Raw genomic sequence first — 72089 nt, forward strand, 5'->3', positions numbered from 1 at the left:
GGCTTCAAGTAATCATCCATTCAGTGATGAAAGTCATAATTAGCAGTAAATGGCTTTCTTAACTTAGACTGTCAAGGTAAACCTATGAGATTTAACTGACTCCTTCAAATGGTTTAATAGAATTCAACCTTGTCTTCTAAATGCACTGAGTTTTATACTCTTAAGACTAAAATATCTGTTTGGAAAGATGAATAATTGACAGCCATATTAATGTTGTTGCTATATGTATTTTGTTGTCTTTATGCTTTAGAAGTTATTTATATTTATGTTACTGTCTGTAATTTGGAGGTGTGTGTGTGTGTGTGTGTGTGTGTGTGTGTGTGTGTGTGTGTGTGTTTGACAATTCCTAGTGAAGCAATATATTCATAAATGATAATCACAATACTAGCTGTGTAGAAGACTTGATATCTTACTGAACAAAAAATTCCCTATTCTGCTAGTCTGCTAGGCTGGCTGTTGGTAAATGCTAGGGATTTACCTACCTCATATTTCAGGTTACAAATATGTGTAGCCATGTTTTTGTTTTATTTTGTTTTGTTTACAAGGGTGCTTTGGATTCAAATTCAGATCCTCATGTGTGCAGACCAAGACGTTTTACTCATTGAAGCGTTGCAGATGATTTAACAATATGTGTTCGTGGGCTAACAATTGTCTGACGGTTACATAACCTATATGTTGTAAACATGAATTTCATGTAAGCATTTTTGATATTTGCTTTGTTTTAAGAGCTCATTTGTGTGTCTTGATAATTTATAGAAATTCCTTTGTTTGAAACACAAACATTTTTCCTAATAAAAATTGATTTGCCATTTTATACATGATAAAACTTACCCTAAATATGTAAGGATTTCCAGGAATATACTTTAGGATTCATTACTTATCCTGAACTTGGGAATTTCAGTTAACCCTTGTGTAACAAGGTAGTTAAACAGTAAGTGTGGCACAGCATTTTGCTGACTGGTGACTCAGTGATGCCTGCCTTGCATGGCTTCCTCAAGAAAATGGCAAATGTCTCAACAATGGCATCTGACATTACCCTAATCACCCTCATGGCACATGATTTGTGTGTATTCTGATTAGAATTGTTTTAACTTTTCTAAGAGATAATTTCTCATTTCAGGTTCATTCTGTTTCCCGGCCCCAGGTTACAAGGATTCTTTCCCCCCCTAACAGTACTGAAGCTTTACTGCTGCTGTTAGTAGTGTTTATCCTGTTAGGGTAAGAAAAGTTCCTCTGATTTCTTCATTTGAAACCTAAAATTTCCACCCACTTTCACAGGGATGATAGCTTGATGATATGATATGAAGATCTCTGTTGTATATTTTCTGGCCTTCCTACAGTTGCATATATTTGGGGTTAATGAGACATTTCATTTTTTTCCACCTGATATTGAACTTTCTGTGGTTTGTAGAGTACTCTTCAATAATCAATTACTGAAGAGCTATGTTGTTTTATTTTGTTGTCACTGTTTTTTTTTTTGTATTCTGATTATTGATCTAACACATTTTTTTTTCATCAAATAACCTCCCAGTAGTAGAGCTTGTACAAATCATTGTGTTATATCTGGGCTGTGTTTTGCATAGACATAGGTTAGTCCCAGAGTTTCATCAGAAACATTCATCTTACGATGATGAAAGTATTGGATTTGGAAATCAGATAATGTGGATCCAATTATGTCTCTTTCAGTGACCTTGAAACACCTTCAATCATCCTCTCATCCTATTTCAGTGGGTAAGAACCGTGTCTGAAAGTCCCTGTCCGGCCTATTTCACAAAGGCAGGTACACAGGAAAGCACATCATAGAACACACGGCATAGCCAAGGGCAGACCATTCTTATTAAAACTACATTCTGCTAAGTGCAGAAACATGAAAAGTTTCTTGGAAAGTGGGGAAAAAACTGTTGAGGTCACATCTTGCAAACTTAAGCATTTCTGTAGGTTTACAGTTATTGTAGAGAAACTATTGTGCCCTTTATTTAGTCTGATGTTACAGTGCATGGGAAAGATACTGCTTTTGTAGCTTTTTATTGTAGAAATGGATAATCCCTATGTCATTCCCTAAGGGAGTAGGAGGCTATCAAAAGCTCTTCCCACACAACTCTCTCCAGCTGAGTTGATACACATACCTTTTCAGTTCAATGTCAAGCTCCCATTGAACTCTGTGTCAGTTGAACAGCAACTCAAATTTCTTTTGCCTTTTATCCCCAGTCTGCAGACTGTCGCTGCCATCTTCCCACTTGCTGGGATTTTACTTCCTAGGTGCAGGGCTAGAATTTGACACAAAGTTAGAAAACATTATATGTTCATTTCTACCAGCAGGTTTGCCTTTCTTTAATATTTCAGTTCATTGTTACATTAAACTAGGGGTGGTAGGAAACAAAGAATAAATGGTTTTCAGAATTTCTGTTTTCTTTCTTGTTTTGATTAGAGGTATATTTTCCTTTTCTTCCAATTTTTAAATTTTTTATTTTATTTTACATTCCAACCACAGTTCTCCCTCCCACCCCTCCTCCTACCCACTTTGCCTCCTCCCACTCTTCCTCACCTACCTCCTAGCCCATCTCCAGTCCACTCCTACACACAGCTAAGGGCTCCCAAGAGGAATCAACCTGGTCTGGCTCATTAGGTTGGGGCAGAGGAGGAAGATAACAGAGAGAGTGAGTTGCCAGAGAGTAGCCATGTAGCTTTCGAGGAAGAGAGAGACCTGGGCATCACTGGTAAGCCTAGAACATGTGGAGATTCACAGACTAATAGAAATGGGTTAATAATTAAGAGAGAGCTAGCCAGTAAGAAGCCTGAGCTATAGGCCAAACAGTTTATAATTAATATAAGTTTCTGTGTATTTATTTTGGGCTAAAGGGCTGCTGGGGCCCTGGTGGGACAGAAAAACCCATCTACATGTGGCCCCAAGGAATAGCAAGTTTCAAATTTCAGTATTTGAATGTTTTCACATTATTACTGATAATTAAAATGGATTAAATGAGTAAATAGAATAAACAATGCTTCGTATTGTTGGTACTCCGGTGGACACAGGATTCTTTCTCTTTCTAGGACAATTACTTGGAATTTATTTACCCATTAGCTAAGTACTAATCTTGAACTTAAATACTCATTGCGTTTATTCCAAATCAAGCTTTTAAGCTCTCAATTAGGGCTACTAGTGCCTGATAAAAATTTGTGAAACCTTATTTGAAAAATCACCTGAAATCATTTTATATGAGCATAATTGACTTAAGATTCATCATAAATAAGATCTGAACAATATAGAGAAAACTTCCAAACAAAATGCTAGACTTTAGGCTGTCCATAAATTAATAAAAAAAACTTGTAACTTTAGTTTAGCATAAATTCTGTAGGTGAGAACAATATATGGATATAATTTTCTACATTTTATAACAGTTTTAGAGGAAGATCTTTACTAAAGACCAATACATACAGAAGTAATAAGAAAAGTTCTTCCAAGATTTGCTGTGAAGCTTGAGTGGCTATTATTACATCTTGCAGGTATTGTAATGGAAGAAGAACTTCACAGCTAAGTGGAGCGGTGGTCATTTATGCATAAGCATGCAATAGATTATCTGAAAGGAGTAGGAAGGATATGAAAATGATATAAGCTAAAGTACTGTTGTAAAGTAATCTACATATCTTTGCATGTATTAGATAAAATCATTAAAAGTGTATTTTAAGGACATTTAATACAAGAAATACAAAATGACTGGGATATTTGAGAAATCAAATACTGTCAGAAATTACCTGGACTTTTGTTAATTAAAAAGTAATGTCCAGGATTTATGAGAAGATATTCTAAATTGGAAGTCTTATCTATGAGACTGTGTTACATGTTTGTATTCAGAGAGTTGATGTTGGGTACTGAGGTAGAAAAAAAGAAAATAAAATCACTTAACTCCTAAGCAAATAAGACACTACTATACTAACCACTCATTATCAGCATACCAAGAATAACAGAAACTGCATCAAATCCAACTGTGTCATCAGAATCCATTTAACCTTTTTAAAACTTAGGAAAATCTAATAAAAATAAATAATGATGAATAGTCATACAAAGTAAATGAGTCCTACAAAGAAGAAATAATCCAAGATACGCATTTACTGAAGGAGGAAAGTTTTTATTTTTTATTTTTGTTTTTGTAGTAGTTATTTCAGAAGTGCAAATGTTATCCACCTGATTTCTCAGAGTCAGCTTGCAAAACTCTCAATGTCTGTCTTGCTGAAATAGAACTCAACAACATAAGTCACTCAAAGTTGGGGTCTGGACAGGTTTTTTAGAATTGTTCTCTACCAAACCTACTTCTGAAAGCAGTTGTCAAATCAAACAGAGCTGCTTTGGCTCCAAGCTATTGAAAGCAAAGAGACAAACATAAGAAAAGAATGGTTGACCCAGCTCCATACTGCACTGGAGGATGCTGCATGTCAGTCATATCACTGCAGAATTCTTCTGGGAGCGGATGAAATATAAAAGATGAGAATCACAAAATAAGCACTGAAACCCTGGGAAAGATGTAAGACCATGGAAGGAAAGAAAGCCCAGTGGAAAACAAAAGGCAGGCACAGTACAATAGTAAAGACCAGATTTATTTTTATATAGTAGGCATTTCAAACACTCAAGCCCCTTCCTTTCAAGTTGATCACCTCAAGGCCACATAGGTTCACAGAAGCAACCCAAAAGCACAGAAGAGCAACAACAGCATTTGACGAGGAAGCAGGATCAATGAAGACAAGCTGGTTTAACTTTGAAGAATTATTAACCACCTGAAAAGTCAAAATGTTTAAGAAACAGGGCAGTATATGTCAAAGAGGAGAGTGTGAAAGATTTATTTTTAAATCCAGTTGACATGCCAGTTTACACAGTCAAGAGCTAAGTGAATAGCTTAAACCATCTTGGGAACTTTTCTATAAAGTATGGGGAAACAAGAATAGAAAGGGCTTGCCAGATCCATTGCTATTCACATACTTTTAAATTTCTCATTACCCAAAGGTATCCTTTTCTTTTTATAATCTGATGATTTTGTTCAACTTTGCTTAGAAAAAATAGTATCACTCTAAAAGTCATGCTGAATCTAGCTGACACCATAAAAAGAATTTTTTTTTTCTGCAGAGTAGTGCCTGTGTTTGCCTACGGTGCTCGTCTCATGCAACTGAGCATCAGCCACTTCTTAGAAACAAAGTCTATTCCCATTGTCAATAAATGATTTTTTTTGTTTTTAATGTGATTTAACCAAAATAAACTACAGATAAGACTGAAAATTTTTATTTATCTCAAAGTATTTTAATAGAATTACATTCATTGTCTTTGAAAAACAGATAAAACAATATAGAAATATAATATTGTAATACCTCTGTTCATAAAATATTCTCTGTCTCTGTCTCTCTCTTTTTCTCCAATTTCCTCCCTTTTATTTTCTTTTTGTTCGTTTACATCCTCTGGACAGATAAATAATAAGTGTTATCCATAACTCTATCTTTTTATGGGAGAATACTTGAATAGTCTCCTAATATCTCCATGTGTTCCCCACAAATTGTTCTATAAAGTTCTTATAGCCTTACATACTGTACACCTCAGAGTGTACTAATTCTCCCAGAGTACAATATATTTAACATGCAGTCACTGCCATTATGTTTTGGAGACTTACATCTATCTTAATATCTGCCTTCTAATGAGTAACATAATTTTCCACATAGGTCATTCGTTGACTACCCATCTCCCATTCGGTTGGAGAATTTCCTCTCCACTGCACTTATGCCATCACTGTCTAAAAGATGAGGCTTTATTCTTTTCCCCAAATTACTACATGTGTCTGATATTAAATATCACCAATATATCAATAAAATGGTATATCATAAGTCTTATTTTAACTGAAAGTCCACATTTTTTACCTCCTTTATTTCAGGGTACTCCAACGGTTTTTGTGCTAAATGAACTTGCTCACATCCACATAGGGTTGCTTTCTTATGGGTTCACTTTCCTCTGTTTTTTCAACTTGTATAGGCTATTAGTCAGCAAATGATTTGTATTCTTAATTAAAATACAGTAAGGATTAAGTAAATGTGGAATTTTTCCTTAAACTAAAATGTATTTTTCTCTTCTTTTGTTGTCTTTTTAAACATTAGTCACTTTAAATTTTGTGATTAATATAATGTTCCCCATGCAATTCTTCCCTGCTTCATGCTCTTTCATACTTTTCCTTACTGTCTCCATGCTCTATCTATTTCTGTATCTTTTGAACATTCTTATAACCTATTAAGGTACTTGCAACTCTTCACGATGCCCACAATAGAATGAAGATTCACAATGTTCACAAAGTGTTGACTGGCTTTGTCAACTGGATACAGGCTAGAGTCTTAGGGAAGAGGGAGCCTCAAATGAGAAGGTGTTCCTGATTGGCCTGTGAGCAAGCCAATACTGTGTTTTCTTAATAGGCGACTGATGTGGGCAAGGCCCAGGGCTTTGTGGATTCTGCCACCCCGGGAAGGTGTTCCTGTGTTCTATAAAGAAGGAGATTGAGCAAAGCATGGAGAAAAAAGCAAACAAGCAGAGTTTCCCCATGAACTCTGCATCTGCTCCTGCCTCCTGCCCTATTAGAGGTCTGGCCCTGATTTAGTGATGACTGTGGTATGGAACTGTAAGCTGAAATGAACCCTTTAATCAGAACGTTGCTTTTGATCATATGCCATATATCATTTTGCTCATATTGCTATGTTTCAACATAGCAATAGTAACCCTACATTAAGACACATATAGATTTAATATGGATGCATACATGAAATTCACAGTGTGATTCAGGTTCCTTGCTTCTTAATGAAGTACTCAGCCAAATAATATGTAAATATTTTGAATATTTTTGGTGGGAGATTTTTAGTACATTTTAGGTTTATCAATAAATTTAAAGAATCTTATACTTGACATAAGTTTTTAGTGTCATAAATCTTTTGTTTTCATACAGTGTGTTTTCTAGATTTTGCATATCAATATTTGCCTACTACTTTTCACAAGAGCTATTCATTTCAGTTTCTTCAGATTCCTTTGGTGTGTCCATTATTTTGTTGTTTGTTTTAGGATACCATCTTAAATACCACTAGAATCTCTTAATTTAGTCATGTTTCTTTAGGCTATTTCTGAATGAGTCAAATCCTCAAATGTCCTTTGTTGTCATAATCTTAACAGTTCTCTGAAAGGAAATTGGAATTTGATGCTTTTTTCATGATAAGAGTAGGGTTGTGGGTGATTGGAAGGAAGATCAGAGTAGTAAAGTACAATTTTCTCAAAGAACATCAAAGGTCAGTACCACTAACATACCTTGTGTTAATGTTGGCTTTGTTCAAGTGGCTGAGATGGGGCTTTTCTAGAGTGAACTAATTCCTTTTTCTCTTATTTTAAATGTTATAATTAAACAGAAATTAACTTTTCATAAACTATAAAATAATATAAAAATGAATAATTATTTGAAATGTGGACCCCTGAGCATTTATGTATATATATATATATATTTCTAGAGCATAAATAAATATATATATATATATATATATATTTGTGTGTGTGTATTGAAAATATATGTTGAAGAATTAATAGTCAATTTGACAAGCTGTTTTATCTTTGACTGTACAGGTTTTATTTTCAATTCCCTCCCCAGCCTCTTCTATATATTATATTACTGTCTTTATGCTTTATTTTACATATTTTATGTTTTATGGAATTGCATGATGTTTTACGCTTGTCTTGTATAGTTTTGAATCATTTTTCAATCAGATATTTTTTCTCAAAGTTTTACTTCTTTTATTGACAAATTATAATTTGAGGAGACAGAGAAATGGAAAAATATAGCACCATATAAAATCACTGAGCTATGATACATTGAAGAAATTATGTCTGTTGTACCAAAATGGCATGTTGTTGTGAAATTAATATCATTTGATAATTAGTGCTTGGCAAGAACAATTACTCAGTTTTAATATTCTTTTTCTGTGCAATACCTAGGTTGGTTCCTAGGACCTATGTTAAAGTGGTTCAGAACTGCCTGTAAGTACAGTTCTAGAGCATCCAAAACAACATTCTAGCCTCTGTGATTACACCCCCCACACACACACACACACACAAACACACGAGTAATAGTGTTTTTAAAAAATCAAGTTTTTGGCATTAAATGAGGTGATTTCTAATAAATGTTTTCTCCTATAACTTGTTATTTGACAAAGTGAGAAAGTAAATGCCTCTATATTGTTTTTCATGTCCATAATTCCAGAAATTCAATTGTATATTACCTTCCACTTCTCTATAAAGATAAGTATGACTCATGCTTGATATGCTGGATGATGCTAATCTTGAACCAAATGGATGATTCTAGCCAACTTCTGTGGCTTATCTGAGAAACCCCTCAAACGAGGAGAGCCCTGTCTTCCATTGTCTGCCTTCCATTCTCTTGAGTTTCCTATGCTGGTATCTTCTACAGTATTAAGTTTATGCTGTTACTATTGTCTGTGTTCCTACAGACATCCCTATTTCCAGATAATTATGTTTCTGGTATAATCCTCCATATCCTCCTTTCCCCCAGAGCCAGGACTTAACTTATGGGAAATTTTCAGGAAATATTTTAAATTAATGTTCTATTTCTGCCAGAAACATGAAGATATGTTTGTTGAGCCATTATTAATTGAACTTTGCATACTCTTGGACTTAAGACTTCATTATGGGCATGTTTTCTTAACACTGGTGCCCTCAACATTTTCTCATTTTTATACCCATTTATTTTCACTCTCCAACACTTTTGCAAAATCACAATTTAAATATTTCAATTCCTGTCATTAAGGCTGTTTTTTAATAATCAGGGATCATTTAGGGGTCAAAAAGGCATTGGGAGGTGTTATTTTAATTAATGTGGGAGTTTCCTATTAAGTTATCTTATCAGAAAAATTATGAGCATATTTTCCCTTTGTATGTGAGGGGAGAAAAAAAGATGGCACATAAAAGGACACTAAAAGAGGTAGAGATATTCAAACCAAACAAAAACTTTAGCATGGGACTGAAATATCTATTGTCAATAATAAGAATTCATATATTCTGCCAACTTTTAGTGAAGATTCTGACACCTTACACATTATCATGTAGTCCCTAGATTAATTTATGTATTTCTGTATATTACACTAATTAAAGTTCATAATTATAAATCCACCATGAAAACTAAAATGATAAAGGTACATGCAATAGATTAAAACTAATAGAACAGTAATGTACTTAATAAGTTAGGAGCAACTATTAATAAGTTAGGAGTACTTAATAAGTTAGGAGTAAAAACTCAATACTCTTGGCATTTAAAAGAAAATTGGGACATAAGTCCATATGTTTCTGTTTCCTGGAAAATCACTTTTATAGAACACTTCTGTCCACCAGGACTTTGGATAGATGAACAATTTCTTCACTTTTTTATCTATGAGCTTCCTAATGCTGCTTGCAATTGTAGCAAAGAGGAAAATTAATATTAAAATGAATATCTTTCCATGATGGCAACATTTTTATGGACAAATCATTATCAAACATCCTAACCACCCATGTAAAATCAGACCTAATTATCTCTTTGATATTTTTCATATTAAGTGCAACCTCAGCTTTTCATAGTATTTCTAGATGGTAGATTTTATTTTAAATTCATGAAAAAAGTTGCTAAGGGAGAGAATCGTTGTATTTTATATGTCTTTAGTGTGTGTATGTGTGTGAGTGTGTGTGTGTGTGTGTATTTGTGCATTTACAAATATATTAATACAACCTGTTTGGTCTGTTTAATGTTATTTGCATGTATATGTCTTTAGGTATGATTACTTGGTATTGGATAACCAATTTGTACACCCTTCCATGGAAAGATATTTTTCTCCTTCTGGCAGCATTATTTAGTTGTCTGTACTTGTCTAGGGTTGAAGCCTTGTCTGCTTTCATGTTAGCATGTCTATTGGTCTCCTCCTTGTTTAACTCATGGTTAGGCAGTCATGTGTCTGAGAGTTTACTGGTTAAAATGCTTCAGGAAATCAATTATGTATTCCACAGAAAGAACACTAAAACTCATTCATTGTTCTTGCCAAGCATTAATCATCAAATGATATTAATTTCACAACAATATGCCATTTTAGTACAGCAGACATAATTTCTTGAATTTATTATAGCTCAGCAATTACATATTGTGATATATTTTGCTTTGAAATGTTTCCTGATCCACTTCCCAGTTGAGGGAAGGAGTGACATATATAAAGGACACTTTCAGCCCACAGTTGCTTGTGTTTCTAGGTGTGTTAGGTGAGAGCAGAAGCTGGTTTTGAAGAGGTTCAAAGGGAACTGCTTCAGAGACAATCACATTCAAGCAGAGTTCAGCAGGACAAGAGGTCAGGTTTGTGAATAAAGAATTAGGGCACAATGACAGTTACTAGGAAAAAATAGTTTTGTCAGGCTTTAGTGGTATTTTGTAAATAAATGAAAGATCTGAAACTTAATCTCTCTCTCTCTCTCTATATATATATATATATAGAGAGAGAGAGAGAGAGAGAGTTTGCAAGAAATTTTAGAGGATTATTAAATATATTGTCTATGTGAATTATGTAATGACAATATTTCTAAATAGTGACTTTAAGGTATGACATTGCTAACTTCACAATAACAGATCAAATCACACATATTTGGATTTTTTTTTTTTTTTTTTTTTAGTTTTTCAAGGCAGGGTTTCTATGTTTATCCTGGCGCTCACTCTTGAGATCAGGCTGGCCTCAAACTTACAGAGATCAGACTGCCTCTGACTCCCGAGTGCTGGGATTAAAGGCATGTGCCACCAACGCCCAGCCATATATTTGTTTTTAATAATTAAAAGGCTGAGTCATAATGTGCTCTCTTACAAGTAAGCCATACGTATTTAGGATCAACCAGTGACTTACATTTCTTGCTAAACATTAATTTGAAGATCTTGGCAACTGGCTGCAGCTTCATGTCTCTCCAAATGGAAGGAGTTGGGCTAAAAGAGTGTACGCTTAGGAGAAACTGCTGATATTGGATATAATGTCATTTCTTTTACTCCCGTAGACTGTTCTGTCCAAATCCAATGGAAAGAAAACACGAAATTTATTTTATACATCAAGGATGCCTAGAAAATCCACATATGTAGGGGTTATAAAATCAAATACAGAAAGTCTGCTCAATGCATACATCAAAAAGAATGAAGATAACAGAAACAACCTGTGTAACATTTTTATGACATAACAATATTATGGTCTAATATTGATCTTCATTTCAAAATCGAATTGGGTAGATAGCTACACTTTTATCGGCTAAGCAAGGCACATTTAATCATAGGCATCATGCCTTGTGGACAAGTACTTGCTGCATAAGTATGTGATCCAGGATATTCTGATATGACCCAGATCAAGAACAAAGAGGACAGTTTTGTTTTGTTTGGGGAAATAATAAGAATGCTATTATATTTTTCAAATTATAATATGCAATGGCATAGCTTTCTACTTCCCTTTCTCCCTTCTAACTCTTCCTGGGTACTTCATTGTTCTGTCCTGAATTAATGACATCTTCTTTAATTGTTGTTGCATGTATACCATATATTAATAAATGCTGCTCAGTCCATACATTGTGTTAACTGCATGCATAATGATATTGGACTTGATCCCTTACTATTGGGTAACAGATGAGGTTGTTCTTCCCTAGCGAAGACCACTTCTAACTGCTCCCAGAGTTCCTCAATTTCCCATAGCTGTTTGCCTAGGGCCGAGACCCCACAAGCTTTCCATCCTTCTACGTTAGCATGTGCATTGCTATTATTACTGTTCAGGTCTTGTTTAGGCAGTTGTGTTACAAGGACATAATTGGTATATTCTATTTGACTTTTCTAAGAGATATATTCTTACAGAAAGATTTCTATTGCTCTAGATGATGAAGACACTAAAAATGTATATTGTTCAATATTAGGATTGTATATGTCAAATAATCTAAACTAACACGTTTGAAACTGTTTAAAAATTTTGTGATAAACTTCTTGGCCTTGCTATTGAAAACTGAATTAAAGTGCTCTCTAATAAGTGTTCTGTTTTGCTATACAATTAAAAACAAATGAAAAAACTTGTTAGAATACTTTATACTTAGAGGAAAGGCTAGTATGTGCTTTAGTAGTACTAAAAATAATGCATGTTACTGAAATGAAATTTGTGTTGTTATTATTATAATGGGATATTGTGGGTTGCTTGCATTATCATTTATTAGCAGTTTGAATATAGCCTTTATATGTTCAATGATTTGTATCTTGCTGCTATATATATTTAATGATTTGTATTTGAGCTATGCATCAGCAATGCTATCCTTTTGTTTTCCACCTATGACATTTCAAAAAACAAAAGCAAATGACTATCATGTTAGAACTTTTGGTTCCATAACCCTCAGGTGAATCAATATTTACTTATTACATAAGATTATAATGTGTTAATTCAGTGGTTCCCAAACCCATGAATGGAAATTATTTTAGGTACCAAAGGGTATATCTAGAAGGGAAAGTGGTGTCAAAACAAATGGCACTATAAAGCGACCCAACTATAAGAACATGGTAATTACGGGGAGCTGCAAGATGCCAGAAATGATCTTCCTTAGAAACACCGAAAGAAATAAAACCGTGTGACTGCTGAAAATATATATATTCCTAGCAATTTGTCCCTACATTGCTTTTTTTTCAGTCATTTAACTTATAGCATTTGATTAACCTACATGTCAAACTCTAATTATACCTGCTTTATTTTGCAATTACAAAACAATAATTGAAAATTCAATTCCTTAGGTGGAATTCATTTACTGTACTAATGAAAATTGCATAGCTTAAAAATATTGCAAGAGGTAGGACAGAAGAAGTTCTTATGATTTTTTAAAAATATTTCTTTATTTTTAATCAACATGTATTTGTGGTGTATGGTGATATATTGTTTATGATCTAATAAAGCTACTGAAGATCAGAATGCAAAGCCAGCCACAGCCATAGAATCTGGGCAATGGTGACACACACCTTTAATCCCAGGACTTGGGAGACAGAAACAGATCTCTGTGAGTTCAAGGCCACCCAGGGCTACATGAGAGTCAATCAGTCTAAAAGAGAAACAGAGCTCATGCATTTAATCCCAGGACTAGAGAGATATATAAGAAGGAGCCCAGGGTCTCATGCAGCATTCAATTTTAGACATTCAGTATTCTGTCTCCAGTCACTGGCATTTAGTCTCCAGCCACTGGCAATTAGTCTCCACCCACGTTGAGGATAGGATCTCTGCAGCCTTGGTAGAGGTAAGAGCTCTCTGGTTGCTTGGCTGCTTTGCTTCTCTGATCTTCAGCTTGAACCCCATTATCTGTCTCTGGGTTTTTACTATTCATGTGACATATTTTACCCGAATGTGCTATGTGTACCACATTTATGTCTAGTGCACACAGATCCACAGAGGACATTGAATCCCCTGGAACTAGAGTTACAAATGATTATGACCCAACATTTGTGCTCTGCATGAGATATACATAAGCATACCCATTGAGCAAACTCTCTAGCCTCTTGGGATTCTTCTATTATTTTAGAACTTTTCATGATTATAGACAAGCATTAGAAATTTATTTTGCTTAGATTGTTAATTAGGGCCATCCTTGTATTTCTCTGGACATTTCTCTAGTGCCTGATTTCCCTTCAAACTAATCTATGGGGCCTCTGGTAGTGGATCAGTATTTATTCCTAGTGCACGAATAGACTTTTGGAGCCCACTCCACATAAAGAGGTACTGTCTCAGCCTAGACACACGGGGGAGGACCTAGGCCCTGCTCCAAATGATATGACAGTCTTTAAAGATCCCCCATGGAAGACCTCACCCTTCCTGGGGAGCAGAGATGGGATAGAGGGTCAGTGGGCAGCAGGGGAGGATGGAGAGGGAACTGGGACTGACATGTAAATCAAGCTTGTCTTAATTTAAATAAAAAAGAAAAAAATTATTTTGGCTACGATTTTTAAAAGTAATTCAGGATCTTTACCTGATTATTTTTCTTATATGTTAATGTTTAATTGTTTTAGATGGTTATAAGTTTTTAAGTTATTATTATATTTCAACAGTAACTTTAAGACTTTTATACTATACATCTAAAACATTAATTTAATGATATGTTTAATCATTTTGCCTGTTTGTGTGTGTAAGTGTATGGGTGTAGGTAGTATATGGATGTCAATGAGCAATTATAGGAACTTAGTTCTCTCCTTATACCCTGGGCTACCAAAGATTAAACTCAGGTCATTGGATCAGGGGTCACCACATTGACCCACTGAATCATCTTGCCTATAGGTATATTATCATTGGATAATGAATCAAAATTGCTGATTTTGTTTGATATATCACAATAAAATGATCTACTAAGTATTTTGTTTCTGATCTATGTTCTTGAAAGGAAATAATCCCAAAGGCATGCTCATGAGCATGTGTAAAAGAAAATTTTTTTGTACGTGGACGTGGTTGTATGTATTGGTGTATTTATTGAGGAATACCATTCTGGTCACCTATCGTGACTGCTGCTGTCTTAAAATCTGAGACACTGTGATCCCAAAGGATACTGTCTTAAGTTTTGGCTCATTAATATCCTCATTGAAGGGACAGAGAAATCACAGTTCACTGCACTAAGTATTAATGATTGTACACATGGTAGAATATCCCCTGAGGCTTTCAATGCTGTTGATATAAAACAGAAACAATTGATGGAGAAAGGATTTTTTTGGTGGGGGGTGTGTCCACAATAATTTACCCACACTGCTGAATAAAACACCTTACAGTTGCTTCTATAAGTAAATTCTTCTATTGTCCTAACTTCACTTTGTTACTTTTTGGTGGACTGATTATTTCATTTATTGTTATTATCTCTTTAGTGTGAGGAAGAATTTTCCACATTTTATCAGGAAAGTTAACTTGAAAACAATTCTCTGCATTTGTTTCCATGTTTCTCTGTGTCCATCTGCACATGTATGTACCTGTGTGAATTAGACAAAGACAGATCCACAGGAAAGTACAGATACTGGCAGAGTGAGAGAAGAACAGAGAAGAGAGTCATCAAAGATATATTTCCAACCTCAGGAAACTTGGCTGTATAATGATAGAAGTTCTTGCTTCTGTTTACCTATAATGCTCCTTAAAGATTTTTTTTGAGTTTTCAAAAACTTAATGACATAATGCAAGTTTAGGAAGTTAGCTATTACACTCTTGAGCTCCTATTTTAAGTAATACCCCCATCATCAACAAGCAGTAATGTTCTAGTCTTTGTTCTCGGTTGTGTCAAAGAGAGAACTTAATATATTCCTAGACATTAGATTCTTAGAACTGATTCTCACTTTGAAATCACATTGCAAATGATGATATTGTATGGTGACTTGAAAGAAAATGACCCTATGGAATCATCTGGAGTGACATAATTAGGAGGTATGGCTTTGTTGGAGAAGGTTGTGTCAGTAGAGGGTGAAATTTGAGGTCTCAGACACTGAAGCCATTTCACTCCTTGCTGCTTCCAGATCCAGGTTTCGAACTCTGAGCTCCTTGTCCAGCACCATGTCTGACTGCATGCTGCCATGACAACAATGGATGAAACCTCTGAAACTACAAGCCAGCCCCAATTAAATGTTTTCAGTGTTTCCTTTCTAATAGTTTCTGTGGTCGTGTTGCCTCTTTACAGCAATAGAAACCCATACTACAACGTGAGTGTGTGTGTGTGTGTGTGTGTGTGTGTGTGTGTGTGTGTGTGTGTGTGTGTATGTGTGTGTGTGTGCATTCTAAATTAATTTCATATATGAACTTAGTGTCTTTAAATCTACATTTTTGGTGATGTTATATCACAGTAGGCTGTAGTAAAGTTTCCTATTACCTCATAAGAACACTCAATTTATATTACATTGATGCCTGACAGTTTGTCATTTTTTTTATAGTTTACAGTCCATGTTCTATCATACCTTTTGTCTATGTATGTTTGAGAGCACATTTGGAATACTTTTATTTGTTATGTTCTCCTCTCTATGAGAATTATACTACTTTAATTACTATACCATAGTGATAAATCTTTCATTATGGTGAATAAAGACAGTATTTCCACGTTGTTTTTTATAGGGACTATTGGCTGCTCTTCAGAAACATAACTTTGTGTTTTGGCTGTGATTGCAATAAATATATAAATCAGTTTGAGAAGTATTTTATCTTCATGATATTATAGTTTCATATCCATAAACATTGCATTTGTCAATTTAATTAGGTCTTTTAAAATGTTTCTCAATAAAGTCTAATGATTTTTCCCAAAGAGCTTTCGTATGTACATTATGAAATTTCCTTCTAGATAATCCACATTTTTCATTATATTGTAAATGCTATCTTTCAAATTTTCATTTGTTAAGTGCTTCTTGCTAGTAGGTAGAAAATAAATAGGTTTCTGTATTGATTTTGTATCCAACACTGTTGATAAATTCTCCTATTATTATAATAATTTATCTGAAGATCCTTGAAATTTCTCTGTACACTATCATACCACCTGCAAATAATGACAGTTTCATTTATTCCCTGAAATTTCTCAGGAGTTTAATTTGTTTTCCTGGCTTTGCTGCCTACCACATCCAGAAAAGTGCTCAACAGAAACTGAGATGTTTGCACTCGGGTCATGTTCCCACTCCTGTCATTTCTTTGAGTGGTAGAGCAGAGTATCATGTTTGCTATGGCTATTTTCCTTCAGATAATCTTCTGAACACTTTATGCCATTTTGTATTAAATATATTTAGTTCATTTAACTTCTATATACTAGCAATATAATTACTTGATTATATAATTTCTAATCTATTCAATAAAAATTATTAATTTTCCAATTTAAATGGCAGTAGATACAAAGCTAGAATATCCCTTCATTTCAGACATAACGGTTCATGGATTTTGATTAAATAAAGTAGGAATTCCATAACCAGGTGCTTTTTTTTTTCAGTGTCTACGAAACACAGTGGACCAAGAGCTGCTATCAATAAAATGTCAGTCTGGTTGTTTTTTGCTGCACCAAACATTTGTTCCATTTGTATCTCAAGGTTGGAATGTCATCAAGACAATTGTTACAGAGTAAGGCTTATTTATATCAATCAGTATGCCTTCTGCCTGCATCTGCATGTAATGCACCTGAAGATAAAGCTCACATGGTTCTGCTTCACAATGACAGATAGTCTACCCATAAAGACCATGCTGTCAATGTCTCTGATGTAGCATCCATTGTTACCATAAAAATGTCTTGCCAAACTCTCCAAATTGGCCTGTTGATTGAATGTAATCTAAATAAAGTGTCATGCTGTATTTTAGAATATTATTATAAGATTTTTATAAAATAAGTATAGGAATATAGATGGAATTTGATATACAAGAATACCTTTGATTAGAATATTTGGAAAAGAATTCATAGACACACATCATGTAGTTCCTTGAATATGTTCTTTACATATTGGAAGAGACTGGATACTTACTCTATGTTCTACATAGAAAATGAAAAATCCAAGAGAATAATAAGTGTCTACCAGCAAACCTCAAGCTACCCTTCTCTTTCCCTTCTGCTTTCTCACTCTCTCCCTTACTGTAATGAAATATTTTGGTCCATAACTTGTGAGCTGATTTTATGCATCACATATTAAGCTGTGCTTGTTTTGGATTTGTTTAAAAATCCATTTAATTATCCCCTTTTATTTATTTCTTATTAAACTTTATGATTGTAAATATAAATATGCCTATAATATTCAACTGTAAGTGCTTCTTGAAATGTGTATAAAGTTAGGTAATTGCAGTGTGTATCCATCTTTTTACCCACCTATTACTCCTAGACTCCATAATAATTTCAGTTGTTTTATTTATCATTTCTTTATTCACGTAATGTTATCTTTTAACTAAAGTTATGACCGTTTTAATTATCATATAATACATTAATTATCATATAAACTTTATCTTATTTTACAGTTCTATTTAAGTATAATTAGCAAATATCAACCACTTATAGAAAACAAAAGGTTTTGATTTTTCATATGTTGTTGGTATCCTTACCCCAATATTATCATACAAAAAATGTTTCCATACAGACATAGGTTTTTCCTCAAAACTCTTTACACCTCTGTCTCTAAAAGATATGAGATACTATAGATTATTTCAGTAGACTCTCATGGAAATAAATAGCATGCATGTTTCTTTTGCTTTATACCTTTATTCATTTATTAAACATAATTATTTTGAGGTTCAGCCCTGTTGTAGAATGTAAGAATAGCACATTAATTTTTGTTTGTTTGAGTACCTGGCTGTGTTTTCTCCTTTAATCAAAAGAATTTTTTTTACATCAGTTAAAGATGACATTGAAGATAAAGGCCAGAAAATTGTCATCAACTTCTGAATATCTCACATTCATAATTGCACCTTCCTTTGTATTTGAAATGTCATAACTCACATCTGCTACAGGTAATGTACCTTCATTGCCTTGGCATTGTTTGGCAATAAATGTTCCTTAGCAAGTATCTGTGGAGTAGGATGTCCAAAGCCAAGGAATGACACACTCCATTCTAAAGTACCTATCAGGCCACCACACTCTCCCACATTGAAACAGGGAATGAGCCTGATATATCCATGGTACACATGGAAAGCAAATGTACAGGGGTCAACTATACAGCTGTAACATCTAAACAACCATGAACAGTGAAATGAGGAGACCATGGGAACAGGGAATTCATGGGTTACTGCTTGGCTACTGCCAGTCTCAGTTTATATGCATTAGGGCAATCTTTCCAGGATGAATGAAAAATGCCAGGACATATTACAATGTAGCTAGTTATGTTTCCTTTGAGGTCAAAGTAGAGTTTATTGACAGTGTTAGGGAGTATGCAGTGTCTGCAACTTGTTTGGGGGAGGTTTCTGACTTGGCAACGTGGTGTCCTATAGTAAGAAGAACCTTTTGGCTTCTGCTTGAAAATGTCTTGCTCACAGAAAGAGGGTGTGTGTGGTGTCAGGGTCCATCTGAACCAATAAGCTTCCCCTTAAAGGATCCAGGAGTCCTATAGTTTTGTTCTTCACAGATAGGCCTTGCTGGAGAAACAAGCTCACATTGGCGTAGGCCTTTCCTAGTGTGGGGGTCTAATTACAACCTCTTAGCTGCTTGGTGCTATTGGCCTGTGCCCAATGATTACTATAAAAAGGCAGGGTATAAGCATTCTAAGTGGCTCTGCCTTATGGTCTTTGGAAATCTATAGGGCTGCATAGATACTCACTGATACCAGCCCTCATTCTTGGAATCTCAGATTGCCATTTTACTTGCAGATTGGGTCTTCAAGAGTCACTGAACTGACAGCCTCTCCCTAGTATTATGATACCACTTTTCCTCCTATTAGTGTATGTACTATTTAAAAGAAACACATCTTGCCCCAAAGGACTCCATGATCTTTGATACATTCGAGATGGTCAAGAAAAGAGCCATCTCAGCTTCTGGCCATCAGGGCTCTCTGAAGCAATTATTACACAGCTTTGGCAATAGGGGACTGTTGGGTTCTCAATGTCAGTGGTTACCAATGTCGAGAGCCATCCTTTGGCTTCCTGGAACTAGCCTTGTATGAAGAGAAACCTTTCAGTCAGTCACTGGATTCTCAAGTTTCTCTTATGAACAGCATTGTGCCATGGAATCTCCTTGATTCCCCACAAATCTGACATAGGTTCATAAAGACTGAGTCAGTACAAAGTATGGGGCAAGGGTTGATAAGGCTTGTGTGTATATGGCAGAATTGGATGAAAGACAAATAAGTCAAGTCAAGGTGATGACCATCCTGCATCCTACCCCAGGGTGGGCTTGGTGGAAGCACACATTAACCACTGTAAGTGTTACACCTTTGAGGAATCTTCCCCAGTACTATCATGATTCTGTTCATGCAAGGAAGTGTTTCCCAAAGTGTTACAGCTCTGGAAAAAAAAAAAAAGGTATTCTGGCAGTAGGGAGATAGGAAATACCACTGTCACACTATACAACAAACCTCACACAGGAGATTTATTGTGAGGGAAGACCCGGTGAGTGTGGCTACAGACCTGAGCAAAACACAGAGATTATATAGCATTTCTTGGTGTTGGAGCTTTCTAAGGTGGACACTGGTAGGATTTCAAGTCTTGGAGAGAGCCCAAGGATTGGTAGGATTTCAAGCCCTAAGATTTGGCATTTTATTTTTCTGTAAGGTATGGCATGGGACCAGCTGTTAGGGCAATTAGAATGTTCTATGGGTAAAACCTGGCAGTTGGACATCCTCAGGGGAGAGGCCTGGCCACTTGTATGCCTTGAGGGGATTATAATGGCCTAGAGTACAGATGGGCTTACATAAAGACAGACAAACAGGCATATCCAAAGAGAAGATTAGCCATGCCATAGAATCCAGCTTCTGCTTGTCATTACCATGGGCAACCTCCAACCTTGCTTGCCAGGAGCCCACGACCTAATTAGAACATGTCCACTGGGGAATTCAGTGAACAAAATGGTTAAGCACAATATCTGCAGCCCTAAATCTCTACTTCTGGGGTAGGATGGGACAGATCTTATAAGTCTACAAATCTTCTACCAGCATTCTTTCCCTTGATATCTGATGTTTGAGTGGCGATATTCATTGAGTCATTCTCATGGGGCACCAGTGAAGAAATTGCATGTGATCAAAATAATTGTACACAAATACCCTTGAAGACGAATCTGACTAAGACTCGGTATGTTGCTAATTATTTCCTGGTCCATTTGATGTGGGCAGGCTCCTAGGAGAGACACCACCTATTTCTCAGATGCTACTGCCCTCTCTGTGGAAGGGGAAAGTAGTATACACTGAAGACTTGGTAGACTGTTGAAGGAGCATCAAGAGAGCTCAATGGGATCCCCAGGTTAGTGGTGAGGGAAGGACTGGGGTGTCCATTTAAGAAGGTCATAGCCCTGTCCTACTGGGTGGCCTTACCAGCTATAAACTTTGTCTCATTCTGACATCACTGGTCCAGGCACTGTACAGAACACAATACTGCTCTGGCCATGGAGCTGCCCAGCAGTGTCATGTATGAAGGAAGGGTGTTTATCTTGTTCTCTAAGTCTCTGCCTCTGAATCAGTCCCTCGGACCTACCCTCCATCTCCCTCCCATCTTCTCCATTGTCTCCCTTCCCCTGTCTCTCTATCTCCTTTGTTCTCTTTTCTATTCTTATTTGAAGTCTTCAATTTCAAAATAAAAAAATGATGTCAGCATATTATCTCAAAGTTTTCTAGAAGTAAGAGCTTATATGTTTTCGTAGACTGCCTATTCTTGGATTTTGATCCTGAAAGGATGGAATAAAATGCTCAAATCTGAAAGACAGTGCTAGCGATGATTTCATGGGATTATAACATTTCTGATGTCTTTTGACACATCTTTTGATGGAAGGTTTCTAATTTGAGTGAAGAAGACATATTTGATCTTTGTCTTTGTAAGAGGAATTCCTAAAGATCTTTGGATCTGAACCTGTTAACTACTCAACTCTAAGGAGCTTAATGATGGTGGTCAGACAGTAGAAGTAAAGACTAGGCTTGTTTGGTGGTGTGGAGCTAAGGTGATTCATTACTAACATATATTTAGTAGACATATATTTGAATGCTTGTTAATAAGGGAGCAACACTATACGAGAAGGATTTGAAGGATTAGGAAATATAGTCATGCTGGGATAGTTGTGCCCTTTTTTGAGGAAGTGAGTCACTAGTGGAGGATTTGAGGTTTCAGAAGTTCATGCCAGACCTCCCTGCCTTTCTCTTCTTGCAGATCAGGATATGGCTCTCAGCTATTTCTTCTGCACCATGTTATGTCTGACACTCCATCCCCATTATTGTGATAATTGACTAACCCTTACAAACTGTAAAGAAGCCCCCAATCAAAGGATTTCTTTCCTAAGAGTGGTGTGGTCTTGGTGTTTCTTCACAATAATGGGACAGCGAGTAATAAAGTAGCAGCCTCAGCCCCCGAGGATTTAAGGGGAGAAATAAATTAGGATTCACTGGCAGTGGCTGGTAATTTCATTAACAATATTTTGTAATAAAAGACACACACACAGAGTGAGGGGCAAAAGACACACAAATATAAAATAACACAAAAGGATTATTTTCAAAGATTTTACGTATAGTTTGGCTACTGGAGTCTCATGGGAAATAGAAATCTCACAGCTTTCCTAAAGGATGAACATTCTTTTTCTCTAGACATTACCACATCTATCTCTTCATCTCTATTTTTTGTAATAACATTTTGATAAACCAATGAAGATACAAGCAAACTATCCATTTTTGTTGCTTCTGTTATAGACATGGCTCTGTTAGAGAATATATTACTTTTCTGATTTTGATGTCTAATAATTATAATTTAAGACATATAATATTAAGTATACTTTATTAGAAAACCTAAAAGCAAATTTATTCATTTATTCTAAATAAATGTACTACTATAAGATATGATTTAATTATCAAGGATATACAGAAATTATTTGATTATAAAACTTATGGGATTGAGAGAGCATTTCAATGTTCAACATATATGTTACATGTTTTTAAGCCTAAATTATTTTTCATTCATATGAAAACCAAGCAACTCTTTTCATGTCAGTTATGTAACTATCTGATTAAATGTAAAAACTGGGGAGCAAGGCTAAATCAAACTAATGATTTAAGTTTTGACTAACACTAAGTCATACAGTTCAGTTTTATAGCAGTAAAATTTAATAGAACATTTCTTACTTATTTCTGAAAAATGAAAAACTTACCATAAGGCACAGGTTATATTTCCCTTAATATTTTACTTTAAGTATTAAAGTCACATAACAACCTAGCTATCCATTCCATTTCAATAGTATCATAATTGTTTCTAGATGTAGAAAAATATTTCTGGATATAACAGCAAAATTAAACTTGTGTTGCACATGTAAAAAAAAACAATTAGGAAAAGAACATTTAGAGAAAATTCATCTAATGAAAATAGTTTTGATGTTAAAGGAAAATTTTAAATTATTATGAAAATGTAAATTTTTCTAAAAGAAAGGGCAAAATGCAGATATAGGGAGTTGAGAGAAGCAATTTTGCCTAATACTGTAAATGGTATAGTCCTTAAATGATTTAATTTCTTTACCCTTTTGTACTCCTCATTTATATATGCATTTCATATGTCTCACTTCTTTTTAATGCCAAAATTCTTGAAATCTCTAAAAAAGGTTATAAAACCAGGGAGGGTACTACTATTCATGGGAGTGCAGAAACGGATTTTTAATAAAATAGAGTTGATTTATCCTGTCTTATTTTCACATATATTTTTCACTTTTCTTCTCTACCCCATAACTCAAATCAATCTTATTTCCTTCATAAAACAGCTCCAACCATCCATACCAGTGATTCTTTCCCTCATCTCTAGTTAAGTGTCATTGTTAGTTTCCCACAATTGTGGATTATGAACAAAGGGCTGAAATGATTTTAGCACAAGGTATTTTTATGAATTCACATTCATTGAAAATGTGGGAAACCGTTAATTCTTCATAAACCTCCAAATTCTATTTATCTATCATGTGTCACTCAATGAAAAATTCCCTCAAGTAGATCTAAATAACCTTTTGGTAGATTTATTCCAAAGCTGTTTGCAAGGAATCACATATCTCTTCAGTGAAGAGTATATGCACTGCTTTTTATTCTGCCAAGACTTTGCCATGTCATTTTTTGGGAAGTTGTCTGTTGACATTTATCTTAATTGGTCTTCATCAATGTCATATCTTTCTGACAACATTGATTCATGGCCATCACCAGCCCTCAGTTTTCTAAATATTGATGTTACATGGCTTTGTGTAGGACCTTAAAATTAAAGAGAATCTGCAATATGTGAAGTAGAAGCTTCACAACCCATGTATGAGTCACTAAAGAATTCTGTGGCTGAGAACAAATATGGCATGTGGAGTTGAATGACATTTTTCTTTAAAATTCTAAAAATAGTTACTATTATTTCCAAGGGTAAAAAGCAGTTTCTTGTGGTTTCATGCTAGTACATTTCTTGCATGAGTACTAAGGAATCATGGAGGCAGATACTACAAAACAAAAGTAATTATAACAAATACATTCTCCTCTTAGAACTTAACTTGAAGGCATGGACATTTTTTGATTGTGTTTTATTATTTCATATGGCATTTACTTCTAAGGAAAAGTAAAAATTCTTCAAGATGCCTAAAAAGGAATAAAAATAGAGAGGAGAAAATGAGAAAAAAGAGCAAAATCTATGTAAAATCTGATTTTTAAACAAGGGGTGAATATATTCTAAATTATTTTTAGTTTGAAAGATGCTGAATTTTGTAAACTATGCAAATACACCCTGATATATCATAGCAGGCTTATTAATTATAATAAGAAAGCACCTACTATAAAATTTTCTATACAGAAACAAGAAGGTAAGATGCTTTGAAAAACATAAATTTTCATTCTGTAACATACTGTTTTTTTCAATAATTTGTAACCTCTGAAATTGTAAGAAGTATCTATATGTTAATAAATTATATATTACTGATAACATACCATGGGCTAACCACCAATGTATTTCTTGAGGTCTGACTTATCTGAAGTCTCTTTGTCAAGCTTAGGTAATCTTCATAACACCTACCATGAGGCCACAGATATTATTTTTCCCTAAAAATCATGGGGAACAAATAGTAAGGTGACAACTGAAATGCAAGGAAAGGAAAAATAAAAAAAGATGACATGCTGTGCTCATTGCTATTCTGTATCATTATAAATGAACATTCTTTGTCCTTCATCTTACATTGCCACCATCTCCACCTTACTCCTCTCCCCCCAACACACACATGCACACACACAATAATTACTAGACACATTGGCAAATACATTTTTCTTTTCCTATTAGAAGAGAAAATGCACAAATTTTGGAATGGATGCATTCCCTAAGGTTGCATAGCAAGTGGTCAGCAAACCTCAAATGAAAATATAAAAGCAGTTTAAATACATCTAGCAGTGATAAATGTAATTTGTAGCACACACAGTGTTTGAATGTATTTTTCCTGCTGGGGACATTTGATTAAAAAAAGACAAGGGCAAGTGTAATCAAATTATCTATTTATACTCCCCTGCCCTCGAGAGTATATGGATTTAATAACCCAATAGTAGGCCAGCGGAAAAATATGATCTATGATTTTTTTAACTTTGGAATCAGTATATTAGAAGACAGTCATTCATTTAAATAACTGCTTAAATTCTGGTACCCAGATTTAAGCATGTGAACATGTGACTTTAAAACATACAACAAAGCTATTCATAATTTGCTCTACTACCAATATTAAATTGTACTTAAGCTCGGGCCTAAGTCAAATAGCAAGCCTGTAACAGACCTAAGAAATGCCTTTATTGGATTATACATTCCAATCACTTCTAAACATACAAGGTCTCTTCACTTTAATTTGTAAATTACTTGGGCTTTGGAAGTCACCACCCAAGGGCTTATCATGGTTTGAGGAGAAGGGGACCATGTTTTCTATGTGTATGTGTGTATATGTATGTATACACACACACACATACACACACACACACACACACACACACTATATATATATATATATATATATATATATATATATTTTAAAGATGGCACAGCAGAAGGGGATGCATTCTAGAAGAGTAGCCATTAAGCAGTAGCTTATGATAAACTTCTTTAAGAATGTATCATTTCTATCACTAGTAACAGGCATGTATTATGCCACCTTCTAGAAATGGCTGAGGCAATACAATGCAGAGACACTACAATTAGTCCACTTCATACAACTAGAGAGACCCAACATGTCACTACTAAATATTTTCTTTTTCTGATTACCATTAAATACAGAATTTTAATTCCATAGCTTAACAATTAAGGGTGACAAAACATACCTAGCATGTCGTTCTAATAATGTCGTTCTAATAACACATCTATTATCTATAGTGGGAAATTACCAATATGGAGTCAGGTAAAAATATTAGGGTATTTAATAGGAAAAAGCCTTACTAACAGAGCAACCTAGCCAGCTGGAGTGGCAGCAGTCTATACAGCAAGCCAAAAGGGTGAAACTGAAAGCGAAACCCAGCCACCTGAAACTCTTACTCTATGTTAACCTGACCATGCCCTTGCAGTCATGGTCAGGCAGACCTGAAGCCAGCCCCTAAGCAGGTTCCCCTACAATTACCAGTTATACAAGATATGGCCTAACAGATGCTAGGGAACTTTTTAAAGTAGCTTTTATACAAGTATTAAACTTCATCTTACACATTGACGTCATCATACATACAGGGCAAAGTCAGAGCTTTTATATTTGTGTTTATTCTTCATTTAACTTTTAAAACACTACTATAGTTGAATATTAAAATAAAACAATAGCCAAGTAGTGAGCATATTATGATTACAGCCCTTCCCACATTCACTACTGCATTTAGAATGACAAAGAGGAACTGGCCCACTAAGCGGTTTGACACTGAACACCACCTCTGGGCTGATGTTCATTGTCCTCATATGCTTCTCCGTTATCATGACGCCGTCTTTGCTGTGATTTTCTAATGTAGAATTATCACTGTTTTATGTTACTCACTGTAAAAGGTAGCATTTGAATGAAAAATAGAGAATAGATAGTAAAATGTATCTGTCTGCTGATTTTTCTTTAAAGTATTTCATTGTTTTAAGAAAGCACACATAGTGTTCTGGTCAGAAGCAAGTGTCCTACAACATAGGATTTTACTGTACTCAAATATTAACCTAATTGTCTTAAATGTCATGTGGATTTATTTTATTACTTATAATTATTACAACTACACTTTTATTATTAGTAGTATTTTCATTATTTAAAATCTTTCTACTTATTGAAAATAGATTCTTCCTTCATCCAATACATTCCAACCAAGATTTCCCCTTCCCTCCGCTCCTCCAAGTTTCCCCACACCTCCCCCCTCCCCTGGTACTCTCCCCCTTCATTTCTTCTTCATAAAATAGCAGTCCTCCAGGAGATGACAGCCACACAGGACAAACCAAGACAAAGTTTGGATGAAGCAACATACTAGAAGCAAAAGAATCAGAAATGTACACATTCACCCTGCTGGAACTCCTACAAAACACCAAGCTAATAACCATAACATATACACAGAGGACCTCTAGGAATTTGGTAGAAATTATTGAAAAATGTTCATGTAATACCACAAAAACCACCACGGTGAATAAGTAAATATCCTTTGAAGAAATGTGATTGACTGTCAATGATACCAACAAGCATCTTTGGTTTTACAAATCAGAAAAGACTCCTTTACTTCTTCATGATGAATTGAATGATGCTATATTCTATATACAATTAACTTTATAAAACCAAAAGAATATAAGTATTAGAGTGCAAATTATCCTGCTGAGTCTGGTTTTATGGAGAACATAATATGACAAAGGTATTATCCTCCATAATAGTGTTGATTTCAGAGTAATAATGCCTTAACAATCTTTTCTTAATTGCAAAACATGACACTACTCACTCCTTACATAATTTTCCACATACTTATCAGACACTTTGCATTTTTATTTGCAATATTGTTTTGTTCTTCTCACTATGGAGTAAGATATGTTGCTACCAGAAGAACTATTCAGAAATTAATTAATTGGTAGTAGTATTGAAACTAAATCTGAATTTTATTTACATAATCAAATGCCATATTGGAATTGTAAAATTTACTTTCTTGTCATATGATTCCTAAGATGTTGGTTATTATGTGTGGCAATCCAATGAGGAATAAAGACCGACTATATTAAAATTCAAATAAAAGTATTCTGTCTTCAAGTGATTGTATTTTTCAGGGTAAATATTCTTTGACAGTCATTAAATTGATTTGATAAACTTTCAGACTGACATTTAACATAGCAAAGAGATTGAGGTTATTTCAAATAAATAATCTTGTGATCTTATTTCAAAATGTTTGCAATTTATGATGTAAAGTGATTTGTGAAGGAAAAGCAGGAAATCAAAAAAAGGAGTGAGGTTGTGAGTTCAAGGCCATCTAGGGTTACATAACTTTGAATCAGTCTAAAACAGAATCAGAGGTCACACCTTTAATCCCAGCACTAGAGAGTATATAAGGAGCTCAGTGTAGTCTCAGAGACCAACCTAGGATTACGAGGCTTGGTGGAGAGCACTGCAGTCTTGAAACATAATCTGAGGTTCGTGGATTGCCCCTTCAGTCTCAGCATTGACAGAGGTGAGAACTCTCTAGTGGTTGGGTGCTTCGCTTTCTAGATGGCTGGCTGAGATGATCCAGCCTCACAGAGTATTCTGGCCAGGATTTTAAGCCTGCCCTGCACTTTTATGTTAAGCAGAGATTGAACAAAAATGGGAATAAATACAGAGACACACAGATATACAATATATAGAGACATTAAAAACTTTTAACTTTAACTTTTCAGTATACTATTGCATGTGAGTTACACAAAACAGTCATTGATACTTTGTGTATATTCTATTCCTTTCCTTAAACTATTGAATAATTTAACTTTGTTACATTTAATAAATAATCTGTTGCAATGGATGAAAGACTTTTCTCAAACAAAAATAAAGGTTCAACAAAGGTATTAAAATACAAATTGACCTTTCTCCACAACTCCATTTTTACAATTTTCTTGCCCTTACAAATTATAATTTTAGGGAATAAATGCACATACTAGAAAGTTAAGTTACAAAACTGTATAACAAGCTAGGCATGTATGATTTTTGGTTTCTACATTATAAAAATAGCTGAACTCTGTCATATGACAGATTAAGTTCCTTGTATTAAGTACAAACTTTTCTAGAAACTGAACTTTGTGATTTGATTATCTTTTTTCAATGAACCATGTGCTAGTAACCTTAATCAGAGAAAACATTTTGAGGCATTTCATGTATCTTAAAAGATTCTTTCTTTGTTACCTTTTTATTTACTTAGGGTGATGGGAAGCAACCACTTATAGTTTGAATTCAGAAGATAGTGTTCGGGAGACAGTTCTATACTCCCACTATACAAAATTGGTGTCTTTAGGCTTGGTGGTAAGTGTGTCTACTGATGAACCTTCTCACCACTTTACATTTTAAGTTTCTTTGATTCCCCAAGACCATGGCATTTCAAATGAAATTCTTACCTGCATAAGTTCTATAATGAAGACATGTCTGCCTAGAATTTCTTACTGTCAATTCCTAAAGAGTAAAAAAGATTAATGCTTTGTTTGTATGATACTTATACTAACATTATTGAATTTAATACCAGGAGACCTTGTCAGCCTGTTTTTATTCAGTTTCCATTAATGATCCAGTTACCACTTCAGTCTCAAAACCATTAATATATCTTTCTATCTCCTTACTGATCTGGATGGGGAGTAGAAATTTTAATGTTTAACACAAAGAAAGAAAACATGTTCACAATACCAGAAAGAAGAAATATTTACACAGATAGAATAAGCTAATATCAGGCATCTTGGTGCATGTCTATAATTAACCAAACCCTCAGGATGGACTTCAGTAGGAGAAGAGTCATGAGGTTTAAAACTACACAGTGACTGCCAGGCCAGACTTAACAAAAGTTTAAGGGTCTATTTGTCTCAAATAACTGAAGAATTGAGCCAAGTATAACATGAAATATAAACAGTAAACTGAGACTCATGGAATGGAGGAGATAATGCTGGGCATTTTCACTAGATGCTGATGTCTATAAAAGCATCATGGGTTCAGTGAAATGAACTATACACTGTTGGAATCCAGACATTACTCCACACAATCTTCTTCTAGCACAGAATGCGATCAATAAATACTTCAGAAAAGTTACTTCGAATTAAGTCTGCCATTCACATAATTAGCTGGATAGGACCTTAAAGAATTAAAGACCTGTTATCATAAAATATACTGAGTTGATATTTTGGTGACTCAACATCAAAATAATTTGACGACTTGTCACTTCAGATAGGCTTGAATTTTCTTAAATGCACTAAACCATAAACACTTTACTTTGAAATACAGTCTTTAACTCACCAAACCAGGAAAACTGACTCTGTTTTTAAATTAATTTTATCTAAATTAAAAAACAATCTTATTTAAGTACCAACACCAGTTCCTCTCCCTCCCATCCTCCCATCCCCTATACCGTACCCCCCATCCCACCTCACATCCACTCCTCAGGGAGGATGAGCCCTCCCATGGAGATCATCAAATTTCTGTCACATCATTTGGGGCAGGATCTAGTCCCCAAACCCCCTGTTTATTTAGGTGGAGAGAGTATCCCTCCATAGGGAATGGGCTCCCAAAGCCCATTCATACACTAGGGATAAATTCTGGTTCCAAGGCCAGAGGCGCCATAGACTATGCTCCTTCCTCTGCATACAGCCTGGATGAGGTAATCCAGCATGGGGAAAAGGTTCCCAAAATCCTGGGAGGCTGGGGAATGGGCGATCAGCACACTTACCCTTCCACACACCCAGCTCAGCCTTCCATGGTTGTGCTAAGACCCTGCACCAGCTATACCAACTGTGAGCAGATACCCAAAGGATGCTTAGTCATACCAAAAGGATGCTTGCTTAAATATGTTTATAGCAGCATTATTTGAAATAGCCAAAACCTGGAAACAACATAAATACCCTCAACTGAAGAATGGATATAGAAATTGTGGTACGTTTACACAATGGAGTATTAATCACCTGCAAGAAAAAATGATATCATGAAATTTACTGGCAAATGGATGGAACTAGAGAAAGTCATAAGGTGTGAGATAACCCAGACCCAGAAAGACAAACATGGTATGAACACTCACTCAAAAATGGATATTAGGAGTAAAGTATAGAATAACCAACCTACAACCCACAGACCTAGAGAGGGTAGATAACAAGGAAGTTCCATAGAGGGCTTCAAAGCTTTCACTGGAGGGGGAAATCTATCCTTTTGTGAGAGTTAAATTGGAAGATTTTTGTTACTAGATCACCTGTCAATATGGACAAATATGGATAACCAAATAATCACAAAATTTGATCTAATAGTAGTTGTTTACATGAGGTAACATTACCATATTAAGCCCAAAATGAAGGCAGATATAAAAGGGAAACTTTTACTCAGTATTGAATAAAACGTGATTTGGTTTTTGAGAATTTTATACATAATGAATTTATTAATATTTCCATCCTTCCGTCTCCCTAAATCTTCTCATGCATCCTCCCTCTGAAATTTATAACCTCTGCATAGACATGTACACATACAAACACATATACACACATACCCATTTAAAAAATGGAGTACGCACAGTACTGTTTGTGTGTGTGTGTGTGTGTGTGTGTGTGTGTATTAAAGGATAACCACTCAGAATTAGACAATCCATTAGAGGATATGTCTCTGTGGGTAATTATTTTTTCCTCTTTCAGAAGGGATAATGCTGGTAGCTATTAATCTCAGTGTAGGGATTCAGATTTTTCCCCTGAATACAATTGCATGTAAACTGCTGTAGAGTGGAGAATAGTAGAACACGGGTTCTGTAAAGGGAGAAAGAAAAGAAAATTAGGGCACTATAAATCTACAGTGCAAATGAAGGATATTATGGGGAAAGCAGAAAGAAAGATAAACAGCTAAACTTTGAACTGAACTGAAATGCAGAGAAGGAGGACTGCTGAGCAAATGGGTCCATACCAGGCTGGTGAAAACCATAGAAACAGCTGACCTGAACAAGAGAGCGCTCTTGGTCCCCAGACTGATAGCTGCGATACCAGCATGGGTCTGATCCAGAACCCCTGAATGTGGGTGTCAGTGAGGAGATTTCGGAAATCTATTGGGCCTCTTGTAGTGGATCAGTACTTATCGCTACCATAGGAATGGACTCTAGAAGCCTATTCCACGTGGAAGAATACTCCCTGAGCCTAGACACAAGGGTGTTGGCCTAGGCCGCATCCCAAAGAATATGACACACGTTGAAGACCACCAATGGAAGGCCTCACCTTACCTGGGGAGCAGAAAGGGTATGGGACAGGTAGGGCGTTAGTTGGGGCGGCAGGGGAGGAGGGGAGGGAGAGGGACCTGGGAGTGACATGTATAATAATTTCTTTCCAATAAAAAAAGGATAAGTAACAACAAAGATGTTTGAGAAACCACAGGGGAAGTATTTTATGAGCTTATTTAGAAATGTATATTTTGTGTGTACATATATGCATATATATCATACACATATATTAAATTCTTTGGTATTATGCTACATCGTCTGATGGTGCTTCCACAATTCAATAAAAACCACAATACCAATCATGAGAATTCTCCCCTCCAATTTTTGGGTGGTTGAAGACAAAAGTCTTTCAAATCAATGCAGTCTATTGCCATTACCCTTGATTGCCTTTCAAATTTGAAATAAGAACTGGTTCCTGAAGGCACCATACATATCAAATATAGGACTTGAAAGAATTCAGCCAAAACCAATGTGGAAGAATCCTCGAAGAGGTCTAGATCACATGACATCTGAAGGTGCTATTGAAGCCCTGGAAGGAGAGATGCTTTTGAAATTCCTATACAGCTTTAAAGATTACAGGCAAGAACAATAACTCACTTAGAAAGATATCTCCAGTGTTGTACTAATGACACTTCACATTTGAGAGGAACCAACAGCTGTCTAATTGTATATAAGGCCTGTTCAAAAGTAGGGAATTTATACCTAATATTTAATAGTCACTGCAGGAATACAAAGCACTGTAATTTCTAAAACTGACAAAAGTTCTAACTCTGTTTGAACAGCTGTTACCCTCATTGAAGAATTTTTTGTAGTGTACAGTTACACTAATAGTGGCCCATAACTGATTCAAATGTAGTGAAGAAGTGACCATGGCTTTCCCAACCTCAAATGACATATCGACAATGCCACTCTTAGACCTACAGCTTAGGCAGAGAGAGACACAGGAGAGGATATAGAAGGTTGTGAGTATAAGGGGGATATGATGAATGCTGGAAGATAGTGTCTTCTAGACACATCAGTGTGAAAGGAAAGAACCCACTTGAGAAAGTTTTGTTTTAACCCGCACTTCACACTACAGTGTGCACAAGTCCATTCTCATATATACAGCACACTACTATTAAAACAACAACTACTACTATTAAATAAATGAATTAACAAACTATGTCAATAAACTAAAAATGTGCAACAATATCCAGAATTCAAGTCCCATTAGTTGGACATGTTTGGTGCTATATGTCATTCTGGCCAGAAAAAGGGGGGCTTGGTAAAACATCTTTTTGCCAGTTCTTTGATAATTAAAAACAGGTTTGGTGAAAATGGACATTTCCTGTCCTGACCAACAGTCCCAAATAACTTCCAACCACTTCCCAAATAGCTGTCACAGAGGGTTACTATTACTTATAAATTCTTGGTTGATTGCTCAGCCTTAATATTAATTAGCTCTCACATTTTAAGTTAATCCCTATTCCTTATTTATGCTATGCCACATGACTACCTTTATTAGCATGGCTCGTTCATTTCCTGCTTCCTCTGCATCTGGCTGATCACTACTGACTCTGTAGTTCTCTTCCCATCATCCTTAGTTTGGTCACCCTGCCTATCGTTCTTGCCTGGCTACTGGATAATCAGCTTTTTATTAAACCAAGTCAAGTGACAAATCTTATAGTGGACAAGAGGATTATATTCCACAGCAGTTTGGTTTCCAAATAACATAAAAATGTACAACATCTATCACACTGTCTTTCTCAGATTTTAAGATAATTGTGCCATTTAAAATTGTATGTATTTAACGATTTTATGCAAGTGGATGTTTTCCCTGGATGCATGTCTGAGTGTCATGCACACAAGGTGCATGCTGAGTCCTGAAGAAGGGATCAGATTCCCAGAGACTGGAGTTATCCAAATTTTGCCTATGAAACATCAATATTATATTTACCTAAATAACACCTGAACATAATTGTGAAAATATATGCTGGAAGACAGTACAACTTGAATAACTGATAATTCCAGATAGCTATGTACTTGAAAAGAAGTATTGAGTGAATGCCAGTCAGCTACAGTTCTTTGTACAGTTCTTGGCTGTAGACTGTTAGATAAAGTTGAAAATTTAGTTTCTTTCCCTGTTCAATTCATAGCTTACTGGGGATTTTAATGTTACATAAAGAAATACCCACATATAAATAATATCATAAGCTATTTTAAGTGCTGTGAAGTAAGAAAGAAAATGTTATAGAAAAATCAATATAATGATTGAGTGTATTTGGCACAATAAAAGAAAGCACAGCTCCCTCACTGATATTAAAGCTGAGATGTGAAGGATTGGGAGACAGAGGTCTCCAAGCAGCTGAAAGAGCCCAGCGCCTTCCTGGGAACATCAGATGGGCGCTGTACCTTGTCCACAATGAACAAAGAAAGTAAGGGGATAGGCAGCAGAATATATTTCCTTCTGTCAGTCTATTCTCATCATTTTTGTTTTAGCATATGAACTATTTTTAAAAATCTTCAAGAGTAATCCGTGCAGAAGAGAAACCATCTGCTTCCCAAATTACAAAGCTCATATTAGGCTTCTAGAATAATAAAAAGGGGACAGAATACAGTTTAAAGATGATGTTGGGGGTGGGTAACAATGAACACAGATAGCAATGGAAAAATTAAGTAGCACATAGACACATACACATATATGTACACATATACCATACAAACGTATACATGTATATACATATATTAATGTATATGTACATACAGATACATATTATAAAACCAACAAAACAGGTCATTTAGGGGATAAAATTTAAAAAGCTTACTTCTCTGATTACCAATAAAACCCTAGATCATGGGATATATTAGTAACTGAATTTTAAATCTGGTACACAGCCAAATACAGGACTTTTATTACATTAAAGCTATTAATGTTTTCCTACTTGGTATCAAGGAAATATGCTAATAAATCACATACTGGATTATATAGACAATTTTCTTGCAAATTTCTATATATTATAGCTGTGTGTGATGATCTCTGTTAAATGAATTCCAAACCGGGATGACAGCGTAAAGATAAAGATATACATGAATTTTAGTAGGTAGAGTCAGCCTGTTTTACTAAAACCCAAATCCTTTAAATAATATAAGAAGAAAGAAATGTTTGTGCTAGAGTTTTATGTATATTCCTTCTTTAAAAAATAGAGTAAAAGAAAGTCGTATGATTTAAGAGTTCATCAAACACATAATTTTTCAGTACCTTTGAATTGCAATTTGTGGGAATTTTGTCACATATGGTTTGCCAGTCTTGATCCTGAAGCTTTTCACATTTTTCTACAACATTACCTATTGGTATGCATTATGGTATATGACTGTCAAAATAACAAACAAATGAAGAAGTGTGAAAAATTGAATTGACAAGATTGTTGAAATGGCTTTAACATGGCGATGTGTTGAAATCTAGGACCTGAGATACATTGTGAGTTTTGATATAGTGAAATTAAATCGATATCAGACAGTGACCAAATGTATCTGACTACTCCGTGTGCCTAGCATACAACACTAAAATTCTTCAGTACAAACAAGAAAACTGTCAGTGTGGCTGTCAGAGGCACAAGGAGGAAACACTTCAGTTACAGACTTGATGACTCAGAAAGACAGAATGCAGGCTCTCAGGAAGACGGTTGGTATTCTATGTAATCGACTGACTTTCCTGAAAATGCCATTGTTTCCTAGAGAAAAGTGATACGAAATACATGAAACAATAAGGCATATGCATATGGTTGTATACATATTTTACCTTTATTTAGGCTTTTAAAAAATATGTCCATATCCTGTTCTTTTTTACCTTCAGCTATGCAGAAGGAATTGTAAACTGGCACTCAGAGACTGGAAGGTTGAGCTGCAGTATCCTCCTGGATCAAATGTGATAAAAGACAAGAGTAATGAAAGAGGCCTAAACCCAGTAGGAAGACCTGCGATTCAACTGATGAAATGATAGAGGATAGCTAGTGATTCCTTCCTGGTACCTGCTGAATAATTGACACCCACTGTTACCATGATTTTAGAAAGCTGATCTTGATGAATTTGTGTAGTGTGTGGGCATTACTTTTGCACTGACTTGTAGCAGTAATAGGAAATTAATGCTTTAACTGTTGCTAAATTATCTTCAGGGTCTATTCAGACACCACTGTTATTATGATTGTGTGCATCACTAATTTCATAATTTATTTGCCATAGCTGCTGATATTGCTGAAGTCCCAATTTAAAATAATTACTCACTTTCAAGAGATAGTCATATCATACAGTATGCAGAAACCATTTTGTCTTTGAGCCCTCATTTCTAAAATTGGGAGAATAATGCAGACACAGTGATATTAAGTATTTTGAGCTGTAATACCAAAGGAAATTAGATTAAAATGATGTATATTTTTGTTATGAGAGCACGTGATCATAATAGTGATAAATTAGCAAGGGTTTGATACTTTTGACAAACTAAGAATTTAATTTTCCACACAAACTTATTCCCGAGATTCACTTTTGTTTTCTAATAAAAACCCAATTTCAGGAGATATTGAAACGTAAACAGGAAATAGGTATCAGCCTCAGGTCATCCAGCTATGACACAGTAAGCTATTTGTGCTTACCCGGCACATGTCACAATTGTTAGCTTTAAGGTAAATAATCATCTCTCTGACTTCGTAGGACTAGACACAGCTTCTTTATGTGCAATGCTTTCATTTTTCCTTTTAGGGAGACTAAACGTGAGTGAGGAGACAGGTGCTGAAATGACTGATGTCAGAAGCAATCTTGAGCCAGGAAATAACATGAGGAAATTGAAAGGTTTGTGAAGTAGGTTATATTGGAGGAAGGGTAGTGGGGAGGCGACACATTGTATTTTAGCTAGCTCTCCAGCTTTTGTTAGCTTCTTCTCATTAACTACTTAGTTGTTGTCATAAAACATAGCCAATGATAGCAGCGATGACAGAAACTCACAAGTAAATAACAAAAGCAGAAAAATCATCTTTGTAATGGGGATTGTAACAAAGTGAATTTTCTTGATCAAATTTAAGAAAATTAAGGTTATATGTGCCATTACAAATACATATAGCAGAAAGGAAAGGTATACCTGATGGGTTTCAAGTGAAAGAGAAAAGGAATACAATTAGGAATATAAGTAAATAAATCTACTAACTTGATGACAGGGTGAGATGGAAAACAATGCCTAGAAATGGGATAGGCAAGTTGATTAATAAAGAAAGCCTTCTGTACTGATATGAGGCTTAATGAATGAAGTGGATTCATTAAATATTTATAAAGTATTTTATTGCTGAATATGTGTTATGATGTGATACAAACTTTCTTACAACAGCATTCAACAATGTAAGCACCATGCGATTCAGTGATTTGATGGTAGTCTCCAGACTGGGTAAACAAAAACATGTATGCACAGAAGTAACTCGAGTACAACAAGGCTCTAAAATATCAGAGTATTGTAAATCAAGCATTTGTCTAGAAACAGTAGTCAGGAAAGGCTTGCTAATGAAGTTGAATCTTATCAAAACTACTACAGAAAATTAAGGTGAAGAACACAGAAAACCAGGGGAATTTAATAGCAAATGATGGAGGCAGTGGAGGAGGACATAGAGGAAGAGCATGGCAGGTGGAGGCATACGGAAGATTTGGAGGAGGGGGGGAGAAGGAGGAGGAGGAGGAGGAGGAGGAGGAGGAGGAGGAGGAGGAGGAGGAGGAGGAGGAGAACATAATCCTGTTCCAAGAAACTTAAAATTCTAGCTGTTCTTCAGAGAGTCAGCATCTCCCTGTTGTATAACTTGCTTATACTTCTATTTGCTATTAAACTAATACAGTTTTGCTGTTCTTGTCTTATTTTTTAAGTTAAATGGTTATAACATTTAAATGCTTCCTTTCTCCAATTCCTGCTAAGGCCCCGCTCTAATATTTTGGCTTTTATTTAATTATAATTGCACACATGTGTGCACATTCACACATACACACAAATCTCTCTCTCTGCCTCTCGGTTTCTCTGCCCCCCCAGTGGCTATTAACTGTTTATTTTTGCTTTTATGTATATGAATCTTGTACATATATAACACTCACTATTAGATAACCACATAGGACGTTCATCCAAAGGAAAGACTAACTATCCCTCTCTCAGTGGCTGTTAACTGTGACTTTTCATCTAGAGGTAGGTTCCTATGAGATTTCCATGTTTCAGGTCAATTGTTGCAGGAATATTATAAATCTTGCTTAGGCAGTTATATTGTTGAGATTTCATGGGAGTTTCTTATCTATCATATATAAGGTAGACCTGAGGCAGACAAAAGAAACATAGTTTTAGTAATTATTAAAACAAAAGAAAAATTTCAACTTCTAAAGATGTACTTTTTTTTAATCATGAGACTAATTTACATGCAACTTTCTCCCTTCCCTTTTCTCCTTCCAAATGCTGCCATATAGCCCTTCCAACTTCTTTCAAATCTGCAGCCTCTTTTTCCTTAACTGTTACTGTATGCATATATTTATATGTAAGTATATACATATTCTTTAATACAAATTAATCTTTGGAGTATGCAACCTATATGTATGTTTTATGGATGCTCATTTGGTACTGGACAATCAAGTCCTGTGTTTCTTCCTTGGGAGAGCCACAAGTCACATTAGTAGCTTTCTTCAGTTTCCTAGAGTTCTCAGGTCTCATGGCTTTTCTCTGCCCTGTGGGGCATGCTCATTGGTGTCATGCTTTTTCAACTTATGTTTGGTCATACATGTTGGTGATACTCTGTGGATATAACTTCTGATATTATGAGGAGACACAAACACACAGCAAATTCCTTTCTCCTCTGCTTCTTACAATGTTGCTGGCCCCTCTTTTGCTGTGTTTCCTCAGCCATAGGTGCAAGATTCTTCTATAAATGTATCCATAGGTACTGGACTCCCCAACTCTGAATTTTATTCCTTTGAGGCTTTCTGTAGTGATTTTGTTGTATTGCCAAGAGAGGTTTCCTTCATAAATGGTGAAGACAACACTTATGTGTATAAGACAAAGATTGTTTTTAGGGATTTTCTAAGACTAAAATGTTTTCTTTTCTTTTTATTTTTTTAGGAAATCATTAGTTACTGGGCAAACCTTGCAGGAAATGGGAGGAAAAATTGTAGGAGTCAGAGGGGATGGAGTACACCTGGAGAGCATGGACTATTGAATCAACGAAATGGTGGATGTACAGAGCATGAAGTGGGAAGCTCTCCCTTGGACATCTGCTCTTTTGTGACAAGGAAATGGAAGGGCACTGTATATGGGAGAAGGGGGAGCTTGGGGGGGCTGGTAGCAGGCATGGGACCATGGTTGGGTTATATTTTATAAGAGAAGAATCTAATTTCAATAAAAAAATTTTGAAAAATATTCTCTTTGCTATATCTCTTATCTACAAAACTTAGAATTCTGCATGTAGATCCTACCCAAAAAGATGCTTTCCCCCCCCCTCTCTTTTGATACAGTAAGAATGGGTCCACTACCATGCCAGAAAAAACAAGTTGAGACTCTGACCCCTTTCACTCTTTCAAAAACTGAATAGATGTCAGAATTAAACAGAAACATATTTATTGAAAATATGAAAATGGTTTCTGGAAATATAAAGATTAAAGTGGTTTACAATGTTTAAGTCTTTTTATGTTTTTGAGATTATAATATAATGAAAGTATTAAAAAGGCAGTATTTCAAACAGAACATCAAACAAAATATCTATTGCATCAGAAAGGGAATCATACCATCAAAGCTCAGCAGAAGGTATGAGGTCATGAGGATAATTATCCTACAATCTTCTCTCCTGTGGTCTGGACCAAAGCAAGCAAAGAAAACTTTAATTTTGAATTCTAATTCCAATTAAAATATTTTGACTAAAAGTGTAAAAAGCCATTCTTCAATAATTTGAAATTTTTCTAGACTGTAAACTTGTTCAGATAGCATAATTGTTTGAAGTGATACTGAAGTAATTAATCTTGCAATCCAAATTCTTTAAAATGGATCAAATGTTTCAGAAGCCACTTTTCACTTACTGAACACTTTCAAATTTAATTGAGACAACTACATGGACCGAAGCATGCTACAAATTGAAACTGGAAAATTTGGATGTTTTTGTGATTGGTTCATAGAATGTGATTAGGTCATAGACTAAAGACAGTATAAATTCTTTTTATATGTGTGTCTCTTTGTAAGTGAATGAGAAGTACAGCAAGCTTCAGAGGTCAATGAACTGCAAATTTTAAATACTAGGTATGTTACCAATACCAGATTAATTCAAATGTAGAGCCTGGCATGGTATCACATGACCACAGCAGAGAAAATCAGCCAGAGATAGGACAATAAGAAGCCCTGAAAATGGTTTGTAAAGTCAGAATTAGAAAAATATGTAGGTATTTTTTTTAAACTATAGCTATCGGGATTTCTTTTCAAAAGGTTTTATATATTGTAGCAACTACAGAATAATATTATGTATAAGTCTATTAAAATGCAAAACCAACTGGAGTGAGGGAGGAGCGAAGGGAGAGAAGGGGGAGGGATGGAGGAAAGCAGGGAGGAAGAGAGATGGGGAAGAAAAAGAGTACTATTTTTTTAATATCAAGGCAGTTAACTCTGTGAACAACTAGTTTAAATTTCTTCATCAATATGTTAATTGCTAGAAAAAACGTTTTCTCCATTCACTAAATGAAAGTGCTTCATACATATTATATGTATTATTTATATTAATATAGCGGCCTTTTTCTTTTTATTTACATTACAAGCAAGCTTGTTTTAAATGTCAATCTCAGTTCCCTCTTTGCCCCCCACAGAACATCTAACCATCCCCTTTCTGCTCCCCAGGGAGGGTTAGGCCTTCCATGGGGGTTCTTCAAAGTCTGTCATATCATTTGGAGCAGGACCCAGGCCCTCCCCCATGTGTCTAGGCTGAGAGAGTATCCCTCTACATGGAAGGGGCTCCCAAAGTCAATTCATATACCAGGGATAAATACTGATCCACTACTAGAGGCCCAATAGATTGCCCAGGCCTCCTAACTGACACCCACGTTCACGGGGTGTGGGTCTGTCCTATGCTGGTTTCCCAGTTATCAGTCTGAAGTCCATGAGCTCCCCCTTGCTCAGGTCACCTGTTTCTGTGGGTTTCTCCATCCTGGTCTTGACCACTTGCTCATCACTCCCCCTTCTCTGCTACTGGATTCCAGTAGTTCAGCTAAGTGTTTAGCTGTGGACTTTTGTTTCCATCAGCTACTTGATGAAGGCTCTAGGATGGCATATAAGGTAGTCATCAATCTCATTATCGGGGAAGGGTGTTTAAGGTAGCCTCTCTATTATTGCTTAGATTTTTAGTTGTGGTCATTCTTGTAGATCCCTGGACATTCCCTAGTGCCAGATTTCTGCTTAATCCTGCTTAATCTCCTTAATCCTTAATGGCTCTCTCTATTATGGTATATCTTTTCTTGCTCTCCTCTATTCTTCCCCTGAGTCAATCTTCCTGCTCCTTCATGTCCTCCTCTCCCCTCCTCTTCTCCCCTTCTCTTAATCCTAACTCCCTCCCCCCTCCTGATGCTCCCAAATTGCCCAGGAGATCTTGTCCCTTTCCCCTTTTCCAGGGGACAATTTGTGTCTCTCTTAAGGTACTCCTTTTTCCCTAGCTTCTCTTGTAATATGGATTGTAGTTTGGTATTCCTTTGCTCTATGTCTAAACACCATATAAGAGTGAGTACATACCATGTTTGTCTTTTTGTGACTGGGTTACCTCACTCAGGATGGTTTCTTCTACTTCTATCCATTTGCTTGAGAATTCCATGATTTCAACGTTTTTTTTTTTTTTTTTTTTTTTTTTCTGCTGAATATTATTCCATTGTGGAAATTTAGCACATTTTCTCTATCCATTCTTCAGTTGAGGGGTATCTAGGTTGCTTCCAGGTTCTGGCTATTACAAACAATGCTGCTGCAAACATAGTTGAACATATGTCCTTGTGGTATGAATGTGCTTCTTCTGGCTATATTCCTAAGAGTGGAATTGCTGGGTTGATCTCAATGTCTGTGCTACTTGTGTTATGTTCAGGAAGCAGAACCAACCATTCAAGGGTAACTCCTACTTTCTCTACTAAGAGGTTCAGTGTGGCTGGATTTATGTTGAGGTCTGTGATACAATTGGACTTCAGTTTTGTGCATGGAGTTGATATGGATCTATCTGCAATATTCTACATGTCAGCATCCAGTTATGCCAGCACTACTTGTTAACTATGCTTTATTTTTTCATTTTATAACTTTTGATTACTTGTCTAAAATCAGATGTTCGTAGGTACATGGGTTAATATCAGGGTTTCCAATTAGATGCCATCGGTCTACCTGTCTACTCTTGTGCCAATATCAATTGCTTTTAGGACTATGGCTCTATAATAGAGCTTGAAGTCAGGGATGTCGAGGTTTCCAGGAGTTCCTTTATTGTATATGGTTGTTTTGGCTGTCCTGTGATTTTTGTTTTTCCATATAAAGTTGAGTGTTGTTCTTTCAAGGTCTGTGAAGAATTGTGTTGGGATTTAATGGGGATTGCACTGAATCTATAGATAGCTTTTGCCAAAATTGCCATTTTTACTATGTTGATCCAACCTATCCAAGGGTGGATAGGAAAGATCATGAGAGATCTTTCCATTTTCTGGTATCTCCTTTAATTTCTTTCTTTAAAGACTCAAAGTTCTTGTTATACAGGTCTTTCATTTGCTTGGTTAGTGTTATACCAAGATATTTCATGTTGTTTGTGGCTATTGTAAAGGGTGATGTTTCTCTGACTTCTTTCTCAGCCCATTTATTGTCTCTACACAGTAGGGCTACTGGTTTTTTGTTAATCTTGCCTCTTGCTGAAGGTATTCATCAGCTGCAGGAGTTCCCTGGTAGAGTTTTTTTTTGGGGGGGGTCGCTTATGTAAACTATCATATCATCTACAAATAGAGAAAGCTTGACTTCTTCCTTTCCAATTTGTATCCCCTTGATCTCCTTTTGTTGTTTTTTTGCTCTATGTAGAACTTCAAGTACAATATTGAAAAGATATGGAGAGAGTGGGCAACCTTGTCTTCTTCCTGATTTTAGAGGAATTGCATTGAGTTTCTCTTCATTTAGTTTGATATTGGCTATTGGTTTGCTGCATATTATGCTTAGGTATGTTCCTGTTATCCCTGATTTCTCCAAGACCTTTATCATAAAGAGGTGTTAGATTTTGTCAAAGGCTTTTTCAGCATCTAGTGGATGATCATGTGTTTTTTCTTTTTCAGTTTCTTTATATGGTGGATTACACTGATGGGTTTTCATATGTTGAACTATCCCTACATCCCTGGTCTGAAAACTGCTTGATCATGGTGGATGATTTTTCTGATGTGCTCTTGGAATCTATTTGACATTTTTTTTTTAATATTTTCTATAAATGTTCATGAGGGATATTGGTTTGTAGTCCTCTTTCTTAGTTGTGTCTTTGTGTGGCTTGAGTACCAAGGTAATTATAGCCTCCTTAAAAACAGTTTTGACAATGACCCTTCTGCTTCTTTTATATGGAACACTTTGAGGAGAATTGGTATTAGCTGTTCTTTGATTTTCTGGTAGAATTCTGCACTGAAACCATCTGGCCCTGAGATTTTTTTGGTCGAGAGACTTTTGAAGACTGCTTCCATTTCATTAGGTTTTATAGGTCTATTTAAATTGCTTATCTGTTCTTGGTTTAATTTTGGTAACTGATATCTATCCAGCACACTGTTACACCACACACACACACACACACACACACACACACATATATATATATATATATATATATATGCTCTCTGTTTTCTTGCTATTCATCAAGCAGCCTTTACCTATTACCTAAATGATATGTACAAAATTAAGTATTTGTATGTTTGTTTTTTGGCCTGAAAGTCTAATGTTTTCTCTCAGATACTTTGCACAAGATCTGATGATCCTTAAACTGATTTTCCAGCATGTTATATAACATGTAACATACTTGTTATTCAATTCTCCTCTGACCATCCAACAGTCAGACAAATATTTCAAATATCTAGCTATTCTTAACTTTGGGGTTGCTTGACAAAAGACAATCATTTCTTCACAGGTAACAATTTAAGAACAAGAAGAGAAAATACCAGTAAATTTTACCATGAGAACAAAATGTAAATTGACCTGATGAATAGATTTATCACATTTCCTGAAAATTGATTTATGAGTCTGGAGGATTCAATCATTTAATTGTCTGAGTTACAGCTGTCACCAGTTACACGGTCTCCTCTTCTTAAAGGTTGAAGAAAAATCATGAGTATCCCAGATCTGTCAAGACAGAAAGTTTACCCCCTACAGATTCTTTGATTTTTATTTTGTTCTACCAAGGAAAGTGGGTAGTGTGGCTTTTTCTTCATAGGCAAAGAATCAATGAATTGAAAATTGTTCTGAGCATCGGTAGATTAGTTTCTATCAGTGTGAGTCCTGGAGTATTTCACACCATTCACTGTGGGAAGGTGCAGCACAGTGGGGTTTCATCACTGTGAAAGATACTTCACACAGGCACACATGAGTGTTTCCTTCAAGCCCTTATGTTATTCTTATTTTAATGTTCCACTTCTCTAAATAATGGGATGTTTTATACATTTAGCAGATATAAACTTATATATCTTCTAAGTTTTCATAAGCTCCATCACTCTCCATAGGAAGCCAATTTACAAACAATTTTCTTGTTTGTCTTAAAAATATTACTATGTACTTTTAGACTTTGGTTAACTCACTTGCCTTTTCTTAAAAGAAACTTTCTTTTCAGATTAATTTCAAATGCTTCTCCTTTTGAATTTTAAAAGTGCATCTTTTTAAATTTAAATTAGAAGCAATCTTATTTTACATATCAATCTCAATTCTCTCTCCCTCTCATCCTCCTATGTCCCCCAACAACCTCTCATCCCTGAATGAGGAAATGGAGATGACATCTGTGGGTTTTGGTGGAGACTACTCTAAAGAAGGCTGGATATGAACCCTAAGCCTAAGCCTAAGCCTAACCCTAACTCCAATGCTAACCCTACCTTAACCCTAATATTATACAGCCATGTGCTTATACAATTTTAGTGATATATGATTTATTAAAGCTTGCCTGAGGATTCAGAAAGCAAAGTCAGCCATAAGCTATAGAAGCCAGGCAATAGTGGCACACACCTTTAATCCCACCACTAGGGAGGTAGAAGTAGACAGATCTCTGTTAGTTCAAGGCGACACTGTGCTACACGAAATTGATCCAGTCCTAAAGTAAAACAGTTCACACAAAGATGATCTTAGCACTTGGGATCATATGCCTTTAATCACAGGCCTCATGAGAGGTATTTAAGACTGGATCAGGGTTTCAGAGCTACCATTCACTGTCCAGCCACATTGAGAATAGAAAAACATTGAAGTCTCTAGCCATGTTTAGGAGAGCCTAGTAGTCTGAGTGAATCAGACAAGCAGTGAAATTGGAAGCAGTTTAAGGATCTATCCTTTAATCTGAGCTGAGGTAGAGGTAAAAGCTAGTGTCTGACTGCTTTGCTTTTCTGATCTTCAGTTTGAAGCTTGAACCACAATATCAGTCTCTAGGTCTTTTATTTATTTTTTTGGTACATACAACTTATCTATTTTTTTTATAAACAGCATGTCTATTCAAGTCAATTCACAAAAAAAAATTGACACAGATAGTTTAAGGAAGTTCCTGAAATAATTGCACAGTCCATAACTCAGTGAACTGCACTATAGTTAGAATGACCACTGAGGAGCAATGGAGTTTTGCTTGGGACTTTACATTTGCACTATCAATTACATTACTTATTCATTTTTATAAATATTACTACTTCAATGGTCAGAAGACTAAATTTACTCTCTACCAAGCAACTGAAAAAAGAAAAAATAAACTGTGATGGAATTGAAAGTAGGTGGGAATAGTAGCTTTATAAAATATTACATGGCTCACATGTCCTTTTGCTAAATTTTATCCTTCCTCATTACCTAATATGACCTTATCTTGATCTCTTTGCAACTTTTATACTATACTATATATGAGCGTGTAGTATGAAGATTATAAATGTTATATACATATATATATATGTTTGCAATATATATATATATATATATGGAGTGTACATGCATATATGTATATATATATATATATGTGTGTGTGTGTGTGTGTGTGTGTGTGTGTGTCAGTGTGCTGATTGTGCACACTCTAAGCTAAGATCCACATATATGAGAGAGCATTCTGGGGTGTTAGAGTATTTGTGTTTCAGCTAGCTTAATCTTGTGTCTTCCAAGTCTATATATTTGCCTGAAAGTTTCATGAGCTCATTTTTACAGTTATACATAGAGTATATAGTACATAATATTGTGCACGATTTTTGCTGAGGCTGTGTTTTGATATCACATAAGATTATGTGTTAAGCTTTGTACATATGACACATTTGCTGGGTCTCCAAAACACTTGAACATTTGGATTTTCAGACTTTGTTGGTCACCCTATATTAATGAAAGCTAGTGAAGAAATCAAAGGTTTTTTATTCATTTGTTATACTTTATGGAAGAGTAGATTACATTTTAGTAGATTACATTGCTAGCCCAATATGTGTATCTTCTTATATTAGATGGTCTGTTGGTAAATAATGGTGGTCACTAGTATACCACATAAGAAAATTATGTATGTACTTGTAAACTTTTAATAATTATTTCCTTTCATTTTGAAACAATAATTATATAATTTCCCTTGTCCTTTGCCTCCCTCCAAACCAACCCCTGTACATCTCCTTTCTCTCTTTCAAATTCAGTACCTCTTTGTCACTAATTGTTGTATACATCTAAGTTTATAAATCTATTCCTATATGTATAAATACAACCTGCTCTATATTACATATGAATCAATATTCTGAAAAAGGTTTTGTGAAATTTGTGGTTTGAACAGAAAAATCTAAATTCATCTGGACTTCTCTTTGCTTTTTCTACTGCAGTAGAACAAAGTTAAGAATGCAGGATGCTAAGGGAGTGTGTCTCATTTTGTTTCATTTGTATTTAATTACTATATATGATAATAGACTGCCCATTCATTAACTTCATTTAGATTATGTCATAACACATGTCAAGTTAGCTAAGTGATTTCCAAATACTGGATTCAGATAAAGTAATTAATATCCTGCATCCCTCAAATTTAGTTGACTACAGAGTTACATGTCTCTGCACATTCTGCCAGTATCAAGTAAGCAACACGTATGTGACAGAACAAACAGTTAGCTGGGAATCTATTCTGATGAGTTGCAAACCTTTCCACAAATTTTAAATATTATATTGTTTCTTAGCCAAAAATTTGATTGTATTTCTGGGCACTGGTGGAACACTCCTTTAATCCCAGCACTCAGGAGGCAGAGACAGTGGGATCACTATGAGTTTGAGACTAGTCGTCTACAGAGCAAGTTCCAGGACAGACTCCAAAGCTGCAGAGAAAACCTGTCTAAAAACACGTTTTTATTGTTGCTTCACAACTCCATATATTTACATCAGGGTTTAGTTGCTTTTGTCTATCCTTCATTTATTTCCAACAAGTTTCTATCCTTGTTTCATGTTTTCTTTTAGTGTTTGATCCCTTGAGTTTAGTTAGATTTCCTTGTCAAGGTTGTATGTGAGGCTACTCATTAGTGCAAGGGCAACTTCTCAATGGCTATATCATTTTAGCATTTTTGAAAATAACAATTCCTCTCAGACCTACCATTAACTGTCAAGCGTCAGTATATGTGGACTACATACAATAAATTAATACAATAAAGAAAATTTACATGATTGGAAATTATATGTATAGGTAAGTCAAATAATGAAAATCCCTTCAAGTATTTAAGTTAGTAGAGTGCATTCAAATGGAGTGGAAGTTGGACAGTTGTGCAAACAAAATCCATGGGTAAAAAAATGAGTATTGTAAAATTCCACTTGTACTGCCAAAATGATTCAGTAAAATGGCTCTATTAAGAGGCTTTACTGTCCCCAGACTATTGTTTTCTCAGTGATATCCCAACTTAGTCAAATTGGAAGGAGAATGTGATGAAGAAACACAAAACTGTACAGCATATCATCCAGGCTATGTCCTTCCCCAGGGAGCTAATCAGACACTTTCATGAATGGCTTGAGATGAATAGGCATACATCTTCCATTCTATACTAGTTATGTGATTAGGCATAAATCTTCTGAGACTGGTGTTGGAAGGAAGCACAGCCTGTAAATTTCATTAAAGCAAGAAAATGATGGCACACAACTTTAATTCCATCACTGGAGAAGCAGAGGTAGATGGATCTCTGTTTGTTAGAAACCAGCCTGGTCTACAGAGAGAGTTCCAAGCCAGGCATATATATGGTGTCCCTATCTCTAAAGTAAAATAGAGGAAGAAAAACATAACCAAGATTGGCATAGCAGTCTCTCTGAACAGATTAATTGGACTTAACTCATTTTTCAGGAACTTATAGCCTTGTTCCTTCCATTCAAAATTACCAAGGGGTGTGGGAAGAAGCAAGGGGGAGGGAGAACTGTGGTTGGTATGTAAAAAGAAATCAAAAAAATCAAAAAATGGGAAAAGATAGAGATACCTGAGGTGAAGAGGCAATAGCTTTTAGTCACCACTAAGGAGATAAGCCTAACAGATGAGTCACTAGTTTAAGGGCAATCTAGGCAAAACAGTAAACCACCTGAAAACAAAAACCAAAAAAAAAAAAAAGGGGGGGGGTGTTTATGATACTGATAAAAGGGCTAAGGAAATAGTTGTCTGCACTTACCTTTAAAGAATGAGAACCTAATTTCAACACCCCAAATTCCCATTGTTAGTCATGATGACACAGGCTTCTAATTCCAGCACTGGGAGAGACTAGAATATTGGTGCATACTGACCAGCCTGTATAGACCTATCAGTAAACTCTTAGTTAAAGAGACTTTGTTTTAAACATGAAGGATGATTTTTTTGTTTTTGCAATGGCACTAGAGACTGTATTATACCCTCCTATCCATGCATCTGTACACACGTGTGTGTACTTGAATACACATAAACAATGGTGTGGACAATCAGTTATACACACACACACACACACACACACACACACACACACACACACACACACACACACACGGAAATCCTTGCAGAAAATAAATAAAACAGAGAGACTGCATAGAGGTTTTGCTCTTGAAATTCTTATTTTTCACTTAGGGACATATCCTCAGCAAGTCAAGTTATGGATGTTCTGTTATATAATTGTATGTAAGACACTGGAGAAAAAGAAGTCACAGTTGTATTGACAGCATCATAGATTTTGCCTTAGGGGAGCTGCTGTCCTTTTCAAATGCAATGTGTTTCTATGCCTGCTAGTAAATTTAACATATATTTTCTTTTCTTTCATTGGTTTCCTGCTTTTAAGATTTCTAAGCTTTCCTTACTCAGTTGCATAGCACCTCCATGTAAATTATGTACAGTGATACTTGATTAGCGTCTGTTAAAAATTTACTGTGTTGCAAATATTAAGACTACTCCTAAAAGAGAATGGATTTTTTAAAAGACCTCCATTTACCATATGCTTTTGTCTCAACTTAAGTGATAATCTTAACTGTTGTCAGGAGTGTCCAAGTACTTACCAGGCTTGAGTGGTAGGAAGAGACTTTTGGAAATACACTTATATTCATAGAAAGAGAGAAGATAATGGATTAGACAATTCCAAAAATACACAAGATAGAGTAGATTTCAAATGATTACCCAAGTAAGAGAAAACAATTTCCTGTCTAATGGGTAAGAAAAATTAATTATACTCCGAACTTCATACAGAGTTGCAAAAGCAGTATAGCAGGCAGGCATGTAGAAAATTATGACAGAATGTTGGTGTAAAAAAAGAGGTCTGTGGAATAAAAGTAGGAGATTTCATCCTCATGGCCAGGAACCTGCAGATCCTAAGAAAATACCTGTCACTCTACATCTTAAATTTCAACAGGTTTGAAAAATAGAGACAGGGTAATAAAGTAGGCAGTCATTCATCAAATCTACAGAAGTATCTACTATATATTCCAAAGTCATTTGATGTTTCTTATCTAAACCAAAATTAAAGGTGAATATTTTAGTAAGACACTTCTAATACTACAAGAGATATAACCAATGATTCAAATGACATTCCCTATGAATAAAATTGTTCACATGAACTTAAGTATCTTTCCATATTGTAAATTTATATTTGAGAAAATAAGATGCATAGACTTGTATGCAAAATTGATAATTTTGATGAAATATTACACACAGAGAGATAGGAGGGAAGGAGCGATTACTATTATGACTATCCTTATGGAAGTAGATCATTGTTACACAGGGGGATTCTAGTCATGCATGTCATGAAAGTCTTTTCATCATGATGATAAAATAGGGAATCAAGACACTAATAGGATTAGAAACTCTCTCTTAGTTCCACTGCCAGAGGCCCTATAGACTGCCCAGTGCTCCTAGCTGACCCACATGTTCAGGGGTCCTGGTTTGGCCCTATGTTGGCTCCCCAGCTGTCAGACTGAGGTCCATGAGTTCCCACTTGCTCAGTTCAGCTATTTCTGTGGGTTTACCCAGCATGGTCTTGACCCCTTTTTTCATCAGTCCTCCCTTTCTGAAGCTGGATTCCAGGAGTTTGGCTTAGTGTTTGGCTGTGGATCTCTGCTTCTGCTTTTATCAGCTACTGGATGAAGGCTCTAGGATGGATCCCTAGTGCACAAATGATGTCAGGAGCCCATTTCCCATGAAGGGATACTCTCTTACCCTAGATACAAAGGAGAGGGCCTAGGCCATGCCCCAAATGACTGGACAGATTTGTTGATTCCCCCATGGACAGCCTCACCCTCCCTGGGGAGTGGATGGGGGATGGAAAGGGAAAGGGAGGATGGGAGGGAGAGGAAACTGGGATTGATATGTAAAATAAGATTGTGTCTAATTTAAATAAAATCTATAAAAAAGAAAAAGAAAACAAGAAAATCTTAAATACAATTAAAACATTTTCCATTTAGAAATTTACACGTGAGTTCCTTTTGTTTTCTAAAATATTTTTCTTTTCACACTGTATGATAGTAATGTAAAAAATTGTCATGACTCTTTAGAAAAGTCTGAGGTTATGACTATGATCATGATTAAGTTTAAGCTCTGTAGACTATGATTCACATCCACAAGCAAAAAAATAAACTCTACCAGTCACACATAAACAAATCTGGAAAGGACTTTCACATGTGTGACCTCCTTACATACACATTTCTGTGTTCTGTTCAAAGAACTGAAAGACAAAATAGGAAACAAAAGGACAAGTGCTGTGTTCATACAAAAAAGGGGGTGCTCTATTCTTTTCCCAGACATTGGCATTTCGTTTGGTTTTCATTTCTAAATTTCCATTTTATCTTTCAAAGTTAATATAAACTAAACCAAATTAAGCATACTTCCTATTTATAATGCATAATCAAATTTAAGTAACAGTGTTTTGTTTTGGGCAGTGTTTCCTCTTTCATAAACAAAAGGTGAAAATGACTACACTTTAATTGAAAAGCAGGATCAGAAAGTAGGTAGAAGATTGATATGGTCTCAAGGGGGAAATAAGGAATACAAAAGTATGTCTCACTTCCATAACATATTTTCCCTTTTTTTTAGACATTTGATTGGGTTTGAGATGATTCTAAGAAGGAATTCTTTCTCTTCTTAAACAGAGAAAAAATCCTACCAATAACCTTCCTCATTATGAATATCAATGCAAAGGTTTAATTTTCCTCTTAGAATGGAAGAAGAATAAATAAAATCTGGCATACTTACACATTGTATAAACCTATAAAGTAACTTTATTAATTATTCATTATATTGTAATTACTTTGGTATAATCAGTCTTGTAGATTTTCTTGGATACGTGAAACAATGACCTTAAATTTACTACTTCTAAAGACCTTATTAAATTACTACATTTTATATGGAATTTAACTCCATATAAATAACATATGAACTCGAATAAATAGTAACATTGTTGGCTCTTCTTTGGCAAGACAAAAGCATATTTTCCCACATTCTCTCCTTTTATAAGTTCCTGGCTACAACAGAAATACACTTAAGGTCTTACATTATTTGTTTCTATTTTAAAAGGTCAATGAACCTTTCTTGTTATGTACTCTATTGATCATTATGTTATCTATCTTGTTTGGTTTTGTTGGTTATTTTAGATTATTATATATTTAACCCCTGTTGCTCCATCTTTAATGTCAGAAAAAGTTCATCTGGTAGTGTATTAAATTAGAATGTTTGGAGTGCATGATAAGCAAAATTAGATAAGGGAATGTTATTTTCCATGGTCTGTGTCTTTTTGTGAACTGGTAGATTGAAGACAATGACACAGAGATGAGAAATGTTGCTATCATCAACATCAAAAAAGACTGAAGACATAACGTGAACTAAGTTGAAGAAAAGCTAACAGTATAATAGAAGTCAACTCTGTAACTTTAAAGATAGGATGTTGTGTCAGAGGTTGAAATCTAAAACAGTGTGAAGCAGTGGCATTAGTAACCAAGCAGCATGGTACCCTGATGACTGGCGTGTCATGCTTAGAAGGTCAGGTTCAGAGTCTCACCAGAGAGGTTTCTCCCTACACATAGGGAAAGAGAGAGTGGCAGAACTTTCCTGCTTACTGTGAAGGTGACTTTGTTCTCAGTGTGAGAGCAGGTGGCCACTGCTTCACTGGCTGACCTTGCTGTAAGCCTATCTATAATGTGTGCACTGGGAGCAGAAAGGCCAGTTTGGCTGCAGTCTTCTGTTTCCTACTTATGACCTTACACATGGATCTAGTGCAGACCTAAAGAAATAACAAGGGAAGCCAAAGGTAATCTGCTATTGGTAAATAATGTTCACACAAGGCAAATAAAGCTGTGGTGCACATGCTAAGCAGTGACCGGAAACAAGAAGGGACAAGATTAATGACAAAGAACAAAGGTACAATAGAATCATGGAAAAGAGCCATATTTTTAAGATTTTATCTTGTGGAAGCCAACTGCTTTGGGTTATTGTCTCTAAAACATCTTATAGCCTGAGACAATAAATTTTCTGTTATTTTCTTAGTGCAAACATTTTAAAAATAATATATTACAAGCAGTATTAGTACAAGAATCACATAACCCTTTTATCTTTTGACTGTCATTTACTGTCTTGTAAAATTTGTCATCTAGCAGTTCATCATGGAACTGTGTTTTGGTCATTATTTTTTCCTTTAATCTACATATTATGTATAAACATACAGATACACAGATACACATATACATATATATGAATGTACTATAGGCTTACATTGAAATAAATTTTAAGTTCATTGGTGTTTCTAACATTAAATGAAGTATTCTAAACTGGTGAATTGGAACAATAACATGGCTAAGTTCTTACCTTGCTCAGATAAGAAAATCTGACATAGACAGTGATCAAAATCACCAGGTAGCTTAATTGCTGTGAGATGAGAATGTGTGATAGACATCTTGGATCCAAATTGATCCACTGAAGATCTTAGATTATGCTCACTGTGACATCTTCCAATGACTTCCAGCTATTTATTCATATTCATTTTTATTTGAGTTGCTTGATGATTATACTCACAAAATTCCCATTATGAAATTATTTTTGTTGCCATGGTAAATGATTTTAAGACACTTATTAATTATGTTGTTTTTATTTTCATTATCTTAAGGTGTGTGTGTGTGTGTGTGTGTGTGTGTGTGTGTGTGTGTGTACATGTGGAATGTGTGCAACCCATGAAAGGAGAAGAAATCTCCCTCAACTGCTGAGTCAGCTCCCCTGCCCTTTATTTCTTTAATTAGTGAATAAAGTAGTTTTCCCATCAAGATGTTCACAAATATCAGTTTTGTCTGAGCTGCCATGTTTTCTCTTCTTTTCTATCATATTCCTGCTCCAGTCATTATGGTCTTAAACTCCTTTATGTTCACCTACAATATCATCCTAACACTTTCTAATTTTATGTTTTCTATTATTCTCCCTCCTCTTCTCCTTCAGGGTCTATTTTGTGTTATCTCATGGGTTATTCCTAACTTCCTGGGCTTTATACACAATTCTATTTAAGTGGAAATACATAAATATTAGAAGTTATAAACTAGGATCCACATTTGAATGAAAACCTGTTTATTTACCTTTTTGTGCTTGTATTATCTAATTTTCCAGTTATACTCATTTTTATAATTTAAAGAAGTTTAATTATCTTTATAATTCAATAAAATCCCCTGTGTATATGAACCATATTGTCATTAACCCATCCACCAGGTGTTGGATATTTAGGCTAATTCCATATTCTTGCTATTTTGAATAGATCAGCAATAAACATGGCTGTTTACCTATCTATTTGGTAGGAATGAGTTCTATAGATATATCTCTAGGATTGCTTTAGCTGGATCATATGGTATAATATCAGTCTCAGTTTTATGAGAACCCTCCACACATGTGCCCACCTGTGATTTGTATGTAGTCGTTGAAATTATATATCAATTCATCATTTGAATGGTTTATGAGATAGTTTTGTATGTAAATTACTTGTTCCATAATCTGGAGGACATGAGCTTATTCAAGCTTGTTAAGAGCCTTGTTAAAAATGTCATATAGGCTGGAATCCACATTGCCAAAGAAGCTAATAAACAAGGAGGACCCTAAGAGAGACATACAGGGTGCCCTGGATGAGGGGAAAGGGTCAAGATCTCCTGAGCAAATTGGGAGCATGGCAAGAGAGGGCAGGGAGCTAGAAGAAAGAGAAGGGGAGAAGAGGAGAAGAGGAGGGATGCAGAGCACATGAGGGAGCAGAAAGGTTGAGTCAGAGGAAGAACAGATGATAACAAGAATGGAGATGCCATAAAAGAGGGAGACATTTTTGATTTACAGAGAAATCAGGCACTAGGGAAATGTCTGGAGATCTACAAAGATGACACCAGCTAACAATCTAAGCAACAGAGGAGAGGCTACCTTAAATGCCCTCCTCTGATAATGAGATTGATGACTAACTTTATATGCCATCCTAAAGCCTTCAGCTGGTGGAAGTAGAAGCAGACACCCACAACTAATCCCCAAACGAACTGGAACCCAGATGCAGAGAAGGATGAGTGAAGGGCAAAGGGGTCCAGACCAGGCTGGTGAAACCCACAGAAACAGCTGACATGAACATAGGGGAACTCTTGCTCCCCAGACTGATAGCTGGGATACCAGCTTAGGACTGATCCAGACGCCAGGAACATGGGTTTCTGTGAGGAAACCTCAGAAATCTATGGGACCTCCTGTAGAAGTTCAGTACTTATCCCTGGCATAGGTGTGGGTTTGGGGAGCCCATTCCATATAGAGGAATACTCCCTGAGGCAAGACACATGGGGATGGGCCTAGGCCCTATCCCAAAGGATACAATAGACTCTGATGACACCCTATGAAGGGCCTCACCATGCAGGGGGAGCAGAAAGGATATGTGATAGATAAGGTTTTAGTTGGGGGTGGGTTGGCGTGGTAGGGTAGGACAGGAGGGAGAAGGGAACTGAGATTGTCATGTAAAGCAATCCTCTTTCTAATTCAAATAAAAAAAAGTTGAAAAAAATCATATAGGTTAAAGGATGACTCCAATCCTATTTCTGGAGATATAGAGAACTGTTGGTATCTGGAGCTGCAGTTCAGAAGCTGAGCCTACTTGCTGATTTCCTGAGCAGTGAGAAACTATCTCAAAAAATTGTTGCATGGTATCTGAGGAATAATGCTTGAACTTCTGTGGTTTCCACTTGCACACTTAGACATACACATCTGCACATGCGTAATAAACACACATGCCCGAAACATCATGAGCACCTGACGCACACTTTGCATTACAATGAAATAGTGTGGTCCCTGTATGTTTAAATAATGATATTATCATGAATGTTCATTAATCAAAATCTCATACTACAAATAAAAATTCACAATTTAATGCTTAAAGTGATTTCAAAATTGGTCTGCATTTGAAATTATTTTAAACTACTACATGTCATAGGTAAGTTGCCATTTTGTTTCTCTCTCAGGCATTAGTAATAATAATAGTAATAATGAAAATAACAATGTAGGAATGTATACAATGGAATGTGTCAAAGAAGGTCAGGTGAGGAAAGGGGAGAGCCAAACAATAGGAATCACCTGGTTCTAATTCAGCAATAACTGTCAGACCCCAGGGGGATTCTTTAATGCTTCTGGATCTTTATATAGTTGGGCCTATAGTGCCTAGCACAAAATTCATAAAGTCATGGATTTTTATAGTTCTTTAATGTAAATTTATGACACAATGTAAGATTCTATGCCCTTCCAATTGATTTGCTTGCCTGGAAATCAAAATAGGCTGGCAGGCTTGTTTTTTTCCAGACAGATGACATAAATAACTTAGGTTACCAATGTGACCTAACTTCTGAGGACCCACACCTATTATGAAATGCTACTTGAAATGCCCTTACCATGTTTCCCTTTGTACGAGCCAACTCATACTAAAATTAAGTATTTGCACAATTAATTTTCCTTATAACCAATCAATTGGAGATTTAAAAAAAACTGCTGTTTTTATTAATCCAACTCTGGTTAGTTTAGGTTGCAAAGGAGTTTATTTTAATCAGTAGAAATATTTAATTGATACTTTTTTATATAGAAGGTTTAATTTTGAATTCTGACTTCAAAATTTATCTATAAATGTGAATGCATGGTTTTTTTTTTACTGATAAAATAAAGCACTTACCTTACACTGTTTTAGGCTGACCAAAATAAAATTACTGCAGTTTGATTTGTTTTGGTCATGACCAAAATTTTGTTTTCATTATTAGCTCGATGTGGATTAAAGAAGTCAGTTTATTAATGAAGATAGAATATTTCTGAAAGGATATATTTTCAATATTCATGAAAAAAACTAATTCTGGTTGCATTGAAAAATAAAAAATACTACACAACTTAGTAATAATAATAATGAGCATTCTGCTTTGTTACTTCAACACATAAGTTGGTATTTAAATATATGACATACATAGTTTAATTTTTTTAAGTAAGTTTTCCTGGAAAGCCCTTCCTCTCAGAGTCTTGACTGTTCCCAGTCTCTGGCTGTCAGATAGTCTCATTGGCTCTGTCAGATGGAAAGCTAATGAATCTGAGATGGTCCTAAAGGAAGCACTAAAACATTTGAAAGGCTGGCAGGTCACATTACATCAATGGGAATAATCATCTCTCCAGCAGCTGATTAGGAAAGAGGGCAAATTTTACTTGCAAATAGGACAGTTGGCAGGTTAACCTGAGTAGGTCTCAGTACTGTTGAATTCTCCTAATGGTGCACTGTGAGTGTTTGCTCTTAAGATTTGGCATTTTATAATTGTGTTGCTTTGTGCATTGTTCCCTTTGGTGGTCATGGGATGTTTGAGAAAGCAAACCATTAGAAACCACTAAAATTATTTCAGTTGATTTAATTAAATAAGTATTAGTAGGTTAAAATGAAATCTGGAGGGTAATTTTCTTCCTTTTTCAGATAGCACGATATCTGTGAATTTGATTTTTAAAAAATATTTTGATACACTGGAAATATGACATTAAAAATATTGCAAATATAAATATTACTATTCAATTTCACTGGAACTCCCTAGGTGGAATCGAATCCTAATAAGGTATTCTATTTCACTTTTATAACGGATTAATAGCTTGAAATTTTAATAAATGGATAAAATTATGACTACATATGTGGAAAATATATAAGAATAACTTTTATCTTTACATCTATATAAAGGTAATTCATTAAAAGGTAATTAAAATCAGTCAAAACTTTTCTGTAATAAAGTAGCTGGTTTAATTTCTTTTTTATTTTAATTTTTTTATTTTAGAAGGACTCTTATTTACATGTCACTCTCCCCATTCCCTCGACATCCCATCCTCCCATGCTCCCCACCAACCCAACAACCCACTCCCAAGGGAAAGTTGGGCCCTGCCTGGGAGACCATCAAAGTCCATCACATCATTTGGGGGAGGGCCCAGGTCCTCTTTCCCATATCTGGGCTGCAATAGTATCCCTACATAGGTAATTAGCGTCAAAATTCCATTTGTGCTCTAGGGATAAACACTGGCTCCACTGTTAGAGGTCCCATAGACTGCCCTGGATTCCTAGCTGGCACCCACATTCAGAGAGCTTGGTTCAGCCCAATGCTGGTTCCCCAGCTTTACAACTATGCTCTCCCTGCTCTCACTAGTTCAGGTCAACTCTTTCAGCAGGTATCTCCAGCACCATCTTGGCTCCTTTGCTCAACCTTCTCCCTCTCCACAACTGGATTCCAGGAGTATGGATCAGTGCTTAGCTGTGGGTCCCTGTTTATGCTTTGATCAGCTACTGGATGAAGGCTCTAGGAATGGCAATGAAGATAGTCATAAATCTCATTATAGGGGAAGGGCATCAAAGGCAGCCTTTTCACCACTGCCGAGCTTCTTAGTTTGGGTCATCCATGTGAATCCCCTAACATTGCTCCTGGGTGAGACCTCTCTCCAAACCTACACTGGCTCACTCTATCAAGGTATTTCCTTTCTATTGCCCTCCTCTATTCCTCCCCTGTCTCAGTCCTCTTGTTCTCCTCCCCCCTCCCCTTCTCTCCCTCTCCCACCATCCTTCTCTTTTCCCTCATGCTCCCAGTTTGCTCAGAGGTTGTTGTCCCTGTTCCCTTCTTTGGGGGACCATGCGTTCTTCTCTTGGGATTCTCCTTGTTTCCTGCTTTCTCAGTTGGTGTGGATTGTAGGCTGGTAGTTCTTGGCTCTATGTCTAATATCCATATATGAGTGAGTACATACCCTGCTTGCCTTTCTGTGATTGGGTTACCTCACTCAGGATGTTTTCTTCCAGTTACATCCATTTGCCCATGAATTTCAAGATTCCATTGTTTTGTTTTGTTTTTTTCCCACTGAGTAATACTCCAATGTGTAATTGTACCATATTTTCTCCATCAATTCTTCAGTTGAGGGACATATAGGCTGCTTTCAGATTCTGGCTACTACAAGCAGTACGGTTATGAACATAGTTGAACATAGGTCTTTCTTGTATGAATGTGCATTCTTTGGGTATATGCCCAAGAGAGGAATTGCTAGATTTTAAGGTAGATTGATTCCCATTTTCTTCAGAAACTGCCATACTTATTTTGTCCAAGTATTTTTCAGCATCTAGTGAGATGATCATGTGGTTTTTCTTCTTCAGTTTGTTTATATGGTGGATTGCATTGATGGAATTTCACATGTTGAACCATCCCTGTATCCCTGGGATGAAGCCTACTTGATCATGCTGGATGATTTTTCTAATGTGTTCTTGGATTCCATTTGTCAGTATTTTGTTTTTTCATCAATGTTCATATTGTTCTGTAGTTCTCTTTCTTAGTTGTGATTTGTGTAGCTTGGTTACCAACATAATTGTAACCTTATAAAAAGAGGTTGTCAGTGTTCCTTCTGCTTCTTTTGTGTGGAAAAATTTGAGGAGTACTGATATTAGCTGTTCTTTGTATTTCTGGTAGAATTCTGCATTGAAACCATCTGGCCCTGGGTTTTTTTTTTTTTTTTTTTTTTTTTTTTTTTTTTGGTTGGTTGAGAGACTTTTGATGACTGCTTCTATTTCATTAAGGTTTATAGGTGGACTTAAATTACTTATCTGCACTTGATTTAATTTTGGTAAATGATATCTATCCAGAAAATTGTCCATTTCCTTTACATTTTCGATTTTTGGGGAGTACAGGTTTTCAATGATGACTCTCTGTATTTCCTCAGTGTCCACAGTTATTTCCCTTTTTTCATATCTGATTTTGTTAATTAGCAAGCTATCTCTCTGCTTTTGTTAATTTTGGATAAAGGTTTGTCTATCTTATTGATTTTCTGGAAGAACCAACTCTTTGTTTTATTGATTCCTTGTAATGTTTTCGTAGTTTCTACTTTATTGATTTCAGCCCTGATTTTGATTATTTCCTGGCATCTACTCTTCTGAAGTGAGTTTGCTTCTTTTTTTATTCTAGAGCTTTCAGTTGTGCTGTTAAATCTCTAGTGTGACTCTTCTCCAGTTTCCTCATGTGCGCACTAGTGCTATGAAATTTCCTCTTAGCACTGCTTTCAAAGTGTCCCATAAGTTTGGGTATATTGTGTCTACATTCTCATTGAATTCTAGGAAGTCTTTGATTTCTTTATTTCTTCCTTGGCCCAGGAATGATGCAATTGTGCACGGTTCAGTTACCATGAGTTTGTAGGGTTCCTTCAATTTGTGTTTTTGTTGAATTAAACTATGGTAATGTGATAGGATCGAGGGGGCTATTCCAATTTTTTGGAAGTTTGCTATGTTGTGGAGTATTCGATTAATTTTAAAGATAGTGGCCCTGAGAAGAATGTATATCCTTTTGTGTTTGGATGGAATATTCTACAGATGTCTGGTAATCCCAATTGGGTCATAACTTCTGTTAGATCCTTTGATTCTTTGTTAAGCTTCTGTCGCATGGTCCTGTCTAGTGGTGAGAGTGTGTGTTGACCTCTCCATCTATAAATGTGTGAGGTTTTATGTGTGATTTGAACCTTAGTAATGTTTCTTTTAGGAATGTAGGTGCCTTCGTATTTGGGGCATAGATGTTCAGGATTATATTAGAATTGCTATACCAGCTTGATTCTGGGTCCATTTGATAAAAAAATCTTTTCCCAACCCTTTACTTGGAGGTAACATCTGTGTTTGATATTGAGATGTGTTTCTTGTATGCAGCAGTAGGATAGAATCTGTCTTCATGACCATTCTGTTATCCCCTGTCTTTTTATATGTAAGTTAAGGCTATTGACATTGAAGGATATTAATGACCATTGATTGTTGATTCTTGTTTGCTTTGGATTTCTTGTTGGTGGAATTATTTTGTGTGGATTCCCACCTCACCCTTTTCTTTTGGTGTTTCATAAAGTGGGATTATGTTTTTATGAATGTATCTTCCTTGGATTGGAGTTTTCCTTCCAATAGTTTCTGTAGAGCTGGATTTGTGGATATCTATTGTTTAAATCTGGTTTTGTCATGGAATATATTGTTTTTCCATCTATAGTGATTGAAAGCTTTGCTGGGTACAGTAGTCTGGGCTGGCATCCATGTTTTCTTCTCTTTGGAGATCTTCTATCCAGGAACTTCTGGCTTTCAAAGTTTCCATTGAGAAGTTATGTGTAATTTGGATAGGTCTGCCTTTATATGTTACTTGCTTTTCCCTTTTGCTGCTCTTAATATTTTTTCTTTATTCTGTAAGTTTGGTGTTTTGATTAGTATGTGTGGAGGGGGTTTCTTTTTGTGGTCCAGTCTATTTGGTGTTCTGTAAGCTTCTTGTACTTTCATAAGCATATCCTTCTTTAGGTTGGGGAACTTTTCTTCTATAATTTTGTTTAATATGTTTTCTGTCCCTTTGAGCTATATTTCTTCACCTTCTTTTATACCTATTATTTTTCAGTTTTGCCTTTTCACAATGTCTCATATTTCCTGAATATTTTGTGTTAGGGATGTACTGGACTTGAGATTTTCTTTGTATATCCTCTAGTGAGTCTTCAACACCTGAGATTCTCTCTTCCATCTCTTATATTCTATTGGTTATACTTACATCTGTATTTCGTGATCATTTACGCAACTTTCTATTTCTTCCATTCCCTCCTTCTGTATTTTTTATTGTTTCTATTTCAGTTTTCGAAACTTGAACTGTTTGAATTATTTCTTTCACTTTTTTAGTTGTTTTTTCTTGGCTTTCTTTAAATTCTTTAAGAGATTTGTTTATTTCTTGAGTTTTTTGGTTTATCTTTTCCTCCATTTCATGTATACTCTGGATAGTCTTGACTCTCCTGGTATTCTCCTCACTCAAGCTCAAGCAGAGGGCAGAGGGTGGAGGGAGGCAAGAGTAAGGTGTGGCCCGACTCAGGGTGGTCCTTGCTGCTGTGGCGGGTCCTCTCTATTGGAGGAGCAATCCAAGAAAGATGTCTATTAGAGGTCAGAGGGCTGGGGCGGGGGCCAGAGTGAGGTATGGCCAGACTCAGGTTGGTCCTTCCTGCTGGGGAGGGTCCTCTCTACTCGAGGAGCAAGCCCAGGAAGATCCAAGGGGGGAGTGGTGGGAGTTGAGGCCTGAGGAGAGCGCACACTCACCTCAAGCAGATGGCAAAGGGCCTGGGTTTAATTTCTTTTAGAAAAGTTATATAGGGACTAGAGAAATTTTAGCCTAAAAATTAAAAAAAAATTCCATATTATATAATTAAATTAAGATATGATATGTTTATAATTTCCTTTGATATATTATGAGTGAAATCACTTAGAACTTCTATCATTCTGCACCTGTAATTATGTGAAATTATGTTAATAACACTAATGAGCACATGTTGAATGTTAATGATTAAGAAGAAAGGAAAGATTATGAAGATCTGATAGAAAAAAATGTGGTCTACCTTCAATATTATTACACAAAGGTAATGGAATCATGATAGTGAATGGAGCAATTAAATTCTAATAAAATAGCAATACACATAAATATGTTAAACAACAATTAAACTCCTTTCCAAGCATCTGTCAATTTGTAATAACATCTTCTCCTTTAACTTTTTTGTTTGTTTTGTGCCTGTCATAGTTTACTTAGTATGATTTCTATGCCTTAAGTGATAAAGCAAACCACCACTCTTAAAGAGAATGACTAAAATAGCAGAAACACAATGAAAACAAATGAAATGTTGTCAGTTGTGGTAACACTAATGGAGCTATAAGTTATACTGAGTAAACTAGGACAGGCACAGAAATATTTTATAGTAACAAGTAGGATCTGACCAGGTGGTCTCAGAAAAGTTCATATGGAATGCTGCCTAGTCAAAGATTTAGAGAATAAGACAACAGGGATAAAAGAATATTCACTAATACTAGAAACATTTATTAAGGTAAAACATAGTTTGATACTTCATTGTAAAGCAGAGTACAGATAATGGCAATTCATTGTGCATCTTAAGAAAGCCAGAAGTGACTACCATATTCTCATCTTGAATATGCATTGAATAGCATTGCATCAAGGAAGGTGGAAAAATGTGATGAGCTGGAGTATTGAGGGAATTCTTTGAAAAATTGTCTTGGTCATTGCAATCATGACCATAGAGCAGCTCTGACTATCAGCACAAGACCACCATAACAACAAGGAAAGAAAGAAGGATTGAGTGGAGGGTGGGAGGAAGGGAGGGAGGAGGAGGAAGATTATGTGAAAACAAGCAAAGAATCAAGAGTAATGGAGGGATAAGATAAAGAAACAGCAGGGAATATGATCACAGCACATGTGTGTAAGCATAAAAATTAAAAGCAAAGAAAAATTAATATAATAATTTAAGAAGACACTATTTTAAATATTTGAATATTTTCTTGCAATGTCTTTTGCATTTGTCAAAGCTAATGAATCCCAGGAATTACTTGCCAATATATGATGTTTATATTCTATATATATGCCTTCCTGGAAAAGAAAGTACTGAGAGACCAGACAGAGGGCTCTATAACTATTACTCTTCCAAACAATGCAAGTTTGGTTCTAAGCACTTGCAAGCAGCCTCACAAACATAGATATAACCAGTTCTAGGTGATCTGACTCTCTCTTCTAACCTTTGTAGGGACTGTGCACACACACACACACACACACACACACACACACACACACACACACACGTTTACAAAACATTCATGTGAATGAAATAACACAAAGGAAAGTACAAATATTGAGATGTTCTGTAGTGATACTTTATTTATGATTTATTAAAGATTGCCTGAGGATTCAGAAAAACAAAGACAGCTATAAACTAAAGGGGTCAGGCAATGGTTGCACACACCTTTAATCCCGGGAGTCAGGAAACAAAGACAGATGGATCTCTTTCAATTCAAAGTTACCCAGGCTTACTCAATATGGAATCAATCTAAAAGAGTAACAGAGATCATGCCTTCAATCCCAGGAATCATGAGAGGTATTTACGACAAGACAGATTCAGTATGAAGCATTTATTCCCCAGCCATGCAGAGGAGAGGTTGCAGTCTGAGGCTTGGTGAGAGCTCCAGGATACAGAATCAGCATATAAAGCCTGAGGAGGAGGTAAGAAGCTAGTGGTTGTGGTGCACGACTTTAATCCCAGCACTCGGGAGGCAGAGGCAGGTGGATCTCTATGAGTTTGAGGCTAGCCTAGTCTACATAGTGAGTGCCAAGATAGGCTCCAAAGCTACAAAGAGGAAACCCTGAATGGAAACCACCCCCCCCAAAAAAAAAAGAAGCTAGTGGCCAGCTACTTTGATTTTCTGATATTCAGCTTGAAGTTTGAACTCCAGTACCATTATCTGTGTCATTTGTTTTTCATGTTACAATGTTCTAAATTTTATTTCAAGGATCAGAAGGAAGGCAAGTCAGGTAAGAAAAGGTAATGTTTACAGATGTGGTCCAAACCAACAACAAAACTCAATGTTCCACATTCCTGAATCCTTGCCTCAGAACAGGGGCTTCAGATGAACATTGTGGATTGCTGAGAGCAGTCTATTCAGTAATAAAAATTGCTGGTTTCTGTGGACATTTTACCCTGTACTGTGCTTGCTTCCTATAATCCATCCCTTTTTCAACAAAGAAAGTTGGTTCCTTGTAAATATTTTAAGCTTGCATTTCCCAAATTGTCATGATAAAAATGCCCTTGCCTCTCAGGCAGAGCTGATTTTCATCAAAATCTTATCTGGTCTGGCTGCTGGTGGTTGGAGAACTCACTCCTGGACCTGTTCTTTTCTGACTATCATCTGTAACAGCTTCAGATACCCTTTTATTTAAGGCAACTCAGTCTCAAGAGCTTTGGCTGAACAGTTTCTATATCAAATGCTTAACCTCTCTCTATTTTATCAGGTCTTGCACAGATTCTCATCACCTTCCCTGTAAGAAATATCACAGAAGAAACCTCTTAAACTTCTGCCTTAAGGTCTGGATCCTTACTGGCTTTATAACAACTTAGAAACACCTGACCAGAGGCTAAACTTTGCCAGTGCATGTGACCCCTCATGTCGCATGTCTTTCTGTGTGCTCCTCAGCATGCCTCATGAAACATGCAGTTTGTTCTTTAGATATTACTATACCAATATCTGCTGCAAGAACTTTTAAGATTTTAGTTTGGGTGATAGAATGATTTCTCCTTTTTATTTATGTTTACCGGATAAATTTCAGCTCTCTAAAGAAAAAAAACTCATCAAAGTGTTCCTTAACTCTCTTAATTTAGTTGTAAAACTCCTGAATTATTTATCCTGAATGTTGACTATCTTCATGGCAATGTATCATTTGACATTGCAACAGCTTCGTTATATATCATTTTGTTATTTCTATTACCGCAGTACACCGTTTGTTTGTGTTTATGAGCTTATGCATACATCTGTCCCCACAGCATTGGTGACAACATGAATGATTCAAATGTTTGTCAGAAGGAAGAAGTGTGGATAGGTCCATGTGTTATCATCATACTATTGACATTAAAATAGATCATAGATGTTGCTTACAGAATTTTCTGTAACAAATAAATTTATAGCCTAAATATATTTTATTAGAATATATTAAATGTCCCACAATATGTTAGCTTTCTATGAACTAGTTAATGCATAAATGAAATTCCTCCTTAGATTCAGGTGCTTTAATAATACGAAAAATAAAACTAACATTAAATCTACTTAAAAATGAAAAATTGATTAAAATATTGCATATATTTTTCAAAGTAGTTGTAACTTGAGTAGGCCTATTTTTGATATTGTAATTTTATTGCAAGAGGGGAAAAGCATTTTAAAATTATAATTTAAAACAATAACATACCTCCTAGAATGAATTAAAAATGCATCTCACTTCAATGATGTATTTTTTATATTCATTAGCTTTTATTCTAATCATGTTATCTCGTAGCTCATAGCTAAAATTATGTAGTTGAGTTTTTCTGTAAAATAAAGAAAAAACGTTTGGTTCTTCTATGTGAAACACTTTTTAGGGCTCAAACCTGAGCATGTGGATTTCAATTGACAGCTGTTAGTCCAAAGACTTGAAATATTGGGTGGAAAGGTTGAATGATTTTTTTTATAATCATCTCCTTTTCTGCTTTTCACAGCATCCCATAACAAGAATCCATATTTAAAACTTTGAAAGCAAAAAAGTTCCAAGTGCAACTTTTCTTCTCACATTGTTTCATTCCCTAATTAGAAAGATGACTGACAGTATCAATCCTTTGTCAAACCTGGGTACACATTCAGAAACTCTGGCAAATGAATTACACATCTCCTGGGTTTTGTTTGGGTCAGGAAATTTTAATTTAGGGTAAGAAAGAGGGCTGATGAAAAGCTTGGAAATCATCACAGAACATTTTTATAGTAAAAAATTATATAGGAGTCACTGGAAAATGGGCAAAATTAAGAAACTTTCATGTGAGTTCATATATTTCATAAATGGGAAGCTTTCTTTTATTTTTCTGATTTACCCTTCAAGAACAGTCATTAGCATACTGGAAACTGCACATTATCCTGTCAAAGTGTGTGTTTGTTTATGACTTGGTGCTTTTATGGACCACCTTTGAAAAAACCTACAAATAGATGTAAACATAATACTGTCAATATATTCCTTAAAAATGCTGAATTTAATTTTATATATGGAAAGATTTTTATAACAATAACAAAACAATGTGAATGCATATATGCAAGCTTACTTGAAATCTAGATGCAAAATTTCAGAATACAGTTTTAAAATAAAAGTTTTCCCAATATCCATACAGTTCTAGGCACTGATTGAAGATAGCTTATGAGTTACCCAGTGGCATTTATTGTTCAACTGTTTTTCCTTTGCTTCTGAATAGCTTTACCATCTCTATGGAACCTTTAATATTATGGAGCTTAGCTTATAATTTAAAATCCCCAGAAAGTATTTCTAAAAATATATTTTTAATTAAACATAGGTTTTCATTTTAATGACGTGGCTTCATGTAAACTGCAAAGACACATCAGTAGAGGAGTGGTTAATAGTGTGAAAGTCAAAGATAACATCTTGTTTGCCTTCAAACATTTGGAAAATTTCCTTTGAGCTGACTTATTGCTTTCCTATAAGATGATGATGAAATCCTTGAATGGATAGTGTACCTAAGAATTAGGATAATTTAAGACTTTCAATAGTATAAATATCTTTTGTCCTTTTCATTGATTTTAACTAATATTCAGAAATATGGACTACCAATCCCATAATTATCTAATAGTGCTCTCTTATACATTTGATAATTGTTTTTCCTGATTTCAGTAAAATGAACACATTTTGATCACAGTTGCAGAGTAAACAACTATAATGACAACTCCTAAAGCCAAGATAGCAGAATTGAAAGCTAGGTATGCCTAGATTATAGATCAAGTACCTGGGCAGACTGACAATCCGGTGAAATTCTACTTAATATAAAATTAAGTAATATTGAGCAGAGTGTATAGCATATAGTGGTAGAATGCTGGGTTGCCGTGCAATTGGCCTAGAGTACAATTTTAGTGATGAGTTTCATTCTGTAATAAAAACTGAGATGCAAATCATACCATTCCCACAGAGCCTGATGAAAACCAGCATCATATACAGTTAACAATAGGCTTTTGTTGCCTTATATTATTTATTTTATTTGGACTCTCTCAATAACTCCCTCAATAACTTGTTCAAAGGGTAAGAGTGGCATCATTAGATTTGTTGTTTCCTTAATACATTATTTTCAATTTTATAAATGAATTAGTAGTTGTTAGGCCACTTATTTTATTGTATGTTAATAGCAGCAATAGCAGAAATAGATATTTCATAGATTCTTGTTGGTGAAAGATGAGTTGAACAAAATTTGCTGATATTCATTAGAATTACAAACTGAAAGAAAAAAGTACAATTTAGATGTAGTATGAGGTGAAGTTGTTTCTGGTCTTTGAAAATTACTTTTTGAGTATTTTATACATGAATATAGTATTTATATCATTTCCAAACCTTCTACTTACAATCCCCTTCAAGACCTCCTTTACTCCCTCTTGTATCCCTGTCCTATTTTTCTTTCTTATTATTATAATATATTCTCTCTCTTTGTGTGTGTGTGTGTGTGTGTGTGTGTGTGTGTGTGTGTGTGTGTGTGTGTGCACATGAATACCTAGTCATCTAATGTTAGAATGCACGTCTCTTTAGGGCTTTAGTATTTAGAATTCTACTAAAATTCATATTGATTTAGTAAAATTGCAGTAGAAGGTTCTCCTCTATGGTGTATAAGCTTTCTAGTCACACATATTGGCTGAATGGACAGCATTAGGCATTCATACAGCTCACTCTGCTTGGGTCCACAGCTATCAACTTTTCTGAAAGCTGGGACTGATTTCCACAGGTCTGTAATCATTATACCAAATATGTATACTTTTAATTTAGAAAATGATCCACATTTCTACAAACTCTCACAAACATTTTTTGATGGAAAAATCTAACCTAGTCATTTAATTACAATAAGCTGATTTGTGTATCACTTAACTCACAAAGAAAGAATTTCTGTCATTGGCAGGTAAGTTCTGTCCTAAATAAAGTAGAATGTATATTGCTCCTATCAACTGCTTGTGTTTTGTGGCACTGCTTCATTATTTTATTTCCTATTGCCTGAAATTTAAGCCATCTTAGAGCATGTCAGGAAATAAAAGTAAAGTATATGGCAGTCTACTTGTCTTCATGATATAAGAAGATGACACAATTTTTGCTTGTGTTTGTTGAACAACCCAATAATAATAATAATAATAATAATAATAATAATAATAATAATAATAATAAATTTAAGAAAGATGACTATTCACTATTCTTGGGATTACTGTCACTACATGTGAGAAATCTTACTTTCACTAAATCTTCTAAGGCCAGAGAAATAAAAGAAGTGGGAAGAAAATATTGATATGACAAATTGCCCTTTATTTAAAAATGCTTCTAATATGAATATGGCTTTATAATCTGTCAAATAAAGATGGCACACAGAGATAAAAATAAAACATCAGAACAAAAATGTTCTTTTCTTTCCTGTGAATAAATTTTCACGTCAGTCAAGTATCTGTCAGTGCATCTGCAGAGTGAGTGACATGTCTTAAGTAAGAAAAAGGAGAGGGAGCACAACTAACAAGAATAACTAAAAGGAGAAGTGGGCAATTTGACAGCCTTCATGAGTGAGGAGTTTTCTACCCACAGAATGTATTCACTTAGAATAATGCCTCCAAGCAAGCAAAGAAATAGTGACAAACTAGCAATATGAGGGAGGAAAATGTAAACAGACATGCAAATGCCGATGTTTGAGTCGCTGTGATGAAGGATGGGAAAATAGGAGGTCGGATTACATCCTTACCTGTGGAGTGAAGCTTTCATTAACATTTCATTAATAGTCATTGATAACATTTTCATGTTTCATTGACTAGGATGAGAAGGTATCCTAATTTCACTTTCTCAAACTATATTTTGTAAAAATCATTGTTTAGCTGGCTTTAATGACTACTTGCGAGTAACTACAAGAAGAGATAGGCTCCTTTGTAAAAGGATGTTTTTTGCCCACTAATAAATAAATTATTATTATTACAATAATGCCACTTTTAGGCAATAAGCTTATGAGTTTCATTACAATGGTTTAAGTTTAATGCCGTTTGTTTTCTGCATGTAATACAAAGTAACATATTTTTCTTTCTGATTTAATAGTAATTTAAAATATAACTGCATTTGTTCACAGCTTTGTATATTTTTCAATACAAAAATCTTTTTATTATTTCAGAACAAATGAGAAAATTATACAGTTTTACTTCTAGCAATATGTAACCTATACTCTACTATGATTGATATGTGTCATGATTTTAAACAATCCTAAGATTATCTTATTTAACTCCATCTTAAACTGGTTAAGACAATCATAGCCAAGGTCCTAAGGCTTTGTTCCTTCACTGAACTGTTTTCCTTTCTTGGGTTTTGTTTTAATGAACTCATTTCTACTCTTTATTTTTATTCAAGAATTTGAATTTGTTTTCAGTTTTTAACTTTTGATAACTATCAACTGAGGGGTAAAGGTGTTCCTTGACACATCTTCCATCTGCTTGTCCCAAGACAGTGATTGGCAGAGCAGATGTTCTGAACATTTTGGAATGAACAGAAGACATTCATCTTGTTTCATTTAGAAATAGCTGAAGTAGATAAGGCAATTTAGGCTTCAGTTATCAAAATTGCAAATCTAACATGGTAAAGGGTGTCACTATTGTATTTTCCTCCACAGACAAAAGTAAGATTCCTATGTTGACTATGCGTTTTTGCATTAATAACAATTGCCAACTTAATTTATGCTCCCCACTCCATTCACGGATCAGTTTGTCCTGACTACCTCCAGTACTTGAGAAACAGAGCATCAAATTTTCCAGAATTTTGTTGCAAGCTAAACAAGGAGTATGGATACCCTTTCTCAGACTGTCTAACCAGACCACACTTCATAACTCACTGCTCAGTTATTGATCGAATTTTCTGTTTTCATGCAAAAAAAAAAAAAAAATCCTAACATTTTATGTGAATTTGGGTATCACTTTTTTTCCTGGGTTCAGGAAGTTACTTTGAGGTCCTTTTCTACTTAGTTAATTAAATACATATTTAAAGAGGTGTATAAAGAATGAAAAGATGTTTGAAGAATTACCCATAATACATGGGTCAGAAAAAATTAAGTAAAATAAATGTCACCTTAGCATTTTGATGTATCAATGATTCTAGAGGAAATGACACTAAAGAAATTATTTGTTCTAATTTGTAGTGAAGCATCAGATTTAAAACACATTGGGCTAAGCTATAGAGATTAGGTAGAAAGAAATAAAAAATGTTCATTTATGTAGGGTATAATAAATGTACATTTAATTTCCAATTTTACTTGAAATAATAAAGATGTTTTTCTCAGGAATAAAACATATGTATTCCATGTATCATGCAACAATAATCATGCTATTTCTTCGAATGCTATTTGGAATTCAAGAGGGCATTTTTATCTTTATTGTTTTTGGTTGCTTCATTTTACTTTTAAACAAGTTTTGAAATTTTTTGATTATTTAATAGCAGAAATCCTAATTTTTGGTGAAGATATTACATGCTTTGGATCTAGAACTTTGAAGGATAAATGTGTCCTCCTCGTACTCTCACTGTTTTTAGCATTTCAGAATGTAGTACTCAGTTTCTCCAGGGAGAAAAGGGAATGAATGGACTTTTACAATTGTAGTATCTATGAATAGCATCCATGACATAATTGACAGAGATTCCTCAAGGTCTATACTGGCATGTACATTTTGGGGTGAACAACAAAAAACTAATTGGACTTAATGCCCTCTCAATAGGAGGGAATTAATGCCTACTGTCTGGGACAAAAATTATTGATAAAGTTTTGGGGTCTAAACCTCAGGCCTATTCCAGAAGCCTGAATCTCTCATTGTCTTTCAGATGCTAGCTAATTACCACTGGATGGATTGGCCTCAGTGGAGAATGTCTCCTAATTTGCATAACAACACACCTAGGCCCTGGGTGCACCCACACCTGTTCTGAGGGCTTGTTTATGTGTCTAGGGGATGTTTAGTGGTGTCTCTAGGACTAAAGGATATTTTTGTTATCAGATTTATACATGATATTATATGTGGTCTGCTGTCACCCCCACTGTTGGAAACTATTTAAGAGGATTCTTGAATAAACCCTGGACTCCAGGTTTCAGCATGGACTGATAGCCCTCTTGAGATGACAAGATGTGTCTGTGTCTCATCCTTAACACCTCGGGTTGCTAGGAGTTTCCCCAGGTCCCTACTTTTCCACTCAGGGATGGACCTGGGTCTGTTCAGATGGCTCTGATTACAGTGCCAAAGACATCAGTCCAGAACAGATGGCCTCTGTAGTGTGGGACTGATACAAGCCTGGCCCTGGCAGCCTACTACTGTAAATTTACCCTTACCCCTGGCTGGTGAGACAAT

This window comes from Cricetulus griseus, chromosome 4 (assembly GCF_003668045.3).
Source record: "Cricetulus griseus strain 17A/GY chromosome 4, alternate assembly CriGri-PICRH-1.0, whole genome shotgun sequence".
Classification (NCBI taxonomy): domain Eukaryota; kingdom Metazoa; phylum Chordata; class Mammalia; order Rodentia; family Cricetidae; genus Cricetulus; species Cricetulus griseus.